At 45.0% G+C, this 72,089-nt stretch overlaps 1 protein-coding gene across 2 annotated transcripts; it reads left to right on the forward strand.

Moving 5' to 3' along the window:
- The first annotated feature begins 6,603 nt into the window (after positions 1–6,603).
- On the forward strand, positions 6,604–51,990 carry thumpd2 (THUMP domain containing 2). Of its 2 annotated transcripts, XM_078212330.1 has the most exons (10): positions 6,605–6,983; positions 16,117–16,249; positions 26,726–27,135; positions 32,492–32,569; positions 36,169–36,221; positions 36,437–36,524; positions 41,424–41,495; positions 42,636–42,750; positions 43,761–43,881; positions 50,315–51,990. In XM_078212330.1, the coding sequence occupies exons 1-10, from the start codon at positions 6,879–6,881 to the stop codon at positions 50,637–50,639; spliced, it is 1,500 nt and encodes a 499-aa protein (XP_078068456.1). In that variant the 5' UTR covers positions 6,605–6,878; the 3' UTR covers positions 50,640–51,990. The 2 variants fall into 2 exon arrangements, with proteins under 2 accessions (XP_078068457.1, XP_078068456.1); XM_078212331.1 differs by lacking the exons at positions 36,169–36,221; positions 36,437–36,524 and having other exon boundaries at positions 6,604–6,983.
- Positions 51,991–72,089: the final 20,099 nt, after the last annotated feature.

The raw sequence follows: 72,089 nt of genomic DNA on the forward strand, positions 1-72,089 counted from the left end.
GGAAATGTGTGCCGGGGGTTTACACAGGGAGATGTCAGTGTCTGTGTGCTGGGGGTTACACAGAGAGATGTCAGTGTCTGTGTGCTGGGGGTTACACAGAGAGATGTCAGTGTCTGTGTGCTGGGGGTTACACAGAGAGATGTCAGTGTCTGTGTGCTGGGGGTTACACAGGGAGATGTCAGTGTCTGTGTGCTGGGGGTTACACAGAGAGATGTCAGTGTCTGTGTGCTGGGGGTTACACAGAGAGATGTCAGTGTCTGTGTGCTGGGGGTTTACACAGGGAGATGTCAGTGTCTGTGTGCTGGGGTTTGCACAGGGAGATGTCAGTGTCTGTGTGCTGGGGGTTACACAGAGAGATGTCAGTGTCTGTGTGCTGGGGGGTTACACAGGGAGATGTCAGTGTCTGTGTGCTGGGGGGTTACACAGGGAGATGTCAGTGTCTGTGTGCTGGGGGTTACACAGAGAGATGTCAGTGTCTGTGAGCTGGGGTTTACACAGGGAGATGTCAGTGTCTGTGTGCTGGGGGTTACACAGAGAGATGTCAGTGTCTGCGTGCTGGGGGGTTACACAGGGAGATGTCAGTGTCTGTGTGCTGGGGTTTACACAGAGAGATGTCAGTGTCTGTGTGCTGGGGGGTTACACAGGGAGATGTCAGTGTCTGTGTGCTGGGGGTTACACAGAGAGATGTCAGTGTCTGTGAGCTGGGGTTTACACAGGGAGATGTCAGTGTCTGTGTGCTGGGGGTTACACAGAGAGATGTCAGTGTCTGTGTGCTGGGGTTTACACAGGGAGATGTCAGTGACTGTGTGCTGGGGGGTTACACAGGGAGATGTCAGTGTCAGTGTGCTGGGGGTTACACAGAGAGATGTCAGTGTCTGTGTGCTGGGGTTTACACAGGGAGATGTCAGTGTCTGTGTGCTGGGGGTTCACACAGAGAGAGATGTCAGTGTCTGTGTGCTGGGGGTTTACATAGGGAGATGTCAGTGTCTGTGTGCTGGGGGGTTACACAGAGAGATGTCAGTGTCTGTGTGCTGGGGGTTATGATGTGGAGATGCCGGCGTTGGACTGGGGTAAGCACAGTAAGAAGTCTCACAACACCAGGTTAAAGTCCAACAGGTTTATTTGGTAGCAAATACCATAAGCTTTCGGAGCGCTGCCCCTTCGTCAGATGGAGTGGATATCTGTTCTCCAACAGTGCACAGACACAGAAATCAAGTTACAGAATACTAATTAGAATGCAAATCTCTACAGCCAGCCAGGTCTTAAAGGTACAGATAATGTGGGTGGAGGGAACATTAAACACAGGTTAAAGAGATGTGTATTGTCTCCAGACAGAACAGCTAGTAAGATTCCGCAAGATCAGGGGGAAAGCTGTGGGAGTTACTGATAATGTGACATAAATCCAACATCCCGGTTTAGGCCGTCCTCATGTGTGCGGAACTTGGCTATCTGTTTCTGCTCAGCGACTCTGCGCTGTCCTGTGTTGTGAAGGCCGCCTTGGAGAACACTTACCTGAAGATCAGAGGCCGAATGCCCGTGACTGCTGAAGTGTTCCCCCACATGAAGAGAACAGTCTTGCCTGGTGATTGTCGAGCGGTGTTCATTCATCCGTTGTCGTAGCGTCTGCATGGTTTCCCCAATGTACCATGCCTCGGGACATCCTTTCCTGCAGCGTATCAGGTAGACAACGTTGGCCGAGTTGCAAGTGTATGTACCGTGTACCTGGTGGATGGTGTTCTCATGTGAGATGATGGCATCCGTGTCGATGATCCGGGGGGGGCGGTTACACATAAATGTCAGTGTCTGTGTGCTGGGGTTTGCACAGGGAGATGTCAGTGTCTGTGTGCTGGGGGTTACACAGAGAGATGTCAGTGTCTGTGTGCTGGGGTTTACACAGGGAGATGTCAGTGTCTGTGTGCTGGGGGTTACACAGGGAGATGTCAGTGTCTGTGTGCTGGGGGTTACACAGGGAGATGTCAGTGTCTGTGTGCTGGGGGTTACACAGAGAGATGTCAGTGTCTGTGTGCTGGGGGTTACACAGGGAGATGTCAGTGTCTGTGTGCTGGGGGTTACACAGAGAGATGTCAGTGTCTGTGTGCTGGGGGTTACACCGGGAGATGTCAGTGTCTGTGTGCTGGGGGTTTACACAGAGAGATGTCAGTGTCTGTGTGCTGGGGGTTACACAGAGAGATGTCAGTGTCTGTGTGCTGGGGGTTACACAGAGAGATGTCAGTGTCTGTGTGCTGGGGTTTACACAGGGAGATGTCAGTGACTGTGTGCTGGGGGTTACACAGAGAGATGTCAGTGTCTGTGTGCTGGGGGTTACACAGAGAGATGTCAGTGTCTGTGTGCTGGGGGGTTACACAGGGAGATGTCAGTGACTGTGTGCTGGGGGTTACACAGAGAGATGTCAGTGTCTGTGTGCTGGGGGTTACACAGAGATGTCAGTGTCTGTGTGCTGGGGGTTACACAGAGAGATGTCAGTGTCTGTGTGCTGGGGGTTTACACAGGGAGATGTCAGTGTCTGTGTGCTGGGGGTTACACAGAGAGATGTCAGTGTCTGTGTGCTGGGGGTTACACAGAGAGATGTCAGTGTCTGTGTGCTGGGGGTTACACAGAGATGTCAGTGTCTGTGTGCTGGGGGTTTACACAGAGAGATGTCAGTGTCTGTGTGCTGGGGTTTTGCACAGTAAGAAGTCTCACAACACCAGGTTAAAGTCCAACAGGTTTATTTGGTTGCAAATACCATAAGCTTTCGGAGCAGAGCTCCTTCGTCAGATGGAGTGGATATCTGTTCTCAAACAGGGCACAGACACAGAAATCAAATTACAGAATACTGATTAGAATGCAAATCTCTACAGCCAGCCAGGTCTTAAATGTACAGACAATGTGGGTGGAGGGAGCATTCAACACAGGTTAAAGAGATGTGTATTGTTTCCAGACAGAACAGCTTGTGAAATTCTGCAAGTCCAGGAGGCAAGCTGTGGGGGTTACTGATAATGTGACATAAATCCAACATCCCGGTTTAGGCCGTCCTCATGTGTGCGGAACTTGGCTATCAGTTTCTGCTCAGCGACTCTGCGCTGTCGTGTGTCGTGAAGGCCGCCTTGGAGAACGCTTACCTGAAGATCGAAGGCTGAATGCCCGTGACTGCTGAAGTGCTCCACCGCAGGAAGAGAACAGTCTTGCCTGGTGATTGTCGAGCGGTGTTCATTCATCCGTTGTCGTAGCGTCTGCATGGTTTCCCCAATGTACCATGCCTCGAGACATCCTTTCTTGCAGCGTATCAGGTAGACAACGTTGGCCGAGTTGCAAGAGTAGGTACCGTGTACCTGGTAGATGGTGTTCTCACGTGAGATGATGGCATCCGTGTCGATGATCCGACACGTCTTGCAGAGGTTGCTGTGGCAGGGTTGTGTGGTGTCGTGGTCACTGTTCTCCTGAAGGCTGGGTAGTTTGCTGCGGACAATGGTCTGTTTGAGGTAGCGCGGTTGTTTGAAGGCAAGAAGTGGGGGTGTGGGGATGGCCTTGGCGAGATGTTCGTCTTCATCAATGACTCTGTCCACCGTGTCCCGTGTTTGTCTTCTGAGGAGGTCGGTGCGGTTTTTCGCTGTGGCACGTCGGAACTGTTGATCGATGAGTCGAGCGCCATATCCTGTTCTTATGAGGGCATCTTTCAGCGTCTGGAGGTGTCTGTTGCGATCCTCCTCATCCGAGCAGATCCTGTGTATTCGGAGGGCTTGTCCGTAGGGGATTGTCCGCTGGGGGTTTGCACAGGGAGATGTCAGTGTCTGTGTGCTGGGGGGTTACACAGGGAGATGTCAGTGTCTGTGTGCTGGGGGTTACACAGGGAGATGTCAGTGTCTGTGTGCTGGGGGTTACACAGGGAGATGTCAGTGTCTGTGTGCTGGGGGTTACACAGGGAGATGTCAGTGTCTGTGTGCTGGGGGGTTACACAGAGAGATGTCAGTGTCTGTATGCTGGAGTTTACACAGAGAGATGTCAGTGTCTGTGTGCTGGGGGTTACACAGGGAGATGTCAGTGTCTGTGTGCTGGGGGTTACACAGGGAGATGTCAGTGTCTGTGTGCTGGGGGGTTACACAGGGAGATGTCAGTGTCTGTGTGCTGGGGTTTGCACAGAGAGATGTCAGTGTCTGTGTGCTGGGGTTTACACAGGGAGATGTCAGTGTCTGTGTGCTGGGGGTTACACAGGGAGATGTCAGTGTCTGTGTGCTGGGGGGTTACACAGAGAGATGTCAGTGTCTGTGTGCTGGGGGGTTACACAGAGAGATGTCAGTGTCTGGGTGCTGGGGGTTACACAGGGAGATGTCAGTGTCTGTGTGCTGGGGGTTTACACAGGGAGATGTCAGTGTCTGTGTGCTGGGGGTTACACAGGGAGATGTCAGTGTCTGTGTGCTGGGGGGTTACACAGGGAGATGTCAGTGTCTGTGTGCTGGGGGGTTACACAGGGAGATGTCAGTGTCTGTGTGCTGGGGGTTACACAGGGAGATGTCAGTGTCTGTGTGCTGGGGGTTACACAGGGAGATGTCAGTGTCTGTGTGCTGGGGGTTACACAGAGAGATGTCAGTGTCTGTATGCTGGGGGTTACACAGAGAGATGTCAGTGTCTGTGTGCTGGGGGTTACACAGAGAGATGTCAGTGTCTGTGTGCTGGGGGTTACACAGAGAGATGTCAGTGTCTGTGTGCTGGGGGTTACACAGGGAGATGTCAGTGTCTGTGTGCTGGGGGTTACACAGAGAGATGTCAGTGTCTGTGTGCTGGGGGGTTACACAGAGATGTCAGTGTCTGTGTGCTGGGGTTTACACAGAGAGATGTCAATGTCTGTGTGCTGGGGGTTACACAGGGAGATGGCAGTGTCTGTGTGCTGGGGGGTTACACAGAGAGATGTCAGTGTCTGTGTGCTGGGGGTTACACGGAGAGATGTCAGTGTCTGTGTGCTGGGGTTTGCACAGAGAGATGTCAGTGTCTGTGTGCTGGGGTTTACACAGGGAGATGTCAGTGTCTGTGTGCTTGGGGTTACACAGGGAGATGTCAGTGTCTGTGTGCTGGGGGTTACACAGAGAGATGTCAGTGTCTGTGTGCTGGGGGTTACACAGAGAGATGTCAGTGTCTGTGTGCTGGGGGTTACACAGGGAGATGTCAGTGTCTGTGTGCTGGGGGTTACACAGGGAGATGTCAGTGTCTGTGTGCTGGGGGTTACACAGAGAGATGTCAGTGTCTGTGTGCTGGGGGTTACACAGGGAGATGTCAGTGTCTGTGAGCTGGGGGTTAACACAGTAAGAAGTTTAACAACACCAGGTTAAAGTCCAACAGGTTTATTTGGTAGCAAAAGCCACACAAGCATTCGAGGCTCTGAGCCCCTTCTTCAGGTGAGTGGGAATTCTGTTCACAAACAGAACTTATAAGACACAGACTCAATTTACATGAATAATGGTTGGAATGCGAATACTTACAACTAATCCAGTCTTTAAGAAACAAAACAATGGGAGTGGAGAGAGCATCAAGACAGGCTAAAAAGATGTGTATTGTCTCCAGACAAGACAGCCAGTGAAACTCTGCAGGTCCACGCAACTGTGGGAGTTACAAATAGTGTGACATAAATTCTGATTCTAGGATCGCATGATAAAGACTCAGGAGGAAAAAAGCAGAAATATTTATGTGAAATAGTGTGACATAAACCCAATATCCCGGTTGAGGCCGTCCTTGTGTGTGCGGAACCTGGCTATCAGTTTCTGCTCCGCGACTCTGCGCTGTCGTGTGTCGCGAAGGCCGCCTTGGAGAACGCTTACCCGAATATCAGAGGCCGAATGCCCGTGACCGCTGAAGTGCTCCCCAACAGGAAGAGAACAGTCTTGCCTGGTGATTGTCGAGCGGTGTTCATTCATCCGTTGTCGCAGCGTCTGCATAGTTTCCCCAATGTACCATGCCTCGGGACATCCTTTCTTGCAGCGTATCAGGTAGACAACGTTGGCCGAGTTGCAAGAGTATGTACCGCACACGACAGCGCAGAGTCGCGGAGCAGAAACTGATAGCCAGGTTCCGCACACACAAGGACGGCCTCAACCGGGATATTGGGTTTATGTCACACTATTTCACATAAATATTTCTGCTTTTTTCCTCCTGAGTCTTTATCATGCGATCCTAGAATCAGAATTTATGTCACACTATTTGTAACTCCCACAGTTGCGTGGACCTGCAGAGTTTCACTGGCTGTCTTGTCTGGAGACAATACACATCTTTTTAGCCTGTCTTGATGCTCTCTCCACTCCCATTGTTTTGTTTCTTAAAGACTGGATTAGTTGTAAGTATTCGCATTCCAACCATTATTCATGTAAATTGAGTCTGTGTCTTTATAAGTTCTGTTTGTGAACAGAATTCCCACTCACCTGAAGAAGGGGCTCAGAGCCTCGAAAGCTTGTGTGGCTTTTGCTACCAAATAAACCTGTTGGACTTTAACCTGGTGTTGTTAAACTTCTTACTGTGTTTACCCCAGTCCAACGCCGGCATCTCCACATCACAGCTGGGGGTTACACAGGGAGATGTCAGTGTCTGTGTGCTGGGGTTTGCACAGAGAGATGTCAGTGTCTGTGTGCTGGGGGTTACACAGGGAGATGTCAGTGTCTGTGTGCTGGGGGTTACACAGGGAGATGTCAGTGTCTGTGGGTTACACAGAGACTGGTTCCCACCTCAGTTGTTGTTGTTGTTGATGGCGGTTAAAATTTAAAACCCGCCGCGCGCTCCTGGCCCTCTTCCGGCGGGGATGGGAGTTTCCGGTGCGGTTTCCCTGGTAACCGGGCCTAGGCCTGAGTCTGAGCCTGCGGCGCCTGTTCCTGTTGCTGTCATCTTCGTCCTTCCTGATGTCGGGGGGCCGCGGTCTCGGCAGCCGGTATTTCTGCACCGCCAGCCGGGGCCTGGAGCAGCTGCTGGGGGAGGAGGTTCACCGCAAGCTGGCCGCCTCCCAGGTGAGGGAAGATGTCCCGGGTAGCGGGAGCAGCCTGTGTCTGAGCCCTGTGTCAGTCTGAGCAACTTCTCCTGCAGGCAGTGTTTAGATCTGTGAAGCTTCGGTCCCTTTTCTGTTCAAGTTAATCGGAAAGTGTTCATATATTGATCTGTATCTATGTTTATTGAGCCTGTAAACTGGTGAGATACTAATGGGGAACACAGAGATGGTGGAGGTACTAAGCCTCTGTCCTCATGATAGAGAATAATGGGGATTTTCCAGAAACTCGGTGTAGGTAGAATCATAGAATCCCTACAGTACAGAAGGAGGCCATTCAGCCCATTGAGCCTGCACTGACAACAATTCCACGCAGGTCCTATCCCTGTAATGCCATGCTCGTCCCCCTGACACTAAGGGACAATTTGGCATAGCCAATCAACCTAACCCGCACATCTTTGGACTTTGCGATCTATATATATGATCTGCAAACAGAGACAGAGTGTAACATAATAAAATTTGAGGATGATACTAAAATAGGTGGGAAAGCAGGCAGTGAAGAGGATATAAAGATTTTACAGACATGAAGATAGGCTAAGAGAACAGGCCAAAATGTGGCATACGGAATTTAATGTGGATAAGTGTGAGGTTGCCCATTTTGGCCGAAAAAATAGGCAAATTATTACCTAAATGGAAAGCAGACTCAAAATGCCTCTGCGCAGAGGGATCTGGGTGTCTGTTCATGACTCGCAGAACGTGGTATGCAGGTGCAGCATGTAATAAAAACGGCAAATGGGATGTTGACATTTATTGCAAAGGGACTGGAGTATAAAAGTAGAGACATGTTGCTGCACTTGTATAGGGTGTTGGTGAGACCACATCCTGATTTTGATTTGATTTATTGTCACATGGATTAGCATACAATGAAAAGTATTGATTCCTGTGTGCTATAGACAAAGCATGCCGTACATAGAGGAGGAAAGGAGGAGTGCAGAATGTAGTGCTACAGTCATAGCCAGGGTATAGAAAATAAATGCGAGGTAGGTCCATTCAAAAATCTGATGGCAGCAGGAAAGAAGCTGGCTGTTCTTGAGTTGGTTGGTATGTGTCTTCCAGACTTTTATATCTTTTTTGCGATGGAAGAAGGTGGAAGAGAGTATGTCAGGGGTGCGTGGGGTCCTTAATTATGCTGGCTGCTTTTCTGCAGCGGGAACTGTAGACGGAGTCAATGGGTGGGAGGCTGGTTTAAGTGATGGTCTGGGCTTCATTCACGACTTTTCGTAGTTTATCGCAGTCTTGGACAGAGCAGAAACCGTACCAAGCTGTGATACAACCAGAAAGAATGCTTTCTATGGTGCATCTGTAAAAGTTGGTGAGAGTTGTCATGGACGTGCCAAATTTCTTTAGTTTTCTGAGAAAGTAGAGGTGTTGACGGGCTTTCATAACTATAGTGTCGGCATAGAGGGACCAGGACAGGTTGTTGGTTGGCACAAGAGTGATGGGTGAACAAGCTCTGGACACCACACTTTAGAAAGGATGTGGAAGCATTAGAAAGGATTCAAAAAAGATTCTAAGGAATGGCGCCAGGGATGAGGAACTTCAGTTACGTGGATAGATTGGAAAAGTTGAGACTATTCTCCTTGGAGAATATAGGCGAGGAGAGATTTGATAGAGGTGTTTAAAATGATGAGAGGCCTGGATGGAATAGATTGGGAGAAACTGTTCCCATTGGCAGAAGGATTGAGGAGAAGTGGGTGCTCCAAGGTAATTGGCAAAAAAGCAACAGTGAATTAGGTTACACAGTAAATGTTTGGGATGTGGAATACGTTACCTGAGAGGCTGATTGAATCATTGCTTTCAAAAGAGAATTGGACTATAATTTGAAGAAAATCCTTTTCAGATAATGGTCCAGTTTCCTTTTGAAAGTCGTTGCGAGCTAAATGCAGATGAATGGTCTTTCCGAGTGCTGACATAGACACAAAGAGCAGAATGGCCTCCTCCGCTGGAACTATTGTGAGATTTTTTTAAGAATTGGAATGAATGAAGATATGTTTTGAATGAGTACAAGTGGAAGAGAGGAAGCTGACCAGAAGTGCACTGGAATAGTCATGTCAAGAGGTAACAAAGGCATGGATGAGGGTTTCAGCAGCAGATAAGTAGAGGCACACAAAGATTTGGAGTGGTGATGGTGTAGTTGTCATTGGACTTGTAATCCAGAGATCCAGCGTAATGCTATGGGCTTCCATGTTTGAACCCCACCATGGCAGATGGCAAAATTTAAATTGCATAAAAATCTGCAATTGTCTATAGCGCGCAAGAAACAATACTTTTCACTGTATGCTAATACATGTGACAATAAATCAAATTAAAACAATTGTTTGAAAAAAACCCCATCTGTTTCACTAATGTCCTTTATAGAAGGAAATCTGCCGTCCTTACCTGGGGGTCTGGCCTATAGGTAAAGTTAACAAAGTTTGTTTATTAGTCACAAGTAAGGCTTACATTAACATTGAAATGAAGTTACTGTGAAATTCCCTAGTCACCATAGTCCAGCACCTGTTCGGGTCAGTGCACCTAACCAGCATGTTTTTTAGAATGTGGGAGGAAACTGGAGCACTTGGAGGAAACCCATGCAGACACGGAGAGAGCGTGCAAACTCCACACACACATGACCCAAGCCAAGAATCGAACCCAGGTCTCTGCTGCTGTGAAGCAGCAGTGCTAACCACTGTGCTATTGTACCGCCCCTGGTGAATCTGGTGATTCCAGACCAGCAGCAAGGTACTTGACTCTTAAATGGTCACGCACCAAATAGGGATGTGCAATAAATGGCGGCTCATCCAGCGATGTCCACATCTCATGAATGAGTTTAAAAAGGGAATTGTGGTCCGAAGTCCATCTTGGATTAAGATACGACACCAAGGTTGTGAACTGTCTGGTTCAGCTTCAAACAGACACGGGGAGAGAGTTGGAGTTGGTGGCTAGGGAACATTTTGTGGCAGGGACCGAAGACAATGGCTTTGGCCTCCCAGTATTTAGTTGGAAGAAATTTTGGCTCATCCAGTAGCCGATCAAAGGCAAGCGTTATGTCAAAGCGAGAATCATCTTCAGCCAGAGGTGCAGTATGGATGATCCAGCTTAGCCTCCTCATGGGGCTCCCAACATCAGGAGACGCCAACTTTCAGCCAATTCAGTGCTCTCCGTGATATCAGGATGTGGTTGAAGGAACTGGATACAGTAAACGTTGTGGGGTCCTGAGCTGTAAAAATGAAGACTTGTACTCCAGAGCCAGCTACATCGCTGCCTGTCCACCATCTGCAAGGCACAAGTTCAGAGTGTGATGGAATACTTTCCACTCGCCTGGATGAGTGCATTTCCAACAATGATCAACCAGTTTGACTCCATCCAGAATAAACCAGTTTGCTTGATCAACATTCCTTCCACCACCTTAAACATTCACTCCCTCGAACAGTAGAAGCAGTGAGTACCATCTACAAGATGCACTGAAGCAATTCACCAGCACCTGACAGCACATTTCAAGCCCGCGACCTCAATCTCCCAGAAGGACAGATGCCTGGGAACACCACCACCTGGAAGTTCACCTCCAAGTCACTCATCATCCTGACTTGGACCCATATGGGTGGCACAGTGATTAGCACTGCTGCCTCACAGCGCCAGGGACCTGGGTTCAATTCCTAGCATGGGTCACTGTCTGTGTGGAATTAGCATGTTCTCCCTGTGTTTGCGTGGGTTTCCTTCAAGTGCTCCGGTTTCCTCCCACACTCCAAAGATGTGCAGGTTAGGTTGATTGGCCATGCTAAATTGCCCCTGAGTGTCAGGGTAAATACATGGTGTTATGGGGATAGGGCCTGGGTGAGGTCGTTGTCGGTGCAGGCTTGATGGGCCAAACAGCCTCCTTCTGCACTGTAGGATTCTATATTACCAATCCCACACTGTTGCTGGATCAAATCCTAACGGCACTGTGGATGTACCTACGCTACATGGACTGCTGTGGTTCAAGAAGGCACCACCTTCTCGAGGACAAAGAACAAAGAGAACAAAGAACAGTACAGCACAGGAAACAGGCCCTTCGGCCCTCCAAGCCTGTGCCGCTCCTTGGTCCAACTAGACCAATCGTTTGTATCCCTCCATTCCCAGGCTGCTCATGTGACTATCCAGGTAAGTCTTAAACGATGTCAGCGTGCCTGCCTCCACCACCCTACTTGGCAGCGCATTCCAGGCCCCCACCACCCTCTGTGTAAAAAACGTCCCTCTGATGTCTGAGTTATACTTCACCCCTCTCAGCTTGAGCTCGTGATCGTCACCTCCGACCTGGGAAAAAGCTTCCCACTGTTCACCCTATCTATACCCTTCATAATCTTGTATACCTCTATTAGATCTCCCCTCATTCTCCGTCTTTCCAAGGAGAACAACCCCAGTCTACCCAATCTCTCCTCATAGCTAAGACCCTCCATACCAGGCAACATCCTGGTAAACCTTCTCTGCACTCTCTCCAATGCCTCCACGTCCTTCTGGTAGTGCGGCGACCAGAACTGGACGCAGTACTCCAAATGTGGCCTAACCAGCGTTCTATACAGCTGCATCATCAGACTCCAGCTTTTATACTCTATACCCCGTCCTATAAAGGCAAGCATACCATATGCCTTCTTCACCACCTTCTCCACCTGTGTTGCCACCTTCAAGGATTCGTGGACTTGCGCACCTAGGTCCCTCTGTGTTTCTATACTCCTGATGACTCTGCCATTTATTGTATAACTCCTCCCTATATTATTTCTTCCAAAATGCATCACTTCGCATTTATCCGGATTAAATTCCATCTGCCACCTCTCCGCCCAATTTTCCAGCCTATCTATATCCTGCTGTATTGCCCGACAATGCTCTTCGCTATCCGCAATTCCAGCCATCTTCGTGTCATCCGCAAACTTGCTGATAACACCAGTTACACCTTCTTCCAAATCATTTATATATATCACAAATAGCAAAGGTCCCAGTACAGAGCCCTGCGGAACACCACTGGTCACAGACCTCCAGCCGGAAAAAGACCCTTCGACCACTACCCTCTGTCTCCTATGGCCAAGCCAGTTCTCCACCCATCTAGCCACTTCTCCTTGTATCCCATGAGCCTTAACCTTCTTAACCAACCTGCCATGTGGGACTTTGTCAAATGCCTTACTGAAATCCATATAGACGACATCCACGGCCCTTCCTTCATCAACCGTTTTTGTCACTTCCTCAAAAAACTCCACCAAATTTGTAAGGCACGACCTCCCTCTTACAAAACCATGCTGTCTGTCACTAATGAGATTGTTCCGTTCTAAATGCACATACATCCTGTCTCTAAGAATCCTCTCCAACAACTTCCCTACCACGGACGTCAAGCTCACCGGCCTATAATTTCCTGGGTTATCCCTGCTACCCTTCTTAAACAACGGGACCACATTCGCTATCCTCCAATCCTCAGGGACCTCACCCGTGTCCAAAGAAGCGACAAAGATTTCCGTCAGAGGCCCAGCAATTTCACCTCTCGTCTCCCTGAGCAGTCGAGGATAGATGCCATCAGGCCCTGGGGCTTTGTCAGTTTTAATGTTCCCTAAAAAACCTAACACTTCCTCTCTTGTAATGGAGATTTTCTCTAACGGGTCAACACCTCCCTCCGAGACACTCCCGGTTAACACGCCCCTCTCCTTCGTGAATACCGATGCAAAGTATTCATTTAGGATCTCCCCTATTCCCTTGGGTTCTAAGCATAATTCCCCTCCTTTGTCCCTGAGAGGTCCGATTTTCTCCCTGACAACTCTTTTGTTCCTAACGTATGAATAGAATGCCTTAGGATTCTCCTTAATCCTGCCTGCCAAGAACATCTCGTGACCTCTTTTTGCCCTTTTAACTCCCCGTTTGAGATCTTTCCTACTCTCTCTGTATTCCTCCAGAGCTCCATCTGTTTTCAGTTGCCTGGACTTAACGTACGCCTCCCTTTTCATTTTAATCAGATCCTCAATTTCCCTGGTTATCCACGGCTCTCGAATCCTACCTTTCCTATCTTTCCTTTTTACAGGCACATGCCTATCCCGCAGCCTTATCAATAGTTCCTTAAAAGACTCCCACATGCCAGACGCGGACTTACCCTCGAACGTCCTCTCCCAATCAACATCCACCAATTCCTGCCTAATCCGGCTATAGTCAGCCTTCCCCCAATTTAGTACCCTGCCCGTAGGACAGCACTCATCCTTGTCCATTACTATCCTAAAGTTAACAGAGTGTGGTCACTATTTGCCACATGTTCCCCTACCGAAACTTTGACGACCTGACTGGGCTCATTTCCCAGAACTAGGTCCAGTATAGCCCCCTCTCTCGTCGGGCTATCTACATACTGTTCCAAAGAACCTTCCAGTACGCATTTTACAAATTCCTCCCCGTCCGGTCCCCCAGCTCTAAGCACTTTCCAGTCTGTGCCAGGGAAATTAAAGTCCCCCACTACAACAACCCTATGTTTTCTGCACCTATCCAGAATCTCCTGACATATCCTTTCCTCCACTTCCCGTGGGCTGTTGGGTGGTCTGTAGTACACCCCCAGCATAGTGACTGCACCCTTCCTGTTTCTGAGTTCCACCCACAGCGACTCAGTACATGACCCCTCTAAGTTGTCTACCCTCTGCACCGCGGCAATATGCTCCTTAACTAATATCGCTACTCCCCCACCTTTTTTAGCCCCTCCTCTGTCTCGCCTAAAACACTTATACCCCGGAATATTCAGCTGCCAGTCCTGTCCTTCTTTTAACCAAGTTTCCGTCACCGCAACCACATCCAAATTCCGCACAAGCATTAAGGCCCTAAGTTCGTCTGTTTTACCCGTCACACTCCTCGCATTGAAGCAGATGCACTCCAGACCTCCAGGCCCAGTCAGGTCCTCCTCCTCCAGAGTGCTCCTCTTCTTAGCTAGCCTTGCCCTGGCCCCCAGCTCGACCCCAGCCTCAGTATTTACTGACCTCCTGTTTTGTTCCCCACCCCCCTGCCACACTAGTTTAAATCCTGCCGAAACACTCTAGCAAAACTCCCAGCCAGGATATTTGCTCCCTTCCAGTTAAGGTGTAACCCATCCTTTCTGTACAGTTGCCATCCTGACTTGAAGATTTCCCAGTTATCTATGAATTTAAAACCCTCCCTCTTGCACCAGTCCTTTAGCCATGCGTTCAACTGTAGAATCTCCCTGTTCCGAGCCTCACTTGCACTAGGCACCGGGAGCAGTCCAGATATTGCTACCCTGGAGGTCTTACTTTTTAGCCTAGCACCCAACTCCCTGAATTTCTCTCGTATGACCCCCCTGCTCTTCCTACCTACATCATTTCCACCAATGTGTACAATCACATCTGTTTGACTACCTTCCTTTTTAAATATGCTTCCTACCCTCTCAGAGACATCCAGTACCCCGGCACCAGGGAGGCAGACTACCATCCTGGATTCTCGTTCAGTCCCACAGAAGCGCCTGTCCGTGCCTCTAACCATTGCGTCCCCCACAACTATCGCTCTCCTAAACCCCTTCTTTCCCTTCCGGACCCCTGAGCCTGTCTCCGTGGAGGCGATCTGGTCCTCGTGGCTTACCTCTGGAGGGTCATCCCCCTCCACAGAATCCAAAACAAGATACCTATTTTGGAGGGGGACAACCACAGGGGATCCCTCCACAGACTGCTCACTCCCTTCCCTTCTCCCATCTGTTGCCCATTCCTTTCTTTTATGGGAGACTGCCACTGGGGTACTTTCTGGCACAGCACCCTTCTGGCTATTACCCCTCCTAACCGTGACCCACGTGTCTTCCTTCCGAGACCCTGGTGTCACTACCTGACTATAACTTTTATCTATTACTCTCTCATTTTCCCTAACTAAACTGAGTTCATCGAGCCTCAGCTCCAGCTCCCTTACATGATCCTTCAGGAGATGCAGTTCCACACATCTGGCATAGATATGGACTTCCGGGAGGCAAGTTGTCTCCAGGAACTCCCACATCCCACACCGAATGCAGTATACTGGCCTCCCACTCATACCAGCCATGTCCTTTTTAGTTTTTGGGAGAAAGAACAAAAAGGGGGTGTAACCGAAGAAAAACAAACAAACAACCTTCCTCGTCTTCGCCGAAGCCCTGTGAGCCAAAGCCCTTTTAGCTCTCACTCTGTCCCCTGCTCACTCCACTGCCCGCTAACGACGCTACCCGCTCAAAGGTGCGGCCTACTTTTAAACCCTCCAAAACCTTCCCAGGCTGCTGCTGGGCCTATTTCCTGTTTAGAAAAAAACCTCCGATTTTTTTCACTAATTTAACTGAAAAATAGTTAAATAAATTAGTGCACACACAAGCTCCCTTACCCTCAGCCTGCTCCTGTGGAACAATGAGGGATGTGATAGACACGGGCCTGGCCAGCAATGCCCATATCCCGTAAACAATTGAAATGATATCGTAATTTGGGTGGCACAGTGAATAGCAACGCTGCCTCAAAGCACCAGGGACCGGTTCAGTTCTGGCCTTGGGTGACTCTGTATGGAGTTTGCACTTTCCCCCTGTGTCTACGTGGGTTTCCTCCAGGTGCTCCGGTTTCCTCCTATAGTCCAAGGATGTGCGAGTTAGGTTGATTGGCCATGCTAAATTGTCAGTAGGATTAGCAGGGTAAATACATGAGGCTATGGAGATAGGGCTTGGGTGGGATATTTGTTGTTGCAGGGTCAATGGGCCGAATGGCCGCCTGCACTGTAGGGATTCTATGATTCTAAGAAAGATATGTGTTACCTAGTCCAGAGAAATTGATTTAATGGTAAATACACTATTTGAAAGTTGATCTGAAATATTTGTGGAGTCTTAACCTGCTTGGACATAACTGATCTGTAAGAGTTACCATATTGCAAATTCTGACATAACAGCCTGTTGCACTCACGAATAATGTGCTGCTTTGAGAAGTCTCTGCTACCTTTGGAAACATTTTTATTTAAAACTGTTGGGTCCTTATATTTTATATGCTGTGTTACTAATACTGTGTTAACTTGCTTGAATGTTTGATGTGTATAAATGTATTTTTCCTGCATTTTTAACCCAAAGATAAATATGGATCAAGACTATTGCATGCTGATCTTTGTCCTGTTTTGTGTTCCTGTAGGTGGAGCAGGTATCAGGGAAAGTGTTCTTTACGGCTGATGCAGATGTGAAAACACTGAAGAGCCTGAAATGTGCAGAGCGGTTATTTTTACTTGTGAAAAAGCTCCCTCCAATCCAGATGCCAAGACATAAAGGTGCTATAGTTGTTCTTCATGATTTTAAATTTTTAATGATTAACATTACTGCCACAAAACTACTGTTAAATAAAACAAGTTGATTCAGCTTTTTCATAAGCTGCAGTAACAGATAATGGCATCTATCTGACTATGTGGAATATAACCCAGGTATGTCCCACCTACAAAGAAACCGAGCAGTAATAGGGCAAAGTTTCCTCCAAAGGTTGAAATGATGGAAGGAGTCATCAATAGGACCAACAACTGATAACTATTGAGCAGCGATAATCCTGGTGCTCCGTTTCAGACCTTATCACACCGCTTTGGCCCCCATATGGACAAGAGATTGGGATGACAGAGGGGCAGTGGTAGTCATTGCCCACAAAGTCAAAAATTGATTGTTTGAGATTGTGGACCCCTAAAACCTGTCTACAAAGGAAGACGATTGTGATTTTTTGGAGGCCTTTCATTACAGCCCCAGAAATTTCCCATCTCTCAGGGCTTCCAACACAAACATCTTCAGCTGCTTTATGAATTATTCTTTCCTTTATTGGAAGGTGAACAGGAAGACTATTTATTGACATTGTTCAGTGCCATTTGCATTTTTTCCAATAATGCAGCAACTTATTCTGGCCTAAACAGGGTTAGGCTGACAAGTTTAGTTTTAAACCACATTAGTGCCAGATAACGAGCATTCTAAAAGAAAGACAGCTTTTTCTTGCCATTCAGTGACATAGAGTCGTCCACCTTTTTGAGGTTAGTGCACTGGAGAGGATGGACAATGAATTGTTCTGCCCTGGGAAATGTTCTGACGACACATGGGGTAACCCTCTCATAACTTCACAGCTAAGGTTTGCACTGTAGTTCTCCAGAATTGCAAACTTTCTCTGGGCAATTGACCTGCGCTGAGAACCATTTGAAAATGTGAATGGTTCTGACAGGGTTACACCAATAGCTACCCAGAAAAAGCTATTAGAATTAAAATCAATTCTAGCTTCCCCAATCCTGTCCACTTGCCTTAAACCCGGCTTATCCAACCTTTTTGCTTGCGGGATGATATTTGCATATTTTTCCCATTCAGGGGGCCGATGAGCAAATTTCAGAAAGATAAGTGTAAGGGACTGAGGAAAATTTGTGGGGAAGACAGTTACCAGTGTTCTTTATCCCTGGTGGGCTTCAGTGTCCTGTTTGCAGGGTGGGTGCTGTGAACAGGATGCTGTTGGTTGAGTGATGTGGGCTGGGCCAATGGGATTGCACTGGGGGCGGGAGAAACAAATAAAGGCGCCAGGAAGTGAAGAGGCAGAGAGCTGGAGAGAGAGGCAGAGCTGGAGAGGAAGAGTGCAGAGAGAGAGAGGCAGAGCTAGAGAGGCAGAGAGCTGGAGGGAGAGGCAGAGCTGGAGAGGAAGAGTGCAGAGAGAGAGAGGCAGAGAGCTGGAGAGAGAGGCAGAGCTGGAGAGGAAGAGTGCAGAGAGAGAGAGCTTTTTCCAGGCAGGGAGAATTCGGTTTGGAGTGAGAGGTAGCCAGGCGTTCCCCTGCCTGTTCTTTTCATTACTGCCGAGGAGGACAGCCTTCAGCGCACTCGACCTACTTTGCTGCACGGATAGCTCGCGGCACCTCTGCCTCCTGCGGCATCATCTTCCACACGTGTGTCTCTCCTGGACTGTGCGTGGGTGTCGTGAGTAACTGGTGGGGACTATACAATCCAACTGGATCAGTATCTACGAATGTGTTACGGAGGATGAGTTTCCCCATATGTGCACCAACAGTTGAAGATCAGAGCTCACTGTTTCATGTCTGTTAATGATATGTGTTATTAAATTTATTTTTGATATTCCGACTTACAGTACTGACATTTATGGGTAAACAGGGAATTAGCCAAATCAACATCAACCGCTAGGAATTCGGGATCCTGTTGATTGAATATTTAAATAGTAGCCCCCATATAGTGGTCAGCAGGGGGTTACATAAGGTTTGAAACAGCAATAAATGACATTTCAAAAAAGAGTTGGGTTTTGAGGAAATAAATAATTGCTGATCAAAAGTACAAAGATGTCATGGGAATAAATTAAGTTTAAAAAAGAGTTAATTATTTTAAACAAAAATGGCCAGAGTGTGAGAGGATCACTCCCCCCATGCACACAAACACAGTCACTCACTCACTTTGCATTCCGCTGGTAGTCTGGGCCGTGTCCAAGACTGGATGGGGCTGTTTGTGAGTTAGATGCCCATCGCCCGCTCCCCATTTAAACTTACTTGTCCACTTTGAACCCCCCAGCCAGAAACCGTGATTTTAATAAAACTTGCCCAGCAACTGATGACATGAGCTGTTCCAATCACAGGCTGGTTTCTCAGCGGGTTGACTGCTGATAGACTCTAGCCCAGAAACTAGCCAGTGATTTGATGAGCATTTTTTAAAAAATCTGTCAGGGAAGTTTTGAAGTTGGACGGTTGCCGCTACGACAGTGTCGTGGGAGGCCACATGGAAATGCCTCATGAGCCACATTCAGCCCACGGGCCGGGCCTTAGACAAGCCTGCCTTAAACACTTATTTCTCCCAGGCCAGTTAATTTCAGGGGACCTTGGCATCACAGCTAGTGACTGTGAAATACACAATAAATGGGAGAAGTAGAGAAATGATAGACGTCACCTTGTAGTGCATGTCCACCATTTCCCGATGGTGGCAGGACAGGTGGATAATGTGGTAAAGAAAGCATGTGCGATGCTTTCCTTTAATGAACGAGGTATAGAATACAAAAGCAAGGATATAATGCTGGAACTATATAAAAACTATATGAAATGCTGGTTAGCCAGAGCTGGAATTCTGTGTACAGTTCTGGTAGCCACATTACAGAAAGTGCCTAATTGCTCTGGAGAAAGTACAGAGCAGATTTTTCAAGAATGTTGCCAGAGCTAGGGTATTGCAGCCATGAGGAGAGATTTGAAAGACTTGGGTTGTTTTCCTTACAACAGAAGTGGCTGAGGGGTGACCCTGATTGAGGTGTACAGGAGTATGGGGGAGCCTAGATAGATTGGACAGGGCATCTATTTCCTGAGCAGGTAGTCAAATACCAGGAGAGACAGATTTTAGGTCAATGGAGGGACATGAGGAAAAACTTCCTCACCTGAAGGGTGGTGGGTGTTTGGAATTCCCTGCCTGGTTTGGTGTCTGGCTGAGGCAGAAACCTTAACTTTTTAATTAAAGATACCTGGATCTACACCTGAAGTTGTGTGACCTGCGAAGCTACGGACCAGGTGCTAGCAGTTGGGATTGGAATGGACAGCTAGTATTTTAATTTTTTTGGCTGGCACAGACACAATGGGCTGAATGGCCTCTTTCCTTTTGAATTTTTCTACGGTTCTGTGGAAGGTCAAACGAGACAGACTTGGGGGGTAGTTTTGACAAAAATGTGGAATGACATACAAGTATTTTGACTATTTTGCGCAGGCAAACAAAATAGCTGAAGTTATGGTGCCCACTTTCCTGAGTGTGATGTTCGGAAGAACTTTTAATCTCCTCTGCAGTCTAGTGCAACCTCATAAACCAGGCACTAAAACGTACAAGCAAATTGTGGATATTTGCAAGCGGATTTTCCACCTAAATCCTTGGTGATTGCAGAGCACTTTAGAATCCATAAAAGAAACCAGGATGAGGGGAAGTCAATTGCACAATTTGAGCAAGTGCTAAAAGGACTTGCAGAATTGGGTTTGGAGACATGCTGACTGATGCCATTCATGACAGACTTGTTTGTGGTCTAAGCAGCGAAGCAACATAAAAACATCTGCTAACTGAGAGCAATCTCACCCTGCAGAAAGACATTAAAATCACTGTTTCTATGGAGCTGGCTGCAAAGGAAGCCCAGCAATTGAGATTGTGCGCTCGAGTACACAAAATGCCCACTGAATTGGCACCCAAGAGCTCCGGAACTTGTACGTGTTACCGGTGTGCAAAGCCAGGGCATTCTGCTGCTGAATACTGGTGTAAAGACATGGATTGTCAAAGCTGTGGAGGGAAAAAAGCGTGCCTGCAGGAAGAAAAAGCAAATTCTGAATAAAAATAAGAAGGAACAGACCAACACAGCGTTTAAACAAAATAAAAGGAAAAATGTCCATGTTGTACAACAGGGTCAGAAGAGTGAAGGAACTGTCACAGGAGGAGCTATCACTAAACTTACTAGCCATTTCTGGTACTACACACATTTTATTTATTTAGCGAATGCAAATTCCAAAGCCAAGCAGTTTCTTCCGGCCCTGCTGTGTTGAGTGTGGATAGGCCTCCACTGAGTCTGTGGATTGGACACTCTTCTATGATGTGGTACATAGTTTGCTCCCACAGGCACATAGGGGGCTGGCACTAATGCCCCATCTGTGGAGGTTGGCCAGGCAGAGGCCATGGCCTGTCCTGAACCTGTTGAGGGTGGACCACTCTTTCCTTGGAAGGTTGAAACCAGGCAGCTTTTTAGTTTGAGATCAGGTACATGTTTGTCATGTCCAATGATTCACATTCATTTGTCCAGATGGAATTTGTGTTGAAGTCCTACGTGGGAGGGTTTTCCCAGATTGGCCTCCTCGGATGGTGATGGCTAACACGAGGGGACATAGCTTTAAATTGAGGGGTGATAGACATAGGACAGATGTTAGAGGTAGGTTCTTTACTTGGAGAGTAGTAAGGGCGTGGAATGCCCTGCCTGCAGCAGTAGTGGACTCGTCAACATTAAGAGCATTCAAATGGTTATTGGATAAACATATGGATGATATTGGAATAGTGTAGGTTAGATGGGCTTTAGATTGGTTTCACTGGTCGGCGCAACATCGAGGGCCGAAGGGCCTGTACTGCGCTGTAATGTTCTATGTTCTATGATGGGAGTTGGATCTTGGGTGGACTGAATAGATCAGCATGCAGTGGCAGGTGGGGGTGTTGCAAAGTTTTTCTCTCATTTTGTGAGTTGTTGCAAGTCGGCAGACTTGTGAAGGAGTGATGTTTGCCAGGACCAGGGGCCAAGGGGGTGGTGTTAGGTGTAGTGTTCCAGAAATGATGCACATGGTAGCATTCAGCTGGGTTTCAACTCTGTGCATGTGTGTGCAAAATTGCACAGAACTGCTTCCTCTGAAGGGCCACATTGAAGTGGCTGTGCAGCTCAATGGGCAAACAACAGATTTCCGCCTACAATTATTGAAGGGCAACCATCCATCTCTGAGTCATGCATGGCAGGAGAAGATTCAAGAATGGACTGAGGTCAATATTGTGACCAATGGAGAATCAGGCCTCACAAAAATCTTTAAAATGTACACAATATACATTAACGATTTGGAGGAAGGAACTGAAGGCACTGTTGCTAAGTTTGCAGATGATACAAAGATATGTAGGGGGACAGGTAGTATTGAGGAAGCAGGGGGACTGCAGAAGGACTTGGACTGATTAGGAGAGTGGGCAAAGAAGTAGCAGATGGATTACAATGTGGAAAAGTGTGAGGTTATGCACTTTGGAAGGAGGAATGGAGGCATAGACTATTTTCAAAATGGGAAAATGCTTAAGAAATCAGAAAAACAAAGGGACTTGGGAGTCATTGTTCAAGATTCTCTTAAGATTAACGTGCAGGTTCAGTCGGCAGTTAGGAAGGCAAATGCAATGTTAGCATTCATGTCGAGAAGGCTAGAATACAAGAGCAGGGATGTACTTCTGAGGCTGTGTAAGGCTCTGGTCAGACCCCATTTGAAGTATTGTGAGCAGTTTTGGGCCCCATATCTAAGGAAGGATGTGCTGGCCTTGGAAAGGGTCCGGAGGAGATTCACAAGCATGATCCCTGGAATAAAGAGCTTGTCGTATGAGGAACGGTTGAGGACTCTGGGCCTGTACCCGTTGGAGTTTAAAAGGATGAGGGGAGATCTTATTGAAACTTGCAGGATACTGCGAAGCCTGGATAGAGTGAACGTGGAGAGGATGTTTCCATTCATAGGAAAAACTAGAACCAGAGGGCACAACCTCAGACTAAAGGGACGATCCTTTAAAACAGAGATGAGGAAGAATTTCTTCAGCCAGAGAGTAGTGAATCTGTGGAACTCTTTGCCACAGAAGGCTGTGGGGGCCAGGCCATTGAGTGTCTTTAAGACAGATAGATAGGTCCTTGATTAATAAGGGGATCAGGGGTTATGGGGCAAAGGCAGGAGAATGGGATGAGAAAAATATCAGCCATGATTGAATGGCGGAGCAGACTCGATGGGCCGAGTGGCCTAATTCTGCTCCTATGTCTTATGGTCTTGCACTGTTTTTGATGGATAATTAGGGAGTATGAAGAACATTAGAGTCAAACTGAAAATAAAATGAAGCCAAGCAAAATGTTTGAAGGCAAGGTTTGTACAATATGCTGTTAGGCCAAAGCTCGAGGCTGTCTTGGAGTGACTAGTGAAGACTGAGTTCTGGAACCTGTCAGCATTAGTGAATGGGTCACACCAGTGGCCCATGGTTCCAGTCAGGAAGATGGATCCACAAGAATTTGTAGGGGCATCAAGGTGACCATGAATCCAGTGTTATGTGCTGAACAGTACCCATTACCTCACAGTGAAGACCTGTTTGTGGGAGGCCAAAATTGACCTGAGCCAGGCTTGCATACTGATGAATGTGGACAAGAGGTCACAGGAACTTCTGTCCATCGTGACACACATGGGCTTGTTCCGGTACTGAAGATTACAGTTTGGTATCACATCTGCTGCTGCATTGTTTCAGAAGGCAGTGGATCAGATCTTGAGTTGAGTCCAGTGCTATTTGGGCAACATCCTAATCACCGGAAGAGGTGAAGAGGAACACCTTCAAAACTTGGATGCCAATCTTCTGAGATTGGAACACTATGGTCTGAGAGTCCTTCAGGTGAGTTCTTCCAATTCTCCATTGAGTATTTGGGAAACCTGATTGACACTACTGGCCTTCACAAGTTTCCTTCTATGATTAAGGCCATTGCAGAGGCACCTGCACCTCAAAATATTAGTCAGTTAGGTTCTTTGCTGGGATTGTTGAATTACTATGGAAGATTTGTCCCAAATCTGACGACAATTCTGAAACCATTACATAACCTCTCATGTCAGAACAAGACATCGAAATTGAACTGGAAACATTGGTCAAGAGATTCCATAAGTTCCTGTAAGGAAGAGAGGCTACATTGCTACTCACTACCACTTTTGGACCATACGCGGGACTTCTGTCACTTGCAGCAAATAGAGCAAAGGTCAGCATTGCTCTTGTCTGCACATACTTACACCATTAAACGCCACTAGTCAAGTCTACATTGTAACGTGGATGCACTTTCAAAATTGCCACTACCAGGTAGTTCTTCAGACTACTGAAAGGGGAATATTTTCTACTTTGAACAAGTTGACAACACACCCGTCACTTCTAGGCAAGTGACAAAAACACATGGAGCAAAGCTGTGCTCTCAGAAGTGATGAATGTGGATTTATGAGGGAAAACTTCAGAACTTTATTATTTAAAATTTGATTGAGTTTTTTGAAGAGGTAACTAAGGAGGTAGATGAGGGCAGTGCAGCTGATGTTGTCTATATGGACTTTAGCAAGGCCTTTGACAAGGTACCGCATGGTAGGTTGTTGCATAAAGTTAAATCTCACGGGATCCAGGGTGAGGTATCTAAATGGATGCAAAATTGACTTCTTGACAAAAGCCAGAGGGTGGTTGTAGAGAGTTGTTTTTCAAATTGGAGGCCTGTGACCAGCGGTGTGCCTCATGGATCAGTGCTGGGCCCACTGTTATTTGTCATTTATATTAATGATTTGGATGAGAATATAGGGGGCATGGTTAGTAAGTTTGCAGATGACACCAAGATTGGTGGCATAGTGGACAGTGAAGAAAGTCATCTCCAATTGCAACGGGATCTTGATCAATTGGACCAGTGGGCTGACGAATGGCAGATGGAGATTCATTTAGACAAATGCGCGGTGATGCATTTTGGTAGATTGAACCAGGGCAGGACTTACTCAGTTAATGGTAGGGTGTTGGGGAGAGTTACAAAACAAAGAGATCTAGGGGTACATGTTCATAACTCCTTGAAAGTGGAGTCACAGGTGGACAGAGTGGTGAAGAAGGCATTCGGCATGCTTGGTTTCATCGGTCAGAACATTGAATACAGGAGTAGGGATGTCTTGTTGAAGTTGTATAAGACATTGGTAAGGCCACACTTGGAGTACTGTGTGCAATTCTGGTCACCCTATTATAGAAAGGATATTATTAAACTAGAAAGAGTGCAGAAAAGATTTACTCGGATGCTACCGGGACTTGATGGATTGAGTTATAAGGAGAGGCTGGATAGACTGGGACTTTTTTCTCTGGAGCGTAGGAGGCTGAGGGGTGATCTTATAAAGGTCTATAAAATAATGATGGGCATAGACAAGGTAGATAGTCAATGTCTTTTCCCAAAGGTAGGGGAGTCTAAAACTAGAGGGCATAGGTTTAAGGTGAGAGGGGAGAGATACAAAAGTGTCCAGAGGGGCAATTTTTTCACAGAGGGTGGTGAGTGTCTGGAACAAGCTGCCAGAGGTAGTAGTAGAGGCAGGTACAATTTTATCTTTTAAAAAGCAGGGTACGATGGGTTTAGAGGGATATGGGCCAAATGCGGGCAATTGGGATTAGCTTAGGGGTTTTAAACAAAAAAGGACGGCATGGACAAGTTGGGCCGAAGGGCCTGTTTCCATGCTGTAAACCTCTATGACTCTATGACACTAGTTCATGTCAGTGCGAGGACGCAGAAGACGACACCGAAGGTTCGCAGTCCGAGAGCAACATCCTTCAGACGGTCTGACTTATTAATAAAATGTGATTGACACATTGATTATTGTTCATACTGAACTTGTTTTGGAGACACTTAAATTAAGCGAGAAGGAATTGCTGTGTATTCGTTACTATTGGCTCATTGTGGAGCCCTGCTGTAGTATAAAGTATGTAAGTGGAGTTATGTCATAAGATGTAGAGCAGGAAACAAAGAGAAACAGCAGCCGTGGAAGAGATCATACACCACAATTAAAGACTGTTTCCAAGTGTCATATCTCCAAATACACAACAGAAGGGGAACGGTTATATCAGACATAACATTGTATTAACTATTTAAAATGACATTTACCATTTTATTTAAAGTATAATTTGCTGATAATTCATGTTTAATTGCATTGGATCGGATTATGTTAAAAGCTACAGAAAGTGGATTCTTGTTGCTAGTTTCTTCTCTAGGGGGTTATTGACTAAATGTTGTGTTATAACTGTTTTCCCCCATGTGGATCGTAAAAAGTAACTGCCTGAAATATTTGGACTCAGTACTAAATTTGGTCCCTAACAGGTGCTGAGTTAACGGATTTCAACCGGAATACTCCTGGTACTACAATTGCCTTCAGCATGTTAACAGATGAAACTTACTTCAGCTATGAGGATAGATTGGAGAGGTTGCGACTATCCTGCTTGGCGAGAAGAAGGCTAAGAGGAGACTTGATAGAGATGTTCAAACTCACGAAGGGGCTGGATAGAATAGGTAGGGAGAAACTGCTCCCCCTCGTAAAAGGATCAAGAAACGAGGGAGCACAAATTTAAAGTGATTTGCAAAAGAAGCAAATTGATGCGAGAAAAAACTTTTTCGCACAGCGAGTGGTTTGAGTCTGGAATGCACTGCCTGGAAGTGTGGTGGAGGCAGGTTCAATCGAGACATTGCAAACACAGTGGTTAGCACTGCTGCCTCACAGCGCCAGGGACCCGGGTTCAATTCCCAGCTTGGATCACTGTCTGTGTGGAGTTTGCACATTCTCCCCGTGTCTGCATGGGTTTCCTCCGGGTGCTCCAGTTTCCTCCCACAATCTGAAAGATCTGCTGGTTAAGTGCATAGATCTGAACAGGCGTCTGAGTGTGGCCACTAGGGGAATTTCACAGTAACTTCATTGCTGTGTTAATGTAAGCCTTACTTGTGACTAATAAATAAACTTTTAAACAATGGGCCAAATGGTGACCTCCTGCACCATAACAATACTGTGAAATAAATGAACCGCTTTTTCCTAATTTTTATCAAACAATCTTTGGTGGAAGTCCATATGTGTGAACCTTAGAAGAGGACAGGATAAGATCAACAAGAGAAAATATCCCTTGGTATGATTATCTGAGATGTTTGAATTTTATTGCAGCTCTGGGAATTGAAATTTGACTTGGGTTGTGGAAATGCAGAGCTGCAATAAGTTAGCAAAATGAAAGTGTTTTCCAAAGTTTTTGGCTGATTGGCATGTAGCATTAGGCGTTTGGAAATGGTTTGTATAAATCTTTATTGATTTATACAAACTTAATGGATTTGAGAGAATTAAAGGGATTAAAGCTGACTGGAAATGGAATATTTTTGGCAGTATCATTTTAGATTTGTTAGATATGCAATACTGATTAGTGGCTTTTTTTGGATTTGAAATGTGCTGCATTTTGGCTTGACTGTACATTCCACAACAATGTTTTTCTTTCTTTTGAATTCCAAGGAAAAGCAGTTCACGTACTCCAGAAGTGTGTGATTGGAGAATCTGGTAAATGGTTGGATGTTGTTGCCAAATGGCAGACTCTTCAGGAGTTTAGCAAAAGGCAAAGATGCACTTCAGATATTACTGGAACTGGGATAAAACGGCCACTGCAACAAGAGGACAGTGGAACGTGGAAAAGGCCAAAGTTGGAGCTGGATGAACCCCTAACAACCACCCTCGATGAAATTCCAACTGGGCAATATCATCTTCATGCAGTGATCGAAGGAAGCTGCCAGAGTAAGGTACCAATGCAGACGCCACCTTCACCTGATGAGCTGCCTAATTCCAAGAGTCAAGATGCTGCATCCTGTATAGATTTCAGAGTATCTTGCCGCTGCAGTGGGAGAATTGCTAAAGTGTTTACCTCACAGGTAATTGTAATTGTTTGTTTGAAATCGGTTGTTAAGATTCGAGGAATTAAGATGTGTTTGAGCGAAACTTCAAAGGGAAATTACTAGTCTAGCAAACATTTGCAGGACTGGAAAACTTGATATTTTGCCGTTTTATTTTTGCTGTTTATTTGTATTTCACTGTATTAGCACAGAAGTGTACTTGCATTTGAACACACATTTTGTGATGGCCTTAAGATACTTATGTTTGCACTGCTGTTTATTACTAAATAACAGTTCATAACTGGAGAATTGGTTGATTTAAATAGAGGCAAATACTTTCTAATTTTCCTTCCCTCCTTTCCAGAAGGTGTTAATTTTTTTTGCTGGTTTACAGGTGCCAATTGTACGTAGTGAGTGCCAGCAGGCTGGTTGATTACTAAGAGCGATGCCTTTATTCACCGTCCACACACCATGCAGTCAGCAAAAGCACAGCATCATTAATAGACAGCTAAAGCTATTGCTGGAAGAACTGATTTTGGAGAGCATAATTAAGCAGTAAAAGAAATGATAGTCCCAGTGAAATAATTCCAGCAGATATACAACTTGATGATCAGCAAAATTTTCAATGATTGTCATTCCAGCTAGCTTGCTAGTGTTAAGGTGCTATTTCTCTTATGAATAATTTGATTGGGTGCTGTAAATCACCAGTTATCAGAGTTAACACTCCCTCATACATAATTCCCCCATTATATCATTTGACCTTGGTTTTAATGGTGCTGTGCACACACAGCTGCATTGCAGTATAAGAATAGCTATTGCATATGCACTGGAAGTCAATTGAGCTAACAGGATTGGTTATTGACTTGAGTATTAATCCAATCCTGCCTGAGTGCCTGCAAAGTAGTTCCATGAATTTCTAAAGGAGAACTGTGCCTATTATTTGCTGATGTGTACAAATTTGCAAGCTCTGTTACTGAACCGAGGACTTAAAAGTGTACTGCAGCCACCTTGTGTGTAGGAATTCTTTTCTAACCTCCCCTTTAAGCTTTATGACTTTTCTCTTGTTACAATTGAAATTGGTTACCTCGTTATGCTGAATAATCTTCAAAGTCACCCATTAAGCTCACAGCTGTAGTGCAAAAATCTCTAAATTTTAAGTCTCACTTTATAACTATGGAGAATGTGGTGTATAAGTTGACCCTGTGACCTGATAGAAGTCCACAAGATTATGAGGGGCATGGACAGAGTGGATAGTCAGAAGCTTTTTCCCAGGCTGGAAGAGTCATTTACTAGGGGGCATAGGTCTAAGGTGCGAGGGGCAAGGTTTAAAGGAGATGTACGAGGCAAGTTTTTCACACAGAGGGTGGTGGGTGCCTGGAACTCGCTGCCGGGGGAGATAGTGGAAGCAGATACGATAGTGAGTTTTGAGGGGCGTCTGGACAAATACATGAACAGGATGGGAATAGAGGGATATGGTCCCCGGAAGGGTAGGGGACTTTGGTTCAGTTGGGCAGCATGGTCGGTGCAGGCTTGGAGGGCCGAAGGGCCTGTTCCTGTGCTGTAGTTTTTCAGCACCAAAACCCATGTTTAGGCCTATAATCAGCATGTCAACTGACCACCCATTTCTGCTAAGAAATGCTATTCTTGCATTAGGCCTCAATTTCTGGGGTGTGGAATGGACTGCCTGCAGGGATAGTGGAGTCAGAAACTTTAGGAACATTTATGCGGTTATTGGATAGGCACATGGAGTACTTCGGGATGATAGGGAGGAAATAGCTTGATCTGGGTTTCAGACAAAGCTCGGCACAACATCGTGGGCCGAAGGGCCTGTTCTGTGCTGTACTGTTCTATGTTCTCACCTCAGAAATGCCTGTTTTACACCCCTTATAAGGTGGTTCCTGGAATCAAGCAGGCAACACGCGACATGATGTGAAGGAGATGTGCTTGAGTTTAAGACACCACATTTGGACCACACTTGGCAATCGATAAACTGAAATGGGTCCTCTGACCAAAAGAATGAATTACGAAACTAGTTTCAAGCTAAAAGTCACAAGGTTAACTAATAGTCGCTTGGTAATACAGAATTTGAGTACTGCTGGAAAAAAAAAGACATGCTGCAAAGTTTTTTGGCTTGCACTTATCAGAATAGAATCATGAGAATCTCAAAGGAACAGTTTGTAAAGCATGAGAGGAAGGTGTGGATTAGTTTGCAAATGGACTCTGGCTCAATAATTGCCATGGAAAATGCACCAGGGAATGGTTGACTGTCGAGCTTTTGTTTATACTCGAGCCATACAAGTCAATTCTGGTTAAGCGTTTGCAAAGGGAAATGAACCAGGGAATGGCTGTCCCCAAGCTTTTGTTTGGTTGAGAGAATTGCAATCCATGGACATGTTCTTTCTGTTTGCAAAGAATAGGGCCCTGTTTGTGAATATAAGTAACTTCTAGCATGCATTAGTGAGCCACGCTGCAATTCTGACTGATAAACCTAAATTGATGTTAGTGTAATTCTCAGCACAATTGGAATTATTTAGCAAGCGTTTTGATATTTCTGTGATTCTTGCCCTGAAGAGCGTAAGACAAAGCTTTGACAGCATTTCTCTTTGTTGAGTAACATTAGTTAACTCGTCAAGTAACTTCTGCTGTGGCAAGAGAATTCGGCGTTAGTGAAAAACTGCTGCAAGAATGGCAAAAGAACAAATTTTCCCTGAAGAAAATGCGTGAGATTGCATATTCCATGAGAACAGGGACCAGCCACTGGTTTGATCTTGAGAAGCATGTATCAGAATGAATCCGGAAATCGGCAGAATGATTACATTGTCACCAGAAATGCAATACAAATATACTGTATGCACTTATAGGCCAAATGAAACCGAGTCCGGCAAAGATATTCGAACATCCGCTAGTTGGAGTGGTCACTTTATTGAACCATAGAACCATAGAAAATTACAGCTCATAAACAGGCCTTTTGGCCCTTCTTGTCTGTGCCGAACCATTTTATGCCTAGTCCCACTGACCTGCACTTGGACCAAAATGTCGAGTGTTGCGATTGAAGACCAAGATTGCTCAGACTACCAAAAGACCTCTGTGCCAAAATTACCACTTTACAGCATCATCAGACGGAGGCAAAACACGTATCTATTATGTCACGCAGCAGCATGGATGATATGCCCAGCAACTGAACTGTGAAGTGGAACGGTTCGGACTCAGTTCCTGTGAAAACCACAGGCCATAAGACACGATTCATGACGGTGCTGGCAGCTTGACTGGTGGAACAGAATAAAGTTTATGGTAATTTTCAAATGTAAAACCATACAGAAAAACAAGTTTGTGCATGTCTGTGGCGAGAGTTGGATGGATGAGGATGGAGTGAAGGTATTGATCTATAATACATAGAATAGGCATCCCAGTGGCCTATGCAAACCTGGTGTTGTTAAACTTCTTACTATGCAAAGAGAACAGCATATTAATGGAGGGCATGTTCAGATCCCATATAATTGGCGAGATCAAGAGGTGTCTGCAAAGAAATAACACCCAAGTTGCAGTTATGCCATGGGATCTAATGTATGTAGTTCAGTCTTTTTGGATGTGTGCCTCAGCAAGCCTTTCAAGGGTCATGTTTGCAGAGAGTGGAATAGGTGGGAGTTGATGGAGAAAAACTCCTTCTAAAAGAGTGGAAATATGTGTGCTGCCCTTATTGATTTTCTGTCGTCAAATTATAGGATGCTATTAATGGCAAACTCTCATCAGAACATTCAAACATGTGGAATGTCCAATTTGGTGGATAGTGAGGAAGATTACTTGTTGTGGTGGGGTGATTCTGAAACCGACAGCACCAAAGTTCATCCAGATGATTGCATAGGCAAAGTGACTGAATGAATTCAGTGAACTCTGCGTTGGATGACGAATATGACATTTCTTTTCAAATATTACCTTGTAGAATTAATTGATCCAATAGGTGTCACGTTGATTTAATTTGAATTACTGGTGTACATTTGTGATGAGGTTTCTGGGATATTTTCTGGTGTGCACCACATGGCCGTACATGCGCATCAGGTGGAGGCAGGAACCTCCAAGGGACCAGGCAGGTGGAGGACCCAATGGCTCCAAATGGGAGAACCTTGTGACGATGAGAGCCTCTCTCGCTGTCCTTCCCTGCCGGACTCTTGTTGCCACCTGTCCCCCATCCCCCGGCTATCCCCCAAATGTGTTTGTTCACATGTCAAAATGGTGACTGTCTACAACACCAGCGGATACATTTTATATTCCATGTATAAGTTGATACCCATTTTCTTTGGAAGGATTTTTTGAGACTTCAAACATCAACTTACATGAACATCCTGGTGAATCTAAACTTCACCTTTTCCATTGTTTTTATAGTGTTTTCGACAATACTCCCTCAACTGAAAACAGATAAACTAGTTAATCTGTTCTTTGCTACGTTAAAGATCTACGTGAAGAATATAGCAATATTATTTTACTATAATAGGAACTTCACTTCAGAACTATATGTCAGAAGTGCTTTGACACTAAGTTTAAACTAATGGGCCACTATCTGAATGAAAGCTTTAAGCCTATATTTTAATTAATAGGTAAAATGCTTATTTTGGCAAAGGTAATCATGAAATTAATTCACAACAAATAAATGCTTGCATCTGATGTAACAAATTTACAGTGAGACAAACCCCTTTCTGGACAAAAAGTAAATCCTGATAAACATCTACATTCCATTGTCTGTATTTTAAATTGTGTTTACATTTTCTTATGGTATCTTTTTAACTATGCATTTAGTCAGCTTTCCCAACTGTTCTGTTAGTGCTTGCATTCCTCGTTCTCCTCTGTAAAGTTCTTTGAGGCATTATATTAAGTTTTATTTTTATTGAAATCATTCATGATCTGTGATGCCCACAGTTGATGGCAGTATGATGTGTGCTTCACCGCATTTGAGTTTATCACATTTCAGATAAGTAACCAAAATAGGTCAGACATAATTTTAAATGGGAGCTAAACCCTTTCATTGAATGTGTAATAATTCCACTGGTTTCATCTGCTGTGATTTGCGACATTCTGTCTGAGATGCCAAAAACATTTCTTGGAAATTATTATTATATTAAACAAGAAAGCTTCAGGAGTCAAATGAGAGGCTATTTAGTTGTCATCTTCCAGAACAAATGAATAGTTTGCCCCAACGTGGATTGCATCCAATTGACTTGAAAGTTCCTAATAAATAGACTTTATTATGTTCAGACAGTAGGTTTTCATTGTGGTGTACAATGCCGCTTAGTAAAGGTAAGAATTTAGCAAGTTTGTTACATTGCATGACAACGTGTCTCAATTATAAATGGATGTATCCTAGGAAATGGAGTAATTGTTGTGGGTAATTAATTTTCCACAGGAGCTAGGAAGAGCAATTGGGGTTGCCCTCGGCAGGCAAATGGGCTGGAAAGCAGAATTGAGAAACCCAATGCTGGAGGTAAGATCTGCAGTTTTAATAGGATTGCGGTAATGAGTGGAACATTTAAAAATTCAGACTTTTTTCTGAGGCAGAGTTAATTAAACTATTTACTTTTCTTGATTGCACAACCAATTTTGTATTTTCTCTGTCTTTGACTAATTGAGTACTTGATATTGTCAACTAAACAATGTAATCATTTAATTGAATTGAAATCGCTGTTTGATAGTACAGACCTTGAGTATAAGGAAAAAAGGACATGTCGGACCTTTTCATTGTGCACTGCGTAGTTTAGATTCAAACAATGCTTGGCAGTTAACTATCAGTCAGCTGGTACATTCTCCATGACAGTGCTTCTACCAATCAGAGTCTACTTGCCAACCAATCTGCACTTCTTGTATAGTATAAATCGTTGTTTTCCCCTTGTATTGGTATCCTTGTGAAGTGTCCTGATGAGTGCAAGACAAAAAGCTTCAACATGTCTTTCTTTTCAGCAATACTGATTTGAAATCACATTGTGGCAAATATGTCCTCCTAATTAGACAAAAACAAAAATGCTTTAATCTGAAATAAAAACTAAATGCTGTAAACTTGCAGCATCTGTGGAGGGGGAGTTAATGTTTCAAGTTGTCAATCTTTCATCAGAACTCCGTCTATTTAAAGTTAGAGTTCAGCCTAATGATTAGAAAATTCACTGTGTTCAGATTCTTACACTATATATCCAGGGTTTGAATTTGTACCACATATAACATCTGGAATTCAGATTTGGACAGTATATCTATTCTGGGTTTAGATTCAAACATATATTTCCAATAGGGTGACCACATTTCTACAAGTCCAGATCAAATGAATATATAATAATAAAATTGAAGACATGACTCCTAATGGAAAAATACACAAGTTTCCCAAAATAACATTCTTTAAAAAAATCTGAAAACTCGAGTACCAAAAAGAAAGAGAAACTAGATGTTTATATATAAATTACTGACTAATGCTATGAAATAGAATGATGAAATAACGATAAAGAATGAATTATGATCGATGATAAAATTCTGTTTCAATACTGAATATGATAGAATACAATGATTGTCAAATTACGAGGGAAATTTATTAACTCAAGAAGTGGCCTTGCTTCTGTCAAAATTTCACCTGAAACAGATCTGCCGCTGAAAGTGATACATGTTGAAGCTTTTCACCTTGCAGTCAGGACAAATGCAAGAACGCCAGATTTCATATCACAATTTACACAACAGAAGGGATACTGATTGGCTAAGGCATTGCCATGGAGAAAACAATGGGGAGCTAATAGGCTCCCCAAGATCCTGGGCAATTCAAATAAGACACAATGCTTAACTTATTCATTTTCTTTGCAGAGAACATGTTTTTGTGTATCAACGTATGTAGTTTCTCGTAAACATTAAGGAGCCATATTACAAAGTTGACTGATTATCATAAATTGGTTGTTAGTGTAGCTATTAGCACAGTCAAGATTGTTCAGTATGTGCTGCCCGATCACATCTAACAAGTCGACATTTTGTTTTGGGTTTTACAACAAATGTAGGCTCTCTGAGCAAGGCCTGTGCTCTGCCCATTATGAACAACTGAAGGAACGTGCTTTTTAATTTGATCAATCACTAGAACTTATGGCTACATCACAGCAATTTGCACACTTTTCTCCTGTAGTATAAATTGTTGTGATTGTTCAAAATTTGGTATTCTTGCATTTGTCCTGATGAGTTCAAGATTTTTAAAAAAACTTCAGCAACATGTCTCTCTTTTCAGCAACATTCAAGTTATGTATTATCAAAATAGATTTGGTTTAAGAAAGGTTCTACTTTAATTACGTTTTCATTTGCAAATGGCCATGTAGCTGTGTTTGAATTCACCATGCAAAGTGAAGGTCACCTCGAAAAGCAGAAGGATTTTGACATCTTTATAACTGTTGAATAAATCTAAAAATATTAAATAAGATATTTTATGCCTGTATAATATCAAGTTGCAGAATGTCAGTACTTTAATAAAACATAACGTTGTGTGCCATCATCAAGGACTCCTTTGTCAGGATGCAAAGCACTTCAGTAGCAAATATTCAGCTCCTTGGCTCAGTAACAAATCTGATTAAGTTGACTGGAAATTTGCTGGAAATCTGGAATCACACGATACTGGAAATACACAGGCCTACGTATGTTTGACGAGTGACCTCTCTTAAATATTTCCAATTTTATAAATAAATGATTTGGCTGTATCACTGTCAGCAGCTTATGTTTTGCAAAGCTTGTAACTGGTGAGAGAAAATGTAATGCGGTACTTCTGATTGTTATGCTGTACAGTATCAGTAAAGAAAAAAGTCTACACTTTTTTTTTCCCACGTCCTCCGGCAACATATTTGCTTGCATGTTCCGCAGCTTGCTGTGTGATTGATCCCGTGAGTAGTCTATAATGCTGGCCCTTTTGGAATTAAATGAAGTCACTGACTGTCAGGTTGTCCTTGTGACTTGCTTCACTGGATTAGCTGGGAGGAAATATCGGTTTAATTTTGACTAACATTAACATGTAACGTAAACACTGCGTCACTGAAATATAGCAAAAATAGTAGATACAAATGGGCTCTGGAAGGAATGTTTTGAACAAAATGTTTTTTGGTTCCTCACCCACTTGCTTTTCCCCTTTTGCAGAACTAATGTTGCAGGTTCTTAAATTGGGTAAAGAGACATTTAATTTGCCCTCTATAATTTCTCCAAATCCTTCTGTCACCTGTCTACAAATGGTCAGCTTGTTGCTGGTTGCTGTCGGTTCTAATATCTAAAAGATGGGCTGGGGGAGGGGAGAGTGGAAAATGAAGGAGAGAAGGGCTGTGCAGGGTGATCTCAGAAGGGTTGCTTACTGTTTTCATTTTTATCTAGATTTTCTAACTCCCCTCCTGCTAAGTGAGTTTCTCTGCCTTAGGATCCTAACATCCTATCCTCCCCTCGATCTCCCCAACCTCTGCCTCTCTAATCCTGCAACACTGTTTGACCTGAAGACTGCACTTAGTCAAGCAGAAATATTGTGACACACTACAAGAGGCCAACTAAAAATGTCAAAACAATGACAATATATTTTTTCAAAATGGGACTCTCCTGAGCCAGTTGCTAAGTTTAGTGTCTCAGGTAGGCTTTCATTAACACTGCAATGAAGTTACTGTGGAAATCCTCCTAGTCGCCACACTCTGGCACCTGTTTGAGTACACTGAGTAAGAATTTTAACATGACCCATGCATCTAACCAGCACATCTTTTCAGACTGTGGGAGGAAACCCACGCGCACACAGGGAGAACGTGCAGACTGCGCACGGACATTGATCCAAGCTGGGAATCGAACCCAGGTCCCCGGTGCTGTGAGGCAGCAGTGCTGACCATCGTGCCACCCCTCTAACCCTGCTTCATTCACCTCAACACCGGGCATTGATGTGCATCAAAAATGGGTGTGTTCGATATGTAATTTTACGATCAACAATTCAGGATCCATTTTTGTTCTACATGGTTTTATAGTTGAAACTTTGACTCATAAAATGATAAATGAGTCTTGAGTATGTTTGTTTTTGTGGTGGCTCAGTTTAATTTGATAAAATTTTCTTTGCAGGTTTATGTTCATTTAAGTGACATTCATTGCGTGGTTGGGATTCCTATTGTAAGGTAATTTTATTTTTGTACTGGAAACTTGGTTAATGTTATTAAATTCTTCAAGATTTAACATAGTCTTGGTTACCATTTATTACTGGTGCAAATCTGTAGTTCTCTTATCAAGAAAGCTGCGAAAGTATAGTATATATTTTGTAAATACATTTTTCAGACTGATGGCATTAGGGTTTGATTACAGGTTCCAACTAAAGTATCTTGTACATTTCTAGACTTCCTTTAGCCAGCAGGGATTATATTAAAAGTGCTGGACTGAGATCTACAGTGGCTTGGGCTATGGCATATCTTGCTGACATCAAGGTAGGTAATGCAAATAAAAATTGGAACTTCTCTTCATAGAGTGGATAATAAGCGAATGGAAGGAAGAGCAAGATAGGCTCCGTGAAATTACAAACATCTATTTGAATACCGAAATTAGATTATAGAATCATACAACAAAGAGGCCATCGTGCCTGTCAATTCTTGGGGGGGAAAAAACTTCCGATCAGTCTCACTCCCCTGCTTTCTTCCTGAAAAGAAAATATTGTTTTTCTTATTTAACCGGCTGCAGCATCAAGGAGCGCTGACAATATTTAAGTCCGTGGGATTCAGGGAAAACCCCACTGGTTGGAGTCATGCCTAGCACAAAGCAAGATGCTTGTGGTTATTGGAGATCAGAGATTGCAGTGATTTTGTAGCTAGACAAGTAATCCTGTGGTTCAGATTCCACCAAGGCAGGTGGTGGAATTTAAACTCAACAGAACATCCAGAATTAAAAGTTTAATGATGATTATGACACAGCTCAGGGCTGATGCCAAAATTGGGAGAGCTGGCTCACAGACTAGTCAAGCCAACAGCCTGATGCAGTCATGCTCATGGAATCATACGTTACAGATAATGTCCCAGACACCACCATCACCATCCCAGGGTATGTCCTGTCCCATTTGCAGGACAGACCGAGCAGAGGGCACAGTGGTTAGCTCTGCTACCTCAGCGCCAGGGACCCATGTTCAATTTCCGGTTTAGGTCACTCTCTCTGTGGAGTCTGCACGTTCTCCCCGTGTCTGCATGAGTTTCCTCCCACAGTCCGAAAGGTGTTCCGGGTGGATGCATTGGCCATGCTAAATTCTCCCTCAGTCTACCCGAACAGGCACCGGAGCGTGGCGTCTAGGGGATTTTGACAGTAATTTCATTAACTTAGTGTTAATGTAAGCCTACTTGTGACACTAATAAAAAAAAATAATACGTAAGGTGGTGGGTGGCACAGTGGTATACAGTCGGAAGGGAGTCCTCGACATTGACTTTGGACTCCATGAAAGTCTCATGGCACCAGGTCAAACAGGGCAATGAAATCACCTACTGATTACCACACCACGTCCCCTGTCAAGTACTCCACTTAGAGAAAGCATCGAGGGTGGCAAGGGAGCAGAATGTACTCTGGGTGGGGGACTTCAATTTCCAACAACAAGAGTGGCTCGGTAGTACCACCAAAGATGAAGCTAGCCAAGACCTGCTGGACTGGGACTGTGGAAGATGGTGAGGGAACCAGCAAGAGGAAAATACATACTTGACCTCATCTTCACCAACTGCTGCCACAGATGTATTTGTCCATGACCGTATCATTACAAGTGACCATCGCACAGTCCTTGTGGAGATGAAGTCCTATCTTCACATGGAGGATACCCTCCATCATGTTGTGTGGCACTACCACTGTGCTAAATGGGATATCTTTGATATGATCTTCAAGCAAATCTAGCAATTGAAGACTGGACATCCATGTGGGCCATCAGCAGCAGAATTGTAGTCAACCACAATCGCCTCATGGCCTGGCATATTGCCCACTCTACTGTTACAACCAAGCCAGGGGATCAACCCTGGTTCAGTGAAGAATGTAGGAGGGCATGCCAGGAGCAACATCAAGCATATGTAAAAATGAGGTGTCAACCCGGTGAAGCCACAAGACAGGACTACTCATGTGCCAAGCAGCAAGTGATAGACAGAACTAAGCAATACCACAACCAACGGATCAGGTCTAAGCTCTGCAGTCCTGTCATATCCAGCGGGAAATTGTCGTGGACAACTCATTGGATGAGGAGGCTCCACAAATATTCTCATCCTCGAAAGATGGAGGAGCCGAACACATCAGTACAAAAGAAAAGGCTGAACACTTGCAACAATCTTCAGCCAGAAGTGTCATGGGGATAATCCATCTTGGCCTCCAAAGATGGATCATTAGTTCCAGGACATCACTGCAGTCGTTCCTAGGGTAGCATCCTAGGCCCAACCATCTTCAACATCCTTCCATCATAAGGTCAGAGTAGGGATGTTTGCAGATGTTCAGCACCATTTGCAACTCCTCAGATACTGAAGCAGTCCATGTCCGAATGCAGCAAGACCTGGACAATATCCAAGCTTTGGCTGACAAGTGGCAAGTTACATTCACATTGCACCAGTGCCAGGCAATGACCATTACCAACTAGAGAGGATCTAACCATTGCCCCTTGACGTTCAATGTCATTACCATTGCTGCATCTCCCACTATGAACATCCTGGGGGTTACTATTGACCAGAAACTGAACTGGACTAGTCATATAAATTCTGTCATTACCAGAGCTGGTCAAAGACTAGGAATCCTGCAGTGAGTAACTCATCCCCAAAGCCTGTCTGCCATCTACAAGGCACAAGTCAGAAGTGTAATGGAATACTCTCCACTTGCCTGGATGAGTGCAGCTCCAACAACTCTCATGAAGCTCGACATCATCAAGGACAAAGCAGCCTGCTTGATTGCTACCCCATCCACAAACATTCATTCCCTCCACCACCAACAAACATTGGTAGCCATGTGTACCGTCTACAAGATGCATTATAGGAACTCACCAAAGTTCCTTAGGCAGCACCTTCCAAACCCACAACCACTTCCACAAAGAAGGACAAGAACAGTAGATATCTGGGAACTCCACTGCCTAGAGGTTCCCTTCTAAGTCACTCCCCATCCTGACTTTGAAATATATCACGATTCCTTCATGTTGTTGGGTCAGAATTCTGGAATTCCCTCCCTAACAGCACATTGGGTGTACCTGCACCTCAGGGACTGAAGCGGTTCAAGGAGGCAGCTCATCACCACCTTCTGAATAGCAACTACGGATGGGCAATAAATGCTAGCCTAGCCAGTGACGCCTACATCCGGTAAATTATTTTTTAAAAATCGTCTCCGTCCTGGTACGTCACTGCAGGATTTCCTCCAGATAGTGTCCTAGGCCCAAACATCTTCAGCTGCTTCTTCAATGTCCTTCCGTCCATTGTTCACCACTGTTCATGCCTCTTCAGATAGTGAAGCAGTTCATCTCCGTATCCAGTAAGACCTGGGCAACATTTGAGGCTTGGGCTTGTATGTGGCAAGTAACATTCATGCCAAGCAATGACAGCCACCAACAAGAGAAAATTTAACCATCTCCCTTGAATCGAAGGATTGCCCCTGCTATCAACATCCATGGGATTACCATTGACCAGAAATTGAACAAATATTGCGGCTGCAAGGGCAGGTCAGAGACTGGAAATTCTGCGGTGAGTAACTCTCCTCCTGACTCCCCAAAGCCTGAAACTCCTCTACAAGGCACAAGTCTGGGGTGTGATAGAATACTCTTCACTTTTCTGACTGAGTGCAGCTCCAACAACACCTAAGCAGTTTGACACCATTCAGGAGCAGGAGAATAAATAGCTTTGTTGGCAAACCATCCACTACCTTTAAAACATTTATACCTTCTGCCGCTGACACAGCAGCAACAATGTGTACCATCTACAAAATGACCACGACCTCTTACCGCCTTGAAGGGCAAGGGTAGCAGATGCATGGGAACACCACAATCTGCAAGTTCTCCTCCAAGCTACACAACATCCTGACTTCAAACCAAACCACCATTCCTTCGTTGTCACTGGATCAAACTCCGAGAACTCTCTAACAGCACTGCAGGCGTACGTGCACCTGGAGGACTGTAGCAATTCGTGTGCAGCCCACCAACACCTCAGCGTAATTAGGATGAACAACAAACGTTGGCCTTGCCAGTGATGCCCCACACTCTCTGATAGTATGTGGCGGGGGGGAAGGTGTTGGCATTGCTTCCGCCACCCTTGAAATCATTCAGCTGTATCAGAAAGAATTCTAATACCAAACCTTCAAGGATTCCATTGCACATTTACTGAAAAAAAAACAGTTCACCATTACTTTATATCTCTCCGACAATTTTGATATCATGCTGGCAACATCTCTAATTACTTTGGCTTCAATTTCTCTAATGAAGCTAATTAATTCTGCTACCTTTTTCTTTATTGTGCCAACATATCCATTATGTTCCATAATACACAGGGTGATTTTAAACTCAAGCCTTGGCACGTTTCTTTCTAGCTGCTAGTGGATAATGTGAGGGATATGACTGTATAGGCTCTCATGTTATGACATCCAATCTGAAGCGTTAACAATTTGACAAATTATGTTGGAAGTTTGAATGACAAATTGATTAATGGAAGTAATAGTCAGTTTCTTTCTCTCTGATCTGCCAGTTCTGGTCCAGCGTATGTATCTCAGCTAAACTAAGAATTGATAAATCAGTCACTTGGTAGTACAGAACTTGAGAATTGCTGAGAAAACAGACATGTTGTCAAAGCTTTTCAAATTGTTGCTCCTTTTTGAAATTTAGCACTCTGTCCTGATGAGTACAAGATGAAAGGCTTTTGACGACGTGTCTTTTTTTCAGCAATACTCAGCTGATAAAATATAACCAAGCAAGCAAGTGATTGACAGGTAGACTGGGCCTGGATGTGGGAGTTTGGGATTCAACTATGCAATCAAATGAGCGAAGAAGTTAATCCTTCAGTCATTCTGTGGTCCAAATAGATATGAAAATCCTTTTTGGTGTTGAAGGCAGAGAATTTCCATGGGTATCGTATGTCAGAAAATGAGATTTTTAATGTTAAACTGGAAAGGAGAGTTAAATGATGGTCCAGCAAGTCCTGATTGAGGTAATGTTTGCGTTTCTTCTCTACAAGTTTCCATGATGCTGTTCCCAAGAAAGCGACACGTTCTAGCCAACTGCATCTAATGTATAATTGCTGAACCATAGAATTGGATTTTGCTGGGTAGAGTGCATTGCAATAATAGATTTAGAAAATACTTCATGCAGAGTGTGAGCATAAAAGTAGTTTTTCTCTTTTTTTTTTGTCCAGGCTGGTTCACTAGTGCTCGATCCAATGTGTGGATTAGGAACCATTTTGCTGGAAGCTGCCAAAGAATGGCCTGTAAGTAATTTTTCAACACTAGTTTCAAAACCATTTGTCAGCACACGGTGTAGTCAGTGAAGAGAAGGCAGGACCTAACCCTTTCTTCTCTGCGAATATCAGAAATAGAGTCTTGTTTCAAGTGCCTCATCCATCTGTCCTTTTATACTTTGCCGTAATTAAACATTGCTGATCGTGGGTGAAGCATTGAAGCTGTAATGCAGAAATTACTGAGGAGCTCTGCTGAAAGTCAATTTCAATTAAGTTGATCGCTAAAGGTCAAATTGCTGAATACATGAGTGATAGATTTGTTTTTCAAAGACAAAATGACAAAAATTACTTCATTTTTCTCACGGTAAGAAAAAGAATATTTGAATTCTTATGTTGGCACTAATTTTGTAGAGCTAGAAGTGAGTGCTGTTTTGCTCAACACTGCAGTACAGGCACAAATGATCTACCTCTTGTCTTGCTGACCAGAGTTCTTGCTATGATTGTGCGTTGTTTATCTTCCAATTATTTCCTTATAGTGAAGGACCTTTGCTGCTGGAAATCTGAAAGAAAATTGGAAAATACTGGAGGTATTCAGGTCTGGCAGCATCAGCGAGAGTGAATTAGAGATGAAGGGCGGGATTTTACGGCATCGCTCGTCCCGAAACAGTAAAATCCTGTCCGAGGTCAATGGACCTTCCCATGGTCCACCCCTCTCTCTCACGGATTCCTGTGGCAGGTGGGGCAGTAAAATTCCAGCAAACACTTCAGTTCGAAGAGTTTTCATCAGAACTCTCTTCACAGATGCTGCCAGACCTGCGCATTTCCAGCATTTGTTAGTATTTAACATATTACAGCATTTACCGCACAGCTGGTCGTCTTGAGCACTACTGCATGTCCTTAGTCTTGACTGCCACTATATTGAGGTTCCCAAGATAGGCTAGATATTTTCCTCGCTTAGGATAATGGCCTTTCCTATTATGGGTTGAGATATACTGACAGAGGCATTCAGAGCATGTTATCTGCATGCCTTGGCCAGTGAATAATGCTTGGCTTTCAACTTAAAAGGAAAGGAAGGACACAAGATTTTACCTTCTTTGGAAATCACAGTGAAAAGCTGTTCTATTTATTTGAGCATATTCCTCTTGATGCATTTTTTTTTTGTTTCCCTAGAATGCATATTATCATGGAATAGACAATACCGCCTCACAGTTGCAGGTGGCATCTGCAAATGTGTGCTTTGCAAAGCTGACCAACAGCATTGACTTAACAAGAGCTTCTGTCACAGGTAATAGGGGTCTCCTATAAAGACAGCATGAGTTCTGCAATTTTATAACAGAAAGTCCTTATCCCCCTCTGGAATATTGGGTATCTATGTTACATTAACTTCCGAATGTGACTGTTCACTTGAGGAAACAGGCTTTGATCAGGCTACATATTGGTGTCTGTGGTGCAATCTGTGTAGTACTAAGTTTTTAAGATGGATGGATGCTGCTTTATCTTTTATGAGGTGTAAGGATCTTGTTTACATTTACAGTGCAATATAACAGACTTCCAATTTAGATCTAAATGAGAATTGCGTGTCTGAAAGCATCCTTCACTTTCCCTCTAATTACCATTCAAGGTTTAGGTATATTGGACAACCAGGTGAGGTTCTCTATTTCAAATGCTTCTGAAAATATTAATAATTCTACGGAGATTGAGTTCCTTCAGCACTAATTTGTAGACGGAATCCCCATAGTGGTGAAATGATTCGTTATGTGATAGTCCAATATAGTAATTCCTAATGAACTCAGTTGCAGTCTTAAGGGTACTTGTTAGAGGTATGCCTGATATCAACTGAGGTGGGACAAATTAGATCTACGTCCTTTTTGATCTCTATATAAGGAAGTTTAAATAATACATACAAATGATCCTTGAGTTACATCCCTGGGATAGGAGTGCATCACAAGATCATTTGCCTCCCTCACAACTACACTTAGTAATGTTCCATTATTTCCTTGTTTAAAAAAAAATGTATTCAAAATTGATGAGGACAGAATGCAAGTTCATCCTTATGGTTTGTATCTATTGCTCTTTTAAAAGGAATCTCCATGTTAATACCTAATTGGATTAGTACTAAAACTAATTGGTTAATTAACAAATTAGTACTAAAATTGAAACCTTTAGAGTGGATTTTGATGAAAAGTAGTCAATTTAACTTTGATTTTTGTTGCTTCCAAAGAGGGGTTTGTGACCAAATTGAACCTTGCTTCATTTTAAAATGTGCAACATTGATTACTGGTTTACGTCTTGCAGAATTGCCTCTACTTGCGGAAAGCATTGATGTGGTCATCTGTGACATTCCATTTGGAAAAAAGTTTAAAATTTCCCAGGACACAAAGACAATAATGCCGAACATTCTAAAAGAGATGGTGAGGTAGGATATACATGTTCTCTCTCTACACGTCAGGTTTGATTTTTGAACCGTTTTGTTGAACTTGCAGCCATGGCATAGAGGAACGGGAGATAATTAATTGGAATGACAAAACTCCTTTTTTAAACATCCCATGAAGCTGAATTTTTATCGTGGAGGCAGAAGTGCCACCACCTGGGCTGAAAGCGAGGGGCCAACAGTGGGACAGTGGCTGGCACCAGGCCTGACTTCTTTATCAAGGATGGGGTTGCCCACCCCTAAGGGCAGCTGATGCAGTCAAATTTGGCTGCTCTCAGCAGCACCTACAGGATGAAGGTGCATCGAGGGCTGTGCACCCTTGAAAGAGTAATAAATGGGGCCTGGTGCTGCCTGGGCCAGCCAGGTTCCAGTGATTTGAGGTAGTGGACGGTGGAAGGATAATTGCTGAGGGTAGGTAGACAATACTATTGTAGCAGGGCCCCTCACTGGGACGGTCTCCCCATGGACTGGCAAAAAGCTCACCGAGGTAGCTAGAGTCCCTTTAATTTGCCCACTTAAGTAGTCCAGTTGGACTCCCAGTGGGCAGCCATCTACCAGTTTTTTTGATAGTGGCATGGCAATGGGAAGATGTTGGGCATGTCCCTGATACCTTCCTACGCTATTTTGCCAACCTTTCCACCTTCCAGCCCATCGCTAAGGGACTGTTTAAAATCCCACCCAAGGTTTGCATGTTTCCGTTTTGGGGAAAATCTGCAAAACTGTATTTGTGTTAATCCAGCTATTTCTAGTTTCCCATGCAGTATTCTCTGTAACATGGTAATAGAATAGAGATTGTTAAGGCAGGGATACTGCTGCTGGCTTACTGATCAAATACCATCAGTGCTTATTAAGAGTACACGGCGTACTTCCAAACTGCTTGGGAATAAATTTTAAGCTGAAGTTCATCTTGCCAGAGCTTGAATTTCACAAATTGGAGTGGAATTCCCACAGCCACGTGAGGGATGTTTCACACTTCTTAGTCCACTCTGTGAAAGAGATGGGAAAGCAAGAGCATAAATTGTCCCCATGTTCTCATTGTAGGCACAGTGAAGTGTAATTCTTATTGCACCTGTTAGATTCTTTCATTTACACTGGGAGAGGTTTATAAAATTAATTTGTTGTCTTGGGAGATGTTTGATTTAGACCGTGGGTGGGGTTATTTTGTTCCCGTAAAACACAAAGGGGACTCTCAGCTATCTAGCTTTAAACCTAAATCTGGATGGTAGTGTAGACTTTCAGATCCTGCCATTCCCTGTACGATAAACTGTCCCCTTATTTGGCCTATGTTGAACCACTAGTGATTCTCCCCAAAGGTGCGACATTGAGGATTCTATTCCAGCCTGCACCATCCTGCTTTTGTGATCAATGAGAATGACATGGCAATTTAGCTGTTACAGGATTCTTCTTCATTCGTTCCACTTCACATATAGCTAAGATATTGCTGCTGTCCCATGGACAAAATCGCCTGGAAACACTGTCCCTTTAAGAAATGTTTGTATACTCAGCAGTCAACTGTCACTTTTTTTGTCCTGTCATTGAAAATAGTAAGAAGTCTAACAACAGCAGGTTAAAGTCCAACAGGTTTATTTGGTAGCAAAAGCCACTTTTGCTACCAAATAAACCTGTTGGACTTTAAGCCACTTTTGCTACCAAATAAACCTGTTGGACTTTAACCTGGTGTTGTTAGACTTCTTACTGTGTTTACCCCAGTCCAACGCCGGCATCTCCACATCATTGAAAATAGTAGCAGGCTTAGGCCATTCAGCCCTTCGAGCCTGCTCCACCCTTATTTATGATCATGGTTGATCATCCAACTTCATAACCTGTTTCCACTTCAACCCATATCCTTTAGCCCCAAGAGCTGTATCTAACTCTTTCTTGAAAGCATACAATATTTTGGCCTCAACTGCTTTCTGTGGTAGCGATTTCCACAGGCTCACCACTCTCTGGGTGGAGATTCTTTCCTCCCCTCAGTCCCAAGTTGTTTACCCTGTATCCTTGCACTGTGATCCCTGGTTCTGGGCTCCCCACCATTAGGAACAACCTTCCCTCATCTACCCTATCTAGTTCTGTTAGGATTTTATAGCTTACTATGAGATCCTCCCTCATTCTTCTAAACTCCAGCAAATATATCCTAACCAACTCAATCTCTCCTCATACATCAGTCCTGCCATCCCAGGAATCAGTCTGGTAAACTGTCTCTGCATTCCCTTCATAGCAAGAACATTTTCCCTCAGATAAGAAGACCAAAACTGCACACACTATTCCAGGTGTGGTCTCACCAAGGCCCTGTATAAATGCAGCATGACATCCCTGCTCCTGTACTCTAATCCTCTCGCTATGAAGGTCAACAGACTGTTTGCCTTCTTCAGTGCCTGCTGCATGCTTACTTGCAACGAGTGGTGCACAAGGGCACCCAAGTCTCATTGCATATCTCCCAATCTATAGCCATTCAGATAATCTACTTTCCTGTTCCCTTCCTGTTTTTGCTACTAAGGTAGATAACCCTACTTTTATCCACATTATACTGCATCTGCCATGCATTTGCCCACTCGCTCAACTTGTCCAAATCACATTGAAGCATCTCAGCATCCTCCTAACAACTCACCCTCCCACTCAGCTTTGCTTCATCTGCAAATTCTAGTGTTTTTCCCTCCTCTGATATCTTCTCTATATCCCGGAACTGATGCCAAGTTTATTTGTGACCTTTACAGCTGAATCTTTTTGCATTGGTCTCCTTCGCACTTTTCACTGCTCTTAAAAGGTCCTTGTAGGTCAAAGAGAATTGCTCATCTATTCAAAAGGGGGAGGGAGGCAGAAAGTGGGAAATTACAGGCCAGTTAGCTTAACATTTGTCATGGGGAAGATGTTAGAAGCTATTATTAAAGAGGTTACAGCAGGGCATTTGGAACAAATCAATGCAATCAGGCCGAGTCAACTTGGTTTTATGAAAGGGAAATCATGTTTAACTAATTTATTGGGGTTCTTAGAAGGAGTCACATCTGTTGTGGATAAAGGGGAACCAGTGGATGTGCTGTGCATAGATTTCCAGAAGGCATTTGATAAGGTGCCACATCAAAGGTTACTGTAGAAAATAAAGCTCATGGTGTAGGAGGTAACTAACATATTGTCATGGATAGAAAATTGACTAGCTAACAGAAAACATAATTTGTAAAAATGGTCATTTTCTGATTGGCAGAATATAACAAGTGGGGTGTGCTACAGGGAACAAGTGTCGGCGCTTCAACATTTTACAATTTCTACAAATAACTTGGATGAAGGGGCCAAAATCCAGAGCGGGATTTTATGACCTCACTCGGGTGGGGCTTATAAAATCCTGCCCGAGGCCAACGGAGAATTCCGTTCTGCGAGCCTCGCCCGCCCCAATTCCGGGGTGGGCGAAGCGGCAAAATTCCAGCCTCCGTTGCAAAATTTGCTGAGAACAGAGGTAAGCAGGAAAGTAAATTGTCAAGAGGCATAAGGAGGCTACAAAGGGACACGGGCGGAGTGAGTGGGCAAAGGATAGGCGGAGTGAGTGGGCAAAGGATAGGCGGAGTGAGTGGGCAAAGGATAGGCGGAGTGAGTGGGCAAAGGATAGGCGGAGTGAGTGGGCAAAGGATAGGCGGAGTGAGTGGGCAAAGGATAGGCGGAGTGAGTGGGCAAAGGATAGGCGGAGTGAGTGGGCAAAGGTCTTCAAGTGGAGTATAATGTGGGAAAATGTGAAATTGTCCATTTTGTCAGGAAGAATAAAAACAGCATATCTAAATGATGAGAGAGTGCAGAGCTCTATGGTGCAGAAAAATCTGGGCGTCCTCATGCATGAATCGCAAAGGTTAATATGCAGGTACAGCAAGTAATTCAGAAAGTTAATTGAATGTTATTGTTTAATGTGCAAGGAATTGATTGCAAAAGTAGGGAGGTTATGCTTCAATTGTACAGGGCACAGTGAGACCACATCTGAAGTACTGTGTCCAGTATTGATCTCCTTATTTAAGAAAAAATGTAAATTCATTAGAAACAGCTCAGAGGGTTCACTAGACCTGGAATGGACAGATTATCTTATGAGGAAAGGTTGGGAAGGTTAAGCTTGCATCCATCAGAATTTAGAAGAGGAAGAGGAAGCTTGATTTGATTTGATTTATTATTGTCACATATTGGGATACAGTGAAAAGTATTGTTTCTTGCGTTCTATACTGACAAAGCATACCGTACTTAGGGAAGGAAAGGAGAGAGTGCAGAATGGAGTGTTACAGCCATAGCTAGAGTGTAGAGAAAGATCAACTTAATGTGAGGTAGGTCCATTCAAAAGTCTGGCAGCAGGGAAGAAGCTGTTCTTGAGTCGGTTGGTACATGACTTTTTGAAATATGTAAGATCCTGAGGGGTATTGACAGGGTGGATGTGGAGAGGATGTTTCCTCTTGTGGGAGAATCTAGAACCAATGGTCACTTTTTTTAAAAAAGGGGGTCACCCATTTAAGACTGATATGAGGCAAAATATTTCCCGTGCAGTTTGAGAATCCTTGGAACTCTTCCTCAAAAGTAGTGGAAGTAGAGTCTAATGTTTTTAGGACAAAGCTAAATAGAATCTTGATTAACAGTGGGGGTGAAAGGTTATCGGGTAGATAGTGATGTGGAGGGTGAGGTTAATATTTTCTCAGCCATGCTGTACTTGAGCAGGTTCAAAAGGCCGAGTGGCCTACTTATGCTCCTAATTCGTATGTTAATTTAACAGTCATTTATTCCTGCATGAGATGTGGGCATCGCTGGTATTTGTTGTTTGTCCCCCCACTGCCCTTGAACTGTGTGGCTTGCTAAACCATTTCATAGGGCAGGTAAGTGTCAGCCTCATTGCTGTGGGTCTGGAATGCAGGTAGACCGGACAGGTAAAGACTGTAGATTTCCTTACCTGAGCAGTTGGGTTTTTACAACAGTTGAAACCAGCTTTATATTCCAGATTTATTAACTGAATTCTAAATTCCACCACCTCCCATGGTGGGATTTGAACCCATGTCTCCAAAGCATTAGCCTGGGTCGCTAGATTCCTGCTGCAGTGACATTACCACGACACCACCATCTCCAAGAACCCACAACAAACTAACCAGACTGTACTATAGCTTACTCCATCAAGTCTCTGAGTTGTTTTCAGCCACTTCAAGAGCGAAACACATCACATCTGTCTGATTTGTGAATGTATATACTGATTACTGCATTGTTGCACTGCCACTTTAGGTCTCAACTAGTTCTGATAGATATGATCATTGGTCAGTGATCTTCTGAGTAATATCCTGGATTTATTTGTACAGGCCAATTGGTTTGAAAGCTATAATTATTTATTGAAACAAACCTATCGGGCATTGTGTTGATTTCTGATCTGTGGGACTCGTGCACAAAAATAAAATCTGTGTTTCTTAGCAACTATGAACACAAGAACTCTGAGCAGGAGTCGGCAATTCAGCCCCGCGAGCCTACTCCGTTACTCAGTGCGATCATGGCTGTTCTCATCTTGGCTTCATCTTCACCTTCTTCCTGCCCATCTCTATAACCCTTCATCCCGCTACTAATTAAAAACCTCACTATCTCCTCAAATTTGTTTAGTATTCCGGCGTCCAGTGCACCCTGGGGTAGAGAATTCCACAGATTCACAACCCTTTGAAATAATTCCTCCTCATTTCTGTTTTAAATCTGCCACCCCTTAGCCTAAAGCTATGGCCTCTCATATATCCAACAAGGGGAATATCCGCTCTGCATCTACACTGTCAATCCCCTTTTAACATCTTGTATACCTCAATTAAATCTTCTCTCATTCTTCTAAATTCCAGTGAGTATAAACCCTAACTGCTCAATCTCCCTTCATAAAACAAGTCCTGCACCCCTAGAATCAATCTAGTGAACCTTCTCTGAACCGCCAGTAATGCATTTACATCCTTCCGCAAGTAAGGGGACCAAAACTGTGCGCAGTACTCCAGATGCCGTCTCACCAATGCCCTTTACAGTTGCAGCAGCACTTCCCTCCTTTACACTCTATTCCATTAGCAATGAATGGCAAAATTCCATTTGCCTTCCTTATTACCTGCTGCACCTGCTTACTAACTTTCTATAATTCACTCACAAGAACACCCAGATTCCTCTGCACCAAAGCATTTTGAAGTTTCTCTCCATAGATTGCCTTTTTATCCCTCCGACCAAAATGCATAACCTCACTCTTATCCAGCCCGTTTGAGTTCAATTAGCCGCAGGGTGGTAAAATTCACACCAAAAACTGACCTAGACTGGAGTTATTTTATTGAACGTACTGCAACCAAATTGTCCTCAAATGTTTCTTTAATTCTGAATCTCCCCTTAAAGGTTTTTGCTAAAGTTTGACATGGCTGTAGAGTAAATACTCTTAATATTTGTGCTCACTTTTTTTTCCAAATAGGGTGCTAAGCGTCAATGGAACCCTGGTGTTACTACTTAGCCAAGAACTCTCGCTAGATATACAGCATTGGCAGAAAACAAAGAGCCACCAGACTAACAAGGGAAAGCTTGATGATGCCCAGCAGAATGCAGATACAACCCCAGTGGAACCGAGTACACATCCAGCTGAAAAGGTTGACATGGAGAACATGTCGGCCGCTGAAAATGAGCAGGCTGAAGTGAAAAGAGAGGTTTTGGCCTCTCTGGTACCGACAGGTATCTTTCAAGTGAGTCTTGGTGTAACCGAAGCTTCCATACACAGATACAAAAAAATTTCAATAACATGAATGAATGCATTGCCATTCACTGAGGAGGTGCTCAGTCTGTCCATGGGCTGTGCAAGAATTCAAAGCGAGGTCTCGTTTTCAGAAAGGTAAGATTACTAAAGAATTGCTGAAAAGAGAATAGCTGATAGCTACACTCACAACTAGTTTAAGATCATCAGTCGAGCTCTACCGTGGCTCATTTATACTTGCTAGAAGCGACATCCGTTCCTGCATAGGAACCCATTCTCTGCAAACAAAAGGCATATGTTCAAGTCTAGTGCCCTTTTTGAATTTACAGAGTGCTTGGGAAACCTGGTTGCTTTCTCCATAGCGAAACCTTAGCTAATCAAGTTGGAACCAATCAGTTCTCCTTTCACTTGTAGCATTGTGATAATTGAAATTGGGCATTCTTGGGTTTGTCCTGATGAGTGCAAGATAAAAAGCTTCAGCAACATGTCACACTTTTCAGTAATATTCAAGTTCTACCAAGTGACTGTTAATAAATTTTGATGCAGTCACGTCAGTCCTTACCCTGTTTTACACTGGATAAATGGAGAGCTTTTGGCTGACGGGCAAACTCACCACCATGAAACGTGGATCGATTTAATTCCTGTTTAAATATGGCGATGCCCTACTCCTACCAAAAACCAACATCAATGATCAATGACCTGCAGCTGACGGCAGCAGGAGGGTGCGGCCGGGGCTTTGTGGGGACAGTCCATGACCAGATGGTGAAGGAACACAATTCGGGGAGAGAAACCTCGAGGCTCCAATGTGCTTTCCATTACATAGCTGGCCAGGAATCTCTCCCAATCTTCTTGCCTGCCAGTGGTGGCTTGTGTTGGAAGAGCTTGCAGTTAATACTCAACCTGTTTGGCCACCTTATGGGACACACCTTACTTGGCTGTCGAGTCCTAGGGTAGAACTGGAACCCAGAACTTATGACTCAGAGGCACAGACACTAACCTCTGCGCCACAGAGACCTCCTGCAACTGTAAGCTGCAAATTGGCCCAGTGAGTCTGATATTCTCCTTGATCTGCTGGCAGTCTCATAGGGTAAAGTATGCCTTAGGCACTATCAATAGAAGCTAGTCTGGAATCTCAGAGACATTGAAAAGTGGTGATAAATTATCTGAGAAAACTGAAGCAGTGACAATGTTATCAAACATTTCGGATTCTATTTGAATGATGCGAAAATGTATTGAATGAATAAACTTTTTTATCATTTGTACTTGTGGTTGGCTGGGCCATGTGATCACAGTTGTATAATCTGTATTTTCAATAAAAGCCAAATGTCTACAGATTAACACAGCTTCACTGTTTTAACAATCGTAAAGTGATGTTTTCTGAATGAAGATGCAACAATTTTACCAAATCGTCTGTCGTTTGCTTTCTCATTTACAAATAAGCTACATTATGACTAGTACACACGCACCCAAGTAGCGTCTGAAAACTGATCTGTAACATCAAGTTAGGTGCAGCATGTACTGCTGCCTTCAGGGGGAAAAGTCAAATTAATCTTTTCTGTGCATACGATACGAGAATCTCTACATTAAATCAATCTTTTCAGCACTGTTAGTATAGCCTGCAAACTAGTAAATTCACACTCCACGGAAGTACGTAGTTTCAATGCAATTGTTGTAGTTTTATTGAGGAAAACATTGCGGATTACCAGCAGGAATGTTTCCTACTCATCAGCATGTTCATGTGTTCAGTTATTTCAATGACTTACTATATCTACACGGTTATTTAGTGCACATGGCGAAAGTGAACATATTGTATTCTTTGTGCATCTGACTTGTGTACAAAATACTTGTTGAAAGAAATTTGGAATCTTCCACTTACCAACGCAGATTATCTAAGGTTTGAATATAGCTTCTGCCAACATTAGTGTCTCTTGGCTCACTGCTACATTGGCTCATCCAGTTTATTTATTAGTGTCACAAATAGGCTTGCATTAACACTGCAATGAAGTTACTGTGAAGATCCCTGAGTCGCCACACTCTGGTGCCTGTTCGGGGATGCTGAGGGAGAATTTAGCATAGCCAATGCACCCAACCAGCACATCTTTCAGACTGTGGGAGGAAAGCAGAGCACCCGGAGGAAACCCACGCAGACACGGGGAGAACGTGCAGGCTCCGCACAGACACTGACCCAAGCCGGGAATCAAACCCGGGTCCCTGGCGCTGTGAGGCAGCAGTGCTAAGCACCGTGCCACCCTCTGGAATTGCTCAGATAACATATGCTGAGTTCAGATTCAAATTGGTGAAACAGAATAAGATTTTAAATCGAGGGTGACGTGGTTCTTTTTGAGTGTTGGGCATAGCAGCCAGCAATTGGGGTGACATCCAGACTCTTCAGTATCAATCTTATTGTTGAAGATTTGCACTCAATTGCTGTGGTATCAGACCACAGAAACATCGGTGATCCTTCATGTCTGTGACCGTGATCCAGGAAACAGCTTCTCCTGCAGTGAGAAACAACACTGGATCAATGCCTTTTTCGGAGAACAGGACATTTCTTTGGATCTCGCAGACGAAACCAGCTGAAAGCAAAAAGGTACCTCAGATAAAAGCACAATCTGAAACAAAAAGAGAAAATGCTGGAAAATCACAGCTGGTTTGACAGCATCTGTGGATAGAGAATAGAGCCAATGTTTCGAGTCTGGATGACCTTTCGTCCGAGCTGAGGTATCTCAGCCTGGATGTCTCCGCTTCCATATGTTGTTCCTTTGCTCCAGCTTCGTTTTCCAGGAAAGCTTTTCATCCCGTTTTTGGCACAATCAAAGTGCAGAATGTTGGGGACTGCCAAACCCTCCCATCTCCAGCACCAGTAACTAATTTTATAAGGGAGTTATATTGGTTTATAGGTAACTTTATCGTGATCCAATCTCGGATTAGAGGTTGGAAGTAGACGGTGTTTGAGATGGTACTTTGCCGAGGATTTGGCATTTCCTGACCTCTGCCATCGTTACTGGGTCCCATGAACTGAGGGCACTCCTTTACCTTCGCATTTGCCTGTTACCAGGAACTTCCTTATTTGCAAACCCAAGTTTTTAGCCACATGCGGAGGTATTAGTGCAGATGACTAAGTGTCAAACCTTGCTTGATGGTGTGTTTTGGAATGTTTTAGTATTTTAAATAGATAGGTTCTTGATTGATAAGGGGTTATGGGGAAAAGGCAGGAGAATGGGGATGAGAAAGAAATCAGCCATGATTGAATGGCGGAGCAGATTCGATGGGCCGAGTGGCCTAATTCTGCTCCTATGTCTTATGGTCTAAAGGTGCTATTTCAATACAAGTCTATCTTTCTCCGCCAGATGTGAAAGGTTAAACTTATAAAATTCTAACAGGGTTAGACAGATTAGATTGAGAAAGAATGTTCCCAACGGTGGGGGAGTCCAGAACAAGGGAGTTTGAGGATAAGGCGTAAACCTTTAAGAACTGAGGTGAGGAGAAATTTCTTCACCCAGAGGGCGGCGAATGTGTGGAATTCACTACCACAGAATGTAGTTGAAGTTAAAACGTCTGATTTCAAGAAAAAATTATGATATAGCTCTTTGGGGCTAAAGGGATATGGGAGGAAGAGGGGGGGGGGGGATTAGGATATTGAATTCGATGATCAGCCATGATCAAAATGAAGGCAGAGCAGTCTCGAAGGGTAGAATGGTCTCCTGCTTCTTGTTTCTGTGTGTATTTTTTTCAATCATTTTTGATCATACCAAATTTTCCATTTGTAGAAAAATAGGGAAAAGCAATTATCTATAACTGACTTGTTTCACAAAATTGTAAAATAGTTACTGTATATTTCAACGTGCAAAGTTAATTCCTTCGTGAGGTGTCTTAACTGCTCCTTATGCTGAATTCCCATGCAATGAGCTGAAAATCCACTAGAGGTCACCAAATGCTGCTTTATCTCTGAGATGCGTGACCCATTCACTTCAAAGAGGCCCAGAATAAAATACAGTGATCCCATGCAGCAACTTCCACTTTGATGCTGCAGCCTGAATCCTCTCCTATGCAAAACTCCACGCTTCCATCAAACCCCACCTTTGCTTCACTCTGTTTCCCAGAGATTGACTTCAGAATTCTTGTCCTCATTTTGTTTCACAAAAATGAGCATCTTTGTAGATGGTGCACTCTGCTGCTCCTGTTCATCAGTCATGGAGGGAGTGTGTGTTTGTGGAAGGGGTGCCAGTCAAGCAGGCTGCCTTGTCCTGGATGGTGTTGAGCTTCTCGAGTGTTGTTGGAGTTGCACTCGCAGGCAAATGGGGAGTATTCCATCACACTCCTGATTTGGGCTTTGGGGAGTCAGAAGGTGAGTTACTTGCTGCAAGATTCCTGGCCTTTAACCTGCTCTGATAGCCACAGTATTTATATGGCTTGTTTGGTTTAGTTTCTGGTCAATGGTAATCCCCAGGATGTTGATAGTTAGGGTTATGTTGATAGTGGGGGATTCAGTATTAGCCATGGTAAATACATGGGGTTACGCAGATTTGATTTATTATTGTCACATGCACATGCATTAGTATATAGTGAAAAGTATTGTTTCTTGTGCGCTATACAGACAAAGCATACCGCTCATAGAAAAGGAAATGAGGGCGTGCAGAATGTAGTGTTACAGTCATAGCTAGGGTGTAGGGAAAGATCAACTTAATATGAGATAGGTTTGTTCAAAAGTCTGATGGCAGCAGGGAAGAAGCTGTTGTTGAGTCGGTTGATACGCGTCCTCAGACTTCTGTATCTTTTTCCCGATGGAAGAAGGTGGAAGAGAGAATGTCCAGAATGCGTGGGGTCCTTGATTATGCTGGCTGCTTTTTTGAGGCAGCGGGAAGTGTAGACAGAGTCAATGGATGGGAGGCTGGGGCTTGTGTGACGGACTCAGCTTCGTTCACGACCCTTTGTAATTTTTTGCGGTCTTGGGCAGAGCAGGAGCCACACCAAGCTGAGACACAACCAGAAAGAATGCTTTCTATGGCGCTTCTGTAAATGTTGGTGAGAGTTGCAGCGGACATGCCAAATTTCCTTAGCCTCCTGAGAAAGTAGAGGCGTTGGTGGGCTTTCTTAACTATAGTGTCGGCATAGAGGGACCAGGAAATGTTGGTGATCTGGGCACCTAAAAACTTGAAGCTGTCGACCATTTCCACTTCGTCCCCGTTGAATTGGACAGGGGCATGTTCTCCACTACGCTTCCTGAAGACGATGACCATCTCTCATTTTGTTGACATTGAGGGAGAGATTATTGTTGTCGCATCAGTTCACCAGATTCTCTATCTCTTTCCTGTAAGGGTAGGGGATTGGGCCTGGTTAAGGTGCTTTGTTGTATAGTCGGTGCAGATGCGATGGACTGAATGGCATCTTTCTGCACTGTAGGAATTCTGCATTCCGTTCTATGTCTACCTCCTCAGGGGTCAGAGTAAATAGTTGGAAGGATGTGATTGCAAGGATGTGATTTGGACTGTAAATATTCCAAAGATGTGCGGGTTAGGTTGATTGGCCAGGTTAAAAATTGCCCCTTAGAGTCCTGAGATGTGTAGGTTAGAGGGATTAGCGGGTAAATATGTGGAGGTAGGGCCTGGGTGGGATTGTGGTCGGTGCAGACTCGATGGGCCGAATGGCCTCCTTCTGCACTGTAGGGTTTCTATGATTTCTATGAGTTCAAAGTCAGGGAAACTCCAAAGCTAACCTAATGGACAGTTGATTTTCCTGTTGACTTTTTTCCTTTTCCCCTTCCGATATCGGAGACCAGAAAGCAAACACGTTGTTCTACGAAGGAGCAGCAGGAACAGCATACCACTTCCTTTTTAACCGTACAGTCCATCAGACCTCCAGTTAAGGCATTTCAATCAAATGAGGTCCACCTTATGTTCTCATGCTGAGAATTTAGCCAGCAAATCAAAACCCACGTTTCATGGTTGAGTTAATGACAGGCACAGAACGTTCCAATTAATGAGCACCGTTAATAGAATTGTTTATTTAAGGAGAACGTTTACTGAAGAACCCATTAATCTCCCTCTTCCCAATTTCCTTAACAGGATTGATTGGAATTATCAGGGTTACTATGAGTAGCATTCTTTCTAAAAGGGATTTGCACTGGATTAATTAACAATTTCCACTCAACTTTAAGGGTGGTACACTGGTTAGCACTGCTGCCTCACAGCCACCACCAGGGACTGGGGTTCAATTCCAACCTTGGGTGACGGTGTGGGGTTTGTACGTTCTCCCCGTGTCTGCGTGGGTTTCCTCCGGGTGTTCCGCTTTCATAGAATCATACAGTGCAGAAGAGGCCCTTCAGCCCATCAAGTCCACACCAGCACATTAGAAACATCTGAATTTATACCTAATCCCATACCAGCACTTGGCCCATAGCCCTGAATGTTACAATGTGTCAAAGCCTCATCCAAATACTTTTTAAAGGATGTGAGGCAACCCACTCCTACCACCCTCCCAGGCAGCGCATTCCAGACCATCACCACCCTCTGGGTATAAAAGGTTTTCTTCACATTCCCCCCCCCAAACCTCCTGCCCCTCACCTTGAACCTGTGTCCCCTTGTGACTGACCCTTCAACTAAGTTCCTTATCTACTCTGTCCATGTCTCTCATAATATTGTACACCTCGATCAGATCACCCCCTCAGTCTTCATTGCTCCAACGAATATACCCCAAGCCTATCCAATCTCTCTTCATAACTTAAATGTTCTATCCCAGGCAGCATCCTGGTGAATCTCCTCTGCAGCCCCTCCAGTGCGTTCACATCCTTCCAATAACGTGGCGACCAGAACTGCACACAATACTCTAGCTGTGGCCTCACCAAAGTTCCATACTGTTTCCTCCCACAGTCCAAAGATGTGCAGGTCAGGTTGATAGGTCATGATAAATCACCCCTTAGTGTCAGGTATCCAGCAGGTTAAATATAGGGTGGTACGGGAATAGGGCCTGTGTGGGATTGTTGTCGGTACAGGTTCGATAAGCCTGTACTGTAGGGATTATATGACTCTAGATACAGCAACCCTCTAAGTGAGAAAAATGTTCCTCAGCTTCCCTTTAATCCTTCGACCAATCGCTTTAAATCCTTGTCCCCTAGTCAATGACTTCTCTGCTAAAGTCAATGTGACCTTCCGATCCACTCTATCCAGGTGCCCTCTCCATTGTGTAATCTCAGTCAAATCTCTTCTCAGCCTCCTCTGGTCTGAGGAGAACAAATCCAGCTTAAATAATCTTTCCTCAAAGCTGCAATTTTCCAGTCCTGGTAAATCTCCACTGTACCCTCTCCAATGCAATTATACCCTTTCTGTGTAATGAGGTGTCGAGAACTGCACCCAGTGCAGTTCAGTGACTTGAAATATAAAAGGTGGCCAGCCAGTACCAGTTTCCCATCTCCAAACCTCTCAAAGCTGTCACTGCATTTCAGAAATAATTGACTGCGCAAAGTGCTCTGAAATGGTCCAATGTGAAAAGATGCTATATGTGAGCATCTCTTACTTTTGAAATTCTTCTTTTAATGGAACCTGTGAGCTTCAAGTGAATGACTGACTTTCTGCGGTTTAATTATCGTAGTATGGTTGAAGTTCTAAAACCAAAAATAAACTCAGGTGTAAGGACTTGGGAGTTAAGTTTATTTATTAGTGACAGGTAGGCTTACATAGACTCTGCGATAAAGTGACTGTGAAAATCCCCTAGTCGCCACACTCCGGTGCCTGTTCGGGTACACTGAGGGAGAATTTAGCATCGCCAATGCACTTAACCAGCACTTCTTTCGGACTGTGGGAGGAAACCGGAGCACCTGGAGGAAACTCACGTAGACAACGTACAGACTCTGCATAGTCAGTGACCTAAGCTGGGAATCGAACCTTGGTCCCTGGCGCTGTGAGGCAGCAGTGCTAACCACTGTGTCACCGTGCCATTAACTCAACAATAGTGGTGTTAATCTCACCCAATGCTAAGGATTGGTTCAAGGTGCGTAACTATTCCATTATCAGCGGTAATGTTAGTGATAGGTTATAATCTGAACATTGAACTGAATTGAATGATGTTGGTTTGCAATAAACATGAAACCAACTAACCACTGCAATTGCCTGAATCTGTCCCCTTCCTAATTCAAAGTCCCACCATATTATGAGGTTTAATATGAACTAATAAAAGACCACAACTAACTGGAACTGTTTATTAATACGTCATATCTCTAGCACTGTCAGCACAAGACTGGCTCGGCAAGTTCCACCCAGGGTGGCGCGTGTGTCCCGAGTCACCTGGCACGTGCTCTTAAAGGGACATGCCTCCAATGTACATACACACCAGGTTTGTGACGATGGATCAGGATGATGTCTTATCATTATAATCAATTGTACTCCATGACAGTCAGACCGCCAAGAGTACAATTGAAGAGACACAAGTTGGGCTCCCCTCCCCCCCCCCCCCCCCCAAAAAACCTGGGTTTATTGGGGAAGATTATCAAGTTGCTACCTGCCTATAAAACTGCCGAATCCGCTGCCAGTTAGTGAAACTGTCCAGTTTCGGAATATAGAATGAGCTTCCTGCCTGATTCAGGAAGGCACCTGCATTGCTCAATAGAAGGTGCCGGTAAATATGACAAAGGAATGGTAAGCAAGGTGCAGTGAATTTTAACTCCACTGTGTAGGCAAAAGTTAAAGTGGTTTCTCAAAATGGCAATCCAATGGGGGAACCACATGGATAAGTAGCCACCATCCACAAACCGACATGACATTCCCTCTCAATCAGCATCAATAATCCAGTAGGATACTGTCCAGGATTGAGTTATACTCCTTATTACTTATCTTTCTAAATCAGCCTTTTCCAATCATGTAAATAGAGTCATTGAGGTTTACAGCATGGAAACAGGCCCTTCGGCCCAACTTAGCCATACCGTCCTTTTTTTTAACCACTAAGCTAGTCCCAATTGCCCATATCCCTCTATACCCATCTTACCCAAGTAACTGTCTGCTTTTCAAAAGACAAAATTGTGCCCGCCTTTACTACAGCCTCTAGCAGCTTGTTCCAGACAATCACCACCCTCTGCGTGAAAAAATTGCCCCTCTGGACCCTTTTATATCTCTCCCCTCTCACCTTAAACCTATGCCCTCTAGTTTTAGACTCCCCTACCTTTGGGAGAAGATGTTGACTATCTAGCTGATCTGTGCCCCTCATTATTTTATAGACCTCTATAAGATCACCACTAAGCCTCCTACTCTCTGGGGAAAGAAGTCCCAGTCTATCCAGCCTCTCCTTATAACTCAATCCTGGTAGCATCCAAGTAGATCTTTTCTGCACTCTTTCTAGTTTAATAATAAATAGTCTTTGAAATACAGACTGATGGCCTTCAAGAGGACTTGAGTACAGAAGCAAAGGTTTCTTACTATAGATGTACAGGGCCTTGGTGAGACCACATTGTGTGCAGTTTTGGTATCCTTATCTAAGAAAGGATCTGCTTGCCGAAGAGAGAGTGCAGTGAATGTTCACCAGACTGATTCCAGGGATGACAGGTTTTATGAGCAAAGATTGGGTCGACGAGGCCTGTATTCACTGAGGTTTCGAAGAATGAGAGGGTATCTCATTAAACCGTATAAAATTCCGACAGGGCTGGATAGACTGGATGCAGGGATGTTGTTTCCGATGGCTGGGGATCTACAAAAAGGGGCGGGATTTTCCGAACACGCTCGCCCCAAGACCAGAAATTCCCACCTGGGGTCAGTGGACCTTTGCCTGGTCCGTGTCTCACCTGCTACGCTTCCCGTGGCAGGCGAGACAGGAAAATTCTTCCGAAGGGGTCACAGTCTCAGGAGACGGGATAGGCCATTTAGGACTGAGATGAGGAGAAATTTCTTCACTCAGAGGGTGGTGAACCTGTGGAATTCTCTACCACAGAAGGTTGTGGAGGCCAAGTCATTTAATAAGAAGGAAATAAGTAGATTTCTTGACTCTGAAGGTGTCAAGGGGAATGAGAAGAGTGTGAGAATATATTGTGGAGCGTCAGCCATGATCTTATTAAATGGCGGAGAAGGGCTGACTGACCTACTCCTATTTTCTTTGTTTCTATAGGAAGTGCTCGAGTCAGAGACTTTTTAATGGGACTGTAGGTTAACAATTGAACAAAGAACAATACAGCACAGGAACAGGCCCTTCGGCCCTCAAAGCCTGCGCCACTCCCTGGTCCAAACTAGACCATTCTTTTGTATCCCTCCATTCCCACTCCGTTCATGTGGCTATCTAGATAAGTCTTAAACGTTTCCAGTGTGTCCGCCTCCACATCCTTGCCTGGCAGCGCATTCCAGGCCCCACCACCCTCTGTGTAAAATACGTCCTTCTGATATCCGTCTTAAACCAACCCCCCACCCCCCCGCCCGCCTCACCTTGAACCTATGACCCCTCGTGAACGTCACCTCCGATCTGGGGAAAAAGCTTCCTATCTATGCCTTTCATCATTTTATACACCTCTATTAGGTCACCCCTCATCCTCCGTCTTTCCAGTGAGGACAACCCCAGTTTACCTAATCTCTCCTCATAACTAAGCCCTTCCATACCAGGCAACATCCTGGTAAACCTCCTCTGCATTCTCTCTAAAGCCTCCACATCCTTCTGGTAGTGTGGCGACCAGAACTGGACGCAGTATTCCAAATGCGGCCGAACCAACGTTCTATACAACCGCAACATCAGACCCCAACTTTTATACTCTATGCCCTGTCCTATAAAGACAAGCATGCCATATGCCTTATTCACTACCTTCGCCACCTGTGACGTCACCTTCAAGGATCTGTGGACTTGCACACCCAGGTCCCTCTGCGTATCTACACCCTTTATGGTTCTGCCATTTATCGTATAGCTCCCCCCTACGTTAGTTCTACCAAAATGCATCACTTCGCATTTATCTGGATTGAACTCCATCTGCCATTTCTTTACCCAAATTTCCAGCCTATCTATATCCTTCTGTAGCCTCTGACAATGTTCCTCACTATCTGCAAGTCCAGCCATTTTCGTGTCGTCCGCAAACTTACTGATCACCCCAGTTACACCTTCTCCTCATTACACATGAGGAGAAGTCCTAGTCAGTTGGGTTTTGGACTGCTCAGCAAAGATGCAATACAGGCACAGTGGGCCAAATGGCCTCCTTCACTGAGGACCGGAGCTCTTGAAGTAAGTGCCATTTGCCCCTCCCAATCTCCCTCCAGGGATATGACAGAGAGTGAAACCTAATTGCAGAAACTCAAAAATGAAGATGTGTGAAAAAGATGGCCATTGATATGGGAGATGAAAACACATTCAAGGACTTTGGAGAGGAAAGGGATGTTGCAGCTGTAAATTTGGAAGGACAGAGAGGTCGGGAATTGCTATTTTGTAGAAGGAGTCAGGGGTGTGCTTTTGAAAAGTTGGGGGACAGTACCTGTGGGGGAAAAAACATTTGCAGTCTACAGCTAGCATGAAAGTTAGGAAGGGAAGTGCTAATTGGATTGAGGGCAATAGGCAGGTCTCCTGGGTGAGATGAACCGTGGGTGAGATGTAGAGGTGGCACGGTGGCACAGTGCTTAGCACTACTGCCTCACAGCACCAGGGACCACGGTTCAATTCCCGGCTTGGGTCACTGTGAGGAGTTTGCACCTTCTCTCTGTATTTGCGTGGTTTCCACCGGATGCTCCGGTTTCCTCTCTCAGTCTGAAAGACATGCTGGTTAGGTGGATTGGCAATGCTAAATTATTCCTCAGTGTATCCGAACAGGCGCCAGAATGTGGCGACTAGGGGATTTTTGCAGTAACTTCTCTGCAGTAACAGTAATATATAAACTTTTAAAACTCTGAAGGGGCGCGGGGAAAGAAAAGGTTCGGACAAGCGGAATCTCAGGGGAAGTTTGACATGGTGGACGAGGGGAATGAAGCAATGAGGCTGAAGCATCTGAATGGATTATCTCATTCTTAATGATAATTAATTAATCAGCTCCTTGCACTTAGAATCATAGAATCCCTACAGTACAGAAGGAAGCCTTTCGGCCCATCGAGTCTGCACCGATCACAATCCCACCCAGGCCCTATCCCCGCAACCCCACACTTTCACCTTGCACTTTCCCACACTTTCCTTCTAACCTACTCTCAAGATACTAAGGAGCAATTTAGCATGGCCAGTGGACCCAACCTGCACATCTTTGGACTGTGGGAGGAAACCGGAGCACCCGGAGGAAACCCACGCAAACACGGGGAGAACGTGCAAACTCTGCACAGACAGTGACCCAAGCCAGGAATCGAACCCAGGTCCCTGGAGCTGTGAGGCAGCAGTGCTAACCACTGTGCCACCGTGTTGGAGGGCAGGGTGGAGACTGAAGGGGAGAAGGATTAAATTTAGGTTTGCAGTCCAATCTTGAAGCATAAATGGTTTTTGTCGTGTATTGGTGAAATCTTCTCCGAGTTCCTGATAGGAGTAAAGCTAACCTTCAGGTAGGTGTTTGCGCATGCGCGTGAGTACATGTGTCTTTTCAATCTTGATACAAAGCTGCTTTCACACATGCACAGATAGACTTTGCTGGTGGCTCTGACGGCTAGTTCCTGGGATGAGAGGGTTGTCCTATCAGCAGAGACTAAATCATCTGGGTGTGTATTCCTTGGAGTTTAGAAGAGTGAGGGGTGACCTTATTCAAATATATAAAATCCTAAGGGGGCTTGACGGTGTCGATGGTGAGATGTTTACACTGGTGGGAGAGTCTCAAGCAAGGGGACATAGCTACAAGATAAAGGGTCGGTCATTTAAAACTGAGGTGCGTAAAAATTTCTTCTGGAGGAGGATGGTGGATCTCTGGAATTCTCTGCCCCAAAGGTAGTGATGACTGGATCATTAGAAGTATTTCAAGTGGGGGGTGGATAATTATTTGCTAGATCAAGGAATAGAGGGCTGTGGGGAAATGGCACAGAAAAGAAGTTGAGGCCGGCATAGATCAAACATGATCTTATTGAATGGCAGGGCATGCTTGAAGGGCCTGGTGGCTTACTCCTGCTACTATTTATTGTGTTATTGTTTGTTGTGCCCCAATTCTGGGCAGAAATCCCATGAAATGGAGAGGAAATCAATTCTGCCAGATCCCCACTGGCTGTTTGGGCCTCATTGTATCGTTGAGTCAGGCTTGGGCCAAAGCAGACTGGAGCTTCGTCCATTTATGTAAAAAAAAAGGTAGAATCATAGAATCCCTACAGTGCAGAGGAGGCCATTCAGCCCATCGAATCTGCACCAACGACAATCCCACCCAGGCCCTTTCCCTGAAACCCCATGCATTTACCCTGCTAACACGTCTGACATTAATAGTCAATTTAACACGGCCAATCAACCTAACCCACATCTTTGGACTGTGGAAGGAAACCGGAGCACCCGGAGGAAACCCACGCAGACACGGGGAGAATGTGCAAACTCCACACATAGTCACCCGAGGCCAGAATTGAACCCGAGTCCCTGGTGCTGTGAGGCAGCAGCGCTAACCACTGTGCCACCGTGCCGCCCCTATTTGGTAGCACACAGTTTTCTAACCTCTGAATGTGCTGGGCATAAGCTGCCCACTGGCACACTTCCAGGTAAGAGGGTCCTATAGATAGTCAGCAGATTTCAAAACTAAGTTGTTTAATCTTTAAAAGGCCTTCACTAACTGCATTTTATCCAACTCTCCTTTTCATACTGACCATGTTATGAAAAATATTCCAGATGAGCTTCGACCAGAGAACTGAGCACGAATTGGGGCGGCACGGTAGCACAGTGGTTAGCACTGCTGCTTCACAGCTCCAGGGACCTGGGTTCGATTCCCGGCTTGGGTCACTGACTGTGTGGAGTTTGCACATTCTCCTCGTGTCTGCATGGGTTTCCTCCGGGTGCTCCGGTTTCCTCCCACAGTCCAAAGATGTGCAGGTTAGGTTGATTGGCCAGGTTAAAAATTGCCCCTTAGAGTCCTGAGATGCATAGGTTAGAGGGATTAGCGGGTAAATATGTGGGGGTAGGGCCTGGGTGGGATTGTGGTCGGTGCAGACTCGATGGGCCGAATGGCCTCCTTCTGCACTGTAGGGTTTCTATGATTTCTATAATTACATGGAGATTTGGATGGGGGTAAAAGTTATCCAAAAAGGTTTGGACCTGTGGTTTATGTTTTAAGGCTGGCTTGGTGATACGGTGGTTAGCACTGCTGTCTCACAGCACCAGGGATCCACATTCAATTCCGCCCTCAGGTTACTGTGTGGAGTTTGCACATTCTCCCCTTGTCTGCATGGGTTTCCTCCAGGCGCTCCAATTTCCTCCCACACTCAAAAGATATCCAGGTTATGTGGATTGGCCATGCTAAATTTTAGTGTCAGGGGGATTAACAGGGTAAATATATTTTTTTTATTAGCGTCACAAGTAGGCTTACATTAACACTGCAATGAAGTTACTGTGAAAATTCCCTAGTTGTCACACTCCAGCGCCTGTTTGGGTACACTGAGGGAGAATTTAGCACGGCCAATGCACCTAACCAGCATGTCTTTCAGACTGTGGGAGGAAACCGGAGCACCCGGAGGGAACCCATGCAGACATAGGGAGGCCGAGCAGACTCCGCACAGACAGCGACCCGAGGCCGGAATTGAACCCGGATCCCCGGCGCTCCGAGGCAGCAGTGCTAACCATTGTGCCACCATGCAAGCATATGAGGTGACAGAGATAAGGCCTGGGTGGGATTGTGGTCGGTGCAGGCTCAATGGCTTCCTTCTGCACTGTAGGGATTCTATGATTCTAAAGTGAAAAACAGATACCCCAGATAACCCTCAGCTTGATCACACTGTGATTGCCATTGCTTTCTCTCCAGTTGGCAGCTGCTGTAAAACTCTTCATTGTTAGGCTGACTCAGTTTAAATTTACACAAGACTAGAGTTTCAAACTGGGGGTTTGAAAGCAAAAACAGAAGCTGCCTGCAGTAATTGCGCCTCGTTTCCATCCGCTCACTCCCCGGCTCCGTCCGCCAGAATCCAAAAGACGCCAAGCTGTGACCTGGAGCCAGTTGTCTGCCTGTTGTGATCCAGCGCCTCTCAAACTGATATTTGGACGGCAGTTTGAAGATCAGTTGCAATACTCCAGATCCATCAAACTCAACCCCACAATCTGAGGATGATGATGATGATGTACCCTCAATCAATCAGAAAAAGCATTGACTAACCATTTGTCTCATTGCTTGAGTGGGATCAAAGTCAGGGCTGTGAGTCTCTAATGTGACAACTGTACCTCAAGATAACAAACGCGAGCATCGCTGGTTACTGACCCTCCTGCCACTGAAAACAGTTTCTCCTCATTAACTCTGTCAAATGTTCCTGCTAGAGTGTGGTCTGTTTGACACCTATGCAACTGACTATGTTAACTGAAGAACATAATGCTGGCAAGTCAAAAATGTGTAATAGCCGTCACTATGGCAGCCAATTCTTCCATTATAGCTTCCAGCTGTGCGTTGAACGTTTTTTGTCTCTATTACCTCACCCACCACGTTGTTCCAAACACTTTTCATTCAAAGAAATCTTTTCCAGGATCTGTTTTCAATTTAGTTTTCACCAATTTCCATCAATTTTCCTGTTTTTCCACTCTCTCTCAGAGGTGATGTTCTGGCTTGACCTGAGCTCAGTAATGCCACTAGAGTGGACCCTTTGATGGATTTTTGTCTCCCCTCATTTGACTCACCATACAAGCCAAATCCATTGCAGTAACTCATAGGGACTTATATAGCTGCTTTGTGTAGTGATAACTTAGCCAAATAATGCAAAAAGAATGTTTTTTATGGTTTCACTGGGAATATTGATCAGGACTTTTCCACTAATGTTGCTACATACAAGAGCAAGAGGAAATAGAAACATAGAAGATAGGAGCAGGAGGAGACCATTCGGCTCTTCGAGCCCTGCTCCGCCATTCATTACGATTATGGCTGATCGTCCAGCTCAGTAGCCAATCCTGCTTTCTCCCCATAACCTTTGATCCCATTCGCCCGAAGTGCTATATCCAGCTGCCTCTTGAAAAAATTCAATGTTTTGCCATCAACTACTTCCTGTGGTAATGAATTCCGCAGGCTCACCACTCTTGGGTGAAGAAATGTCTCCTCACCTTTGTCCTGAATGGTCTACCCTGAATTCCGTCCTCAGGTCACTGTCTGTGTGGAGTTTGCACGTTCTCACTGTGTCTGTGTGGGTTTCCTCCAGGTGCTCTGGTTTCCTCCCACAGTCCAAAGATGTGCGGGTTAGTTTGATTGGCCGTGTTAAATTAAACCTAGTGTTAGGGGGATTAGCAGGGTAAATATGTGGGGTTATGGAGATAGGGCCTGGGGGGGGATTGTGGTCAGTGCAGACTGGATGGGCCGAATGGCCTCCTCCTGCACTGTAGAGATTCTATGGTTCTATGATTCTATGAATTAAGATCAACGGCGAAATCCTGGAAAATGTGGACCATTTTCTATATCTTGGGAATCTCCTTACTCGAAGGAAGACACAAACAAATAAGTTTATCATTGCCTCCGATAGACCAGCTTAGTAAAAGAGTATTTGAAGACTAGAATCTCAAACCAAAGACTAAGGCCACGTTTACTGGGCAGCTTTGATCCCCAAGCTCCCAAATACTTAAGAGACTTGGACAGCCTACTTGAGGAGAGCTGATGGCCTAGTGGTATTATCACTAGACTATCAATCCAGAAACTCAGCTCATGTTCTGGGGACCCGGGTTTGAACCCCACGGCAGATGGAATTTGAATTCAATTTTAAAAAATCTGGAATTAAGAATCTACTGATTGTCAGGAAAAAACCATCTGGTTCACTAATTCTGGTTTCACGTCCAAAAGACGTGCTGGTTAGGTGCATTGGCCATGCTAAATTCTCCCTCAGTGTACCCGAACAGGTGCCGGAGTGTGGCGACTAGGGGATTTTCACAGTAACTTCATTGCAGTGTTAATGTAAGCGTACTTGTGACACTAATAAGTAAACATTAAACTTTAAACTAATGTCCTTTCGGGAAGGAAATCTGCCGTCCTTACCTGGTCTGGCATACACGTGACTATGGAGGCACAGCAACGTGGTTGACTTTCAGCTGCCCTCTGAGATGTCCTAGCAAGCTACTCAGTTGTCAGGAAGGCATCTCACCACCCCCACCTTCTCAAGAACAACTAGGGCTGAGCAGTAAACGCTGGTCAGCCAGCACTGCCCATGTCCCACGAATCAATGAATATAAAGGGGGCATCAAACAGCACTGTAGAAGCTATCGCCAGCAGTGCCTTCAGATCCAGTGGTAAGAAAGGCAGTGAAAGAAAGACTCCTGAAGCAAGGCACCATTGGGAACTTCAAGATGTACATAATGACAAGTTAGTTCAATTTGTCTGTCCTCCCGTTCCCTACCTTAAATAGTTGGGTTGATGTGATTAGTCTACCAGCATTAAATAGGCCCCACCTTAATCAGAATATGCACAGTCATGTTAAGGACATCTTAACCACTGGACTATGTGTATTTTCCCTGATACGTTAGGAAGTAAATGTTATGAATTACCAATATTGAGTTCCCATCAATCCTTATTTGTCTTTTACTTTCCATAATGATGAATTTCTCCTTAGAATCATAGAATCCTTACAGTGCCGAAGGAGGCCATTTGGTCCATCGAGTCCGCACTGACAACAATCCCACCCAGGCCCTACTCCCGTAACCCACATATTTACCCTGCTAATCGCCCTAACATGAAGGGGCAATTGAGCATGGCCAATCAACCTAACCCGCACATCTTTAGACTGTGGGACGAAACCAGAGCACCTGGAGGAAACCCACCCACGTTGATGGCTGGAGGGGGCTTCCAGGGGAGATGAAGTAACCCACGGGGAGAATGTGCAGACTCCACAGTGACCCGAGGCTGGAATTGAACCCGGGTCCCTGGCGCTGTGGAGAAGCAGTGCTAACCACTGTGCCACCATGCTGCCCACTGTTCCTCATTGATCGTTGTTGATTTGCAGGTCATGGACATTTTGTGTTATCGTTCCTGTTGATATTGGTGAACTTTCTCCCTCAACTCTTGTGCAGCAATGTTTTTTAGGGTCTTTTTCATTCCTCGACGTTTAAATTGTGGCTATCTGTTCCGTGTGCGTTCAGGTTTTATGATTGCGGCTGTTTGGCTTTCCCTCTCTTTCCTTGATATGATTGGGTTTGTGGCGCTGCTGTCATGGAAACGGCAGCATGTTGCTATCACGGTGAGCTGGCCTGGGATGTCCCGTGCTCAATCACGAGCAGCAGATTTGAAAGCGTTTCCTGAAAGTATTGTTTCTGGACAACACCGCTTTCCACCTGTTTACACGCTGAAACCACTTGGTGGAGTAGTTGAGGCTCTTAATAACCGAGAAAGCTGACCTTTACCCAAAGAGTGGTTAAGAATTGGAACTTGCTACCACATGTGGCATTTAAGATGAAGCTAGATAAACACACGACGGAGAAGGGAATAGTGGACGTTGATGGCTGGAGGGGTGTCCCGGGGGAGATGAAATAAGCTAGTTGGAATCTCCTGTGGGGCACAATTGGTAGAATGTAGCAGTTGGACTAGATTTCTGTGCAAGTAATCTCACAGTGACTGAGTTAATCTGCAACAGTGGAAAGTGGTTCTGCCATTCTACTGCATGAAACACCCAACTGCTGCAAGCAATGGCACGGGCAGCTCAGTAGCACAGTGGTTAGCACTGCTGCCTGACAGCGCCAGGGACCCAGGTTCGATTCCCGGCTTGGATCACTGTCCAGGTGGAATTTGCCCATTCTCCCTGTGTCTGCGTGGGTTTCCTCCGGATGCTCCAGATTCCTCCCACAGTTCAAAGATGTGCTGGTTAGATGCATTGGCCATGCTAAATTCTCCCTCAGTATACCAGAACAGGTGCCGGAGTGTGGCGCCTGGGGGATTTTCACAGTAACGTCATTGCAGTGGTAATGTGAACCTACTTGTGACACTAATAAATAGACTTTACTTTTTACTTTACAGTGCAGAGAAGAACTATGAGGCTGATTGCCAGTGTCAAGGCCCTGAGTTATGAGAAAGGACCGTGGAAACATGGGTTTTTCAGTTGAGAATGGAGGTGATCTTGTATTGGTAGCATAAGGTTACTAAGGATTTGCAGAAAAGAAATATTTTAAATTATATTACAGGAGTAATTGACATGCTTGCCTTCATCGGCTGGGGCATTGAGTACAAGAGTTGGGAAACCATGTTGCAGCTATATAAAACCTTGGTTCGGCTGCATTTGGAGTATTGCGTGTAGGTCTGGCTACCACACTATCAGAAGGACATGGAAGATTTGGAGAGAGTGCAAAGAAGGTTCACCAGGATGTTGCCTGGTCACGAGGGCGTTGACTATGAGGAGAGGTTGAATAAACTAGGATTGTTTCCACTGGAAAGACGGAGGCTGAGGGGAGACCAGATAAAGGTCTACAAAATTATGAGAGGCATAGACAGGGTGGATAGGCAGAGGCTTTTTCCTAGGGTGGAAGTGTCAATCTCAAGGGGGCACAGGTTTAAGATGAAGGGGAAAGTGCAGGGGATGTGCAGGGGAAGTTTACATTCAGAGAGTGGTGGGTGCCTGGAACGGGCTGCCAAGGGAGGTGGTGGAAGCAGGTACATTAGCAACATTTAAGAGGCATCTGGATGGGTACATGAATGGGGAGGGAATAGAGGAATAAAGACCGAATGGGCGCAGAAGGTTTATTTTTTGGTTGGGGCATCATGATTGGCACAGGCCGCCTAGTTTAAACTTTCAAACAATGCTTGGCAGTTAACAGTCAGTCACCACTGACTGGTGCGTCCTCCATAACAACATCTCCACCAATCAGAGTCCACTTGCCAACCAATCAGCTCCCTCTTCTCCATCAGTATAAAGTTGCTGTTTCACCCAAAAATTGGTACTCTTGTGATTGCGCAAGATGGGAAGATGTAACAAAGGGGGGAATTTTACCATTTTGAGCCTAAGTGCCGAATCTGGGTGTCAAATAGATCTGCGCCTGGAATCCTCTTTCCAGTGCGCCCATACATGTTTTACTGGCTCCGGTCCGATCCGCGCTGTGTGCGGGGCCTAGCGCTGGTGAACTGATCGGAGCTCTGAACTGCGCAGTTCGAAAAAAATCTGACAGAGCGCGCCCGGGCGCGAAAGAAAAAGCGGAGAGCAGCTCTCTGACGTTCATCCTCTTGTCGGGGGGGAGGGAGGGGAGGGGATGTGACGTATCATCCCCTGGGGGTGGGGGGAGGAGAGGGGGTGTGACGGATCATCCTCTGGTCGGGGGGGGGGGGATCGGCTGCCAGTCTGCGGCCGATCCCTCCTGCCGGAGTGGACGTGCGGCTGTGCCATCCCACAAAACCTTCAGGATGAAGCGATTCCTCACTAAGAAGATGAAGCAGAACCGGCCGATTCGAAAGTGGATCCGCATGAAAACCGGCTACAAGATCAGTACAAGTCCAAGAGGAGACACTGGAGAAGGACCAAGCTGGGCCTGTAAAGGGATACACCATCACTGGTACACTACCAGCCACAGATTACTCTTCCCTGCAGGGGCAAGAGAGCAGGAGAGATGGCTGTGGCTGGTAGTGTACCAGTGATGGTGTATCCCTTTACACTGTGGAATCGGCCACTGTGGAATCGGCCGGTTCTGCTTCATCTTTTTAGCAAGGAATCGCTTCATCCTGAAGGTTTCGTAGGATGGCATGGCCGCACGTCCACTCTGGCAGGAGGGATCGGCCGCAGACTAGCAGCCGATCCCCCCCCGACCAGAGGATGAGACGTCACACCCCCTCCCCCACCCCCCAGGGGATGATCGGTCACATCCCCTCCCCTCCCCTCCCGACTAGAGGATGAGACGTCACACCCCCTCGCCTCCCACCCCACCCCCCCAGGGGATGAGACGTCACACCCCCTCTCCTCCTCCCGCCCCGACCAGAGGATGACCTGGGTCAGAGAGCCGTTGCAGTCTCTGACCCCGCTCTTCGGAGGCTGCAGCGGCGACTTCAGACTTTTATTTTGCAGGTCGATAACAGCGCAGACGCGGATTGGGCCAGAAGACGGTAAAGTGGGATTTGGCGGTAGAGTTGGGCGCGCGGTTCATTAAGTCGATTTAAATGCATGCAAATGCATTTAAATCATCGGGCCACCCAATTCGGGCACGGGCCGGAACCACGCCCAAATCGGGTGCCGGTAAAGGCATGATCTGCTCGGATTTGGGTGCAGATCGCGGTATAGGCCCGACGCCTAACTTTACCGCGATTTCGCGCCTCAAAACGGGCACGAAGATTTGGTAAAATCAGGCCCAAAATGTATTTTTCAGCAATATGTAATATTCCTTCAGTGTATTCAGTCAACCGCCCATTTGGCCAAGAATGCCAGTGGTGTCTATGCATTTGGGGTATACTCAGAGCACCCATCCCAATGAGAAATTCTGCAGTTGCTAAGGTGAGTGGATTATTTTCTGCCGGCTCGTTGTAAATTGTCCTTTT

The sequence above is a fragment of the Mustelus asterias genome, chromosome 5, assembly GCF_964213995.1.
Source record: "Mustelus asterias chromosome 5, sMusAst1.hap1.1, whole genome shotgun sequence".
NCBI lineage: Eukaryota > Metazoa > Chordata > Chondrichthyes > Carcharhiniformes > Triakidae > Mustelus > Mustelus asterias.

Excerpts from the sequence above, each read along its gene's own strand:
- thumpd2 (XM_078212330.1), top strand. The coding sequence starts at position 6,879 with ATGTCGGGGGGCCGCGGTCTCGGCAGCCGGTATTTCTGCACCGCCAGC. Across the intron at positions 27,136-32,491 it reads CTAAAGTGTTTACCTCACAG|GAGCTAGGAAGAGCAATTGG; the intron begins GTAATTGTAATT and ends AATTTTCCACAG. Across the intron at positions 36,525-41,423 it reads CATATCTTGCTGACATCAAG|GCTGGTTCACTAGTGCTCGA; the intron begins GTAGGTAATGCA and ends TTTTTTGTCCAG.